Source organism: Magnolia sinica, chromosome 12 (genome assembly GCF_029962835.1).
Source record: "Magnolia sinica isolate HGM2019 chromosome 12, MsV1, whole genome shotgun sequence".
In the NCBI taxonomy this organism is placed as follows: Eukaryota; Viridiplantae; Streptophyta; class Magnoliopsida; order Magnoliales; family Magnoliaceae; genus Magnolia; species Magnolia sinica.
In genome coordinates this window covers 25,133,001-25,205,089 of record NC_080584.1, presented here as the reverse complement: position 1 = coordinate 25,205,089, position 72,089 = coordinate 25,133,001, and the positions used below count along the sequence as shown (strand labels likewise).

Here is a 72,089-nt window from a genome sequence, read left to right as displayed (position 1 = left end):
GAGCTCATCTGGAGGTCCATTTCCTGCATACGGTCAGGAAAAAGTTTCCTGACAATGTATCTATGTCAGGTTAAGATTTTGGTCTCATCAAATTTGTGGATCGACCGTGGAGGACCAGTTTCAATTCAACGGCTATCGCCACTCGATCAGGACCACAGTACACGGACATGTGTTGGAAAATTTTTCTGATCCAAGGGTGTAGTTGGGTCAAAATCTAACGGCCTGAAACCTTAAATTTGGCCTGCAAGCGAACAGCCCAATTCACTTAAGTTTGAGTTCATTTCTTAAAGATATTCGCGTTTCTCACACACTTCGCTCTAGGCTCAAGTTGTGCATTTTTAGATACTATTTGGACTTGATTCCTAAGATGGTTGTCAAGCCCAGTAAGGCGGTCATAATCGTATAGTTTCGCGATAATCGGACTTTCGACGCGCGGTCCAGGTCCGATATGGAGTTTCAATGTGCTCCCAAGAGCAACTGGGTTTTGAGATTTATCCTAGGTTTTTAGGTAATGTAGAGTTAGTGATTCTACTAGTTTTAGGTCTTGCAGTTTGTATAAAAAGTGGTTCAAGCTAATCTACTAATTAATTCAGTTTAGTACTTAATTAATTTTCATCTCATTTCTAAATAATTTGATCCTTAGTGATTTCTACCTGAGGTGGTACTCGGGTCTTTATACAAATTTTTCCAAGATGTTATATAAACAATGTTCGAAGGGGTCAAAAGTGTCGCAATGGCATCACATGGGTTTTGCTACAATGTCAACGGCTGCATCTTTCCTCTACAAGTAAGGATTATTTCCCTTTTTATTTGAGTTTAGAGTTTATGTTAAACTATAGTTTTTTAAGCCCATCTTACTATTTCCCTATAATAGATATGGACCGTAAAGAGAGTACCAACCCTCAGAGAATGTGCCATTTCATACGTTCCTTCCCAAATTCCATGATTCATACAATATCGAGGTTGGAAGGGTTGAAGGTACAAGAAAATTTTGGGGATTTTTTAGAGTGAAGATGTAAGCCGATTTATATCAAGCTAGATGGTCACTTATTGTAATATAAATATTCTGTACTGTAGATGAACATGAAAGATGTTAGAGGAGGGGAAGGTGGAGTTGAAGAAGCAGATGGATGCGTTTCTCATAGATAAGGGGCAGTTTTGAAAGGAAAATGAAGAGTTAGAGGAGGTGGAGATGAAGCACAATAGGAAATTAGAGGATTTGGAAGATAAGGAACAGGGGAACGAAGAGGTGGAGGTTCAAGCCTATAGTGCGACAAATGGTAATGTATGTGAGAAATCATTGCTGTGCACTCTTGTTTATCAGAGGATAACTAAGAGGGTCCCAAAGCCGTCTGTCTACAAGGTTTCTCCACTCTTATCCATATCTGTCATTCAAATAACTCCAAGCACCGTACCGATTCTGAGAAACCCAACAAATTTTGTACTTCTTCGATACCCTTCTATGCCCAGATGGATCCATTCATGGCTATATCAGAGGACAAACTGTAAGAATTGGAGAGTTAGTATAATGCAAACAAAGGGACGGTGACATGTATTTGGTTCAAGACCATATGGGAGAAGGATGCATGGGTTGATAGCGATGTAAGTAATTCACATACATATATGGATGTATATTTAGCTTTTATATTAGTTGTGAGCTTAATCATTAAATTTTTTTGATTAGGCTATTGACAAATATGTTGATTTCCTTGAGAGAAAGCACGGTTCACTGTTAACGTTATATACTCAAGATTGCAAGTTCTGCCCAACATATTTTTTAGTAAATGTTTAAATTGGATTATGGGCACTCTGTTTTGTATTTAAGTCAGATTTGTTCTAATTTTTTATTTAATCTATAATAGCCATGTCTCCAGTTGAATATATTGATATTGAGAATGTATCAGGACATAGGCAGCGACTTGGAGCGGAAAGCACTACAAGTCGATAAGGTTGGTGTGACTGCAATTGTCAAACATCGAGAAGGAGCCAAAGCCATGTGGCAGTATGAACGGGCAATGCTGTTGTTGCAACTCATCAACACTAGGTGTACCCATTTATATCATTTCTTTAATAATATCTTATTTTTTCAAACATGGACAGGCATACATACCGGTGAACCATGACAACAGTCATTGGTACTTGATAGTCATCCACCCTCAAGAATGAGAGATTATTCTTCTTAATAGTTTATATTCGAGGGCAGTCAATCGATACAGGGAACAGATCAAGCTGATGAAGAAGGGATTGCCTATTATATTCCATGTTATGGGAGATACATCTATGCTGGACGGGAAGGATTAGACCGTAAGAGAAGAGACTTCCATACCAAAGTAAACAAACGGATATGATTACGGCATATATGTCATGAAATATATTGACATTTTGTGCAGTGGTCGAATTTTGTTAGGAACGGACTTGCAAAATTTCACTCCATTTTTTAGGAATTCAATAGCCTATGATTTCTTGAGTGTCCACGATAGATGATATTTGTCTTAGTCACGAGAGGAATGGGAAAATTTTGTGAAATGCTGTACTTTGTTGTGAATGATGTCTTGTATAAAATTCAGGTTAAATGAAGACCTTCTTGTGAATTATTAATTAATTTATTTATAAATAGTGATTTCACTATAAATGATGATTTGTTTGTGAATTGGTATCCGTCAATTTCACACACTTCGCGGTTAAGTGAAGTGACTTCGCGGTGAAGTTCACTCAATTCGCGGTGAAGTTCACTCACTTCACTGTCAATTTCAATCACTTCGTGGTCAATTTCACTCACTTCGTAATCAAGTTCAATCACTTCGCAGTTAAGTTCACTCACTTCGTGGTGAAATTCACTCACTTCGCTGTCAATTTCACTCATTTCGTGGTCAATTTCTCTCACTTATCGGTCAAGTTCAATCACTTTGTAGTCAAGTTCAATCACTTCATGGTGAATTTCACTTGCTTCTCGGTCAAGTTCACTCACTTCACGGTCAATTTCACTCACTTCGCGATGAATTTCACCTACTTCGCAGTCAATTTCACTCATTTCACGGTCAAGTTCACTCACTTCGCGGTGAAGTTCACTCACTTTGCGGTCAATTTAAAGCACTTTGTGGTTAAGTTTACTCACTTTGCAGTGAATTTCACTCACTTCTCGGTCAAGTTCACTCACTTTGCAGTCAATTTCAATCACTTCGCAGTCAAGTTCAATCACTTCTCAATTTCACTCACTTCTTGGTTAAGTTCACTCACTTCGCGGTCAATTTCTCTCACTTATAGGTTAAGTTCACTAATTTTGTAGTCAAGTTCACTCACTTCGTGGTCAATTTCACTACTTCGTGGTCAATTTCACTCACTTCATGATCAAGTTCACTCACTTTGCGGTGAAGTTCACTCACTTCGCGGTGAATTTCACTCACTTCGCGATCAATTTCACTCACTTTGCGGTCAAGTTCACTCACTTCACGGTGAATTTCACTCACGTCGCAGTCAAGTCCACTCACTTCATGGTGAAATGCAATGAATTTCACTCACTTCGCGGTGAAGTTCATTCACTTCGCGGTCAATTTCTCTCACTTATCGGTCAAGTTCAACCACTTCGTAGTGAATTTTGCTCACTTCTTGGTCAAGTTTACTCCCTCCACAGTCAAGTTCATTCACTTTGCGGTGAATTTCACTCACTTCGTGGTCAATTTCATTCACTTCACGGTGAAATACGGTCAAGTTCACTCACTTCGCGGTGAATTTCACTCACTTCACAGCCAAGTTCACTCACTTTGCGGTGAAATGCAGTGAAGTTCACTCACTTTGTGGTCAATTTCACTCACTTCACAGTGAATTTCACTCACTTCGCGGTGAAGTTCACTTACTTCGCGATCAATTTCACTCACTTCACGGTGAATTTCACTCACTTCATGGTCAATTTCACTCACTTCACGGTCAAGTTCACTCAAGAAGCGACTAATTTCAGTCGATTCATGAATTTGGTGTGCGCAACCCAACGTAGTGTGTTAGGTCACTAAAGTAGCTTGTCCTACCCCAAAATCATATGTGGTACATCTAACACCTCATTTCGGTTTGTGAGATACGTCCATTTAAAGTTATGACAATCTGAATCATCTCCGCTTCCTATTAGGCCTTTTTCTAGTCCACCTCGACCATGGAACAGACCATATGAGAGTCGGATTTGGAAAGAGGGGGAAGAATAGAACAGAAAAAACTAAATTGACACAATCCGGTCCTTCGACACCCTAATGGGCCATTGCCGTCTCCGCTCGGTCACAATCCGATCACTCCTTAGCCCATTTGAGGTTTAAATAGACTTTAGATGGCACCTACCCAACAATTTGACTGCAAAAGGCTAGTGTGAGGGCGGCCCACCCAACATAGCCTAACATTTAGCTAAGGAGGCGGTGGCACTATCGCCGACCGGGCGGCAGTGCCACCTTTGCAAACCTCTCTCTCTATTTGTTAGGTGGGTCTCATCTAATGTTTACTTAAACTCGTTTTCCACACTTTCTAACACCATTCTCTCCGTTACCTATCTTTCTAAAACCCTCTCTCTTCCTCCAAACCCCTCTTTCTTAACATTTCTCTTCCACCATTCTCTCATAAACCTCTCTTCCAACTTATCTTCCAAACCCATCTTTCTAAAACCCCACTCTTTTCCTCCAAACCCCTCTTTCTCAACATTTCGCTTCCACCATTTCTCTTCCAAACCCCTCTTTCACAACCCATCTTCCTTCTTCCAAACCCCTCTTTCTAAAACCCAACTTCTTCTTCCAAACTTATCTTTATAAAACCCATTTTCTTCTTCCAAACCCTTCTTTCACAACACACCTTATTATTCCAAACCCTTCTTCCTCATGGGATTTATCGCAATCTTTTCCTCATTATTTTCCATCCCCTTGATTCTTTCTCTAATGGGGAAGAAGAGAGCGGTGAGATGTGAAACAAGGTCAAGGAGGGACAATGAAGAGAGCCCTTCATCACCATGGACTTAAAGAAGGGTGAGGAGGGTCGCTGACAACGAAGCTAGCCCTTCATCATCACGTATTCGAATAAATGTCAAGAGGGCCAATGATGATACAGTGAGCCTTTCACCACCACGTCATGAGAGGAGGATGAAGAGGGCTAATTATCAGGATGCAGGGCCTTCGGATGCGGGTCCATATCATGATCGAGAAGTCGTCTTCGAAGTCACGATGGGGGACAGGGTGTTTGGCAAGAATGACGTGCTAGATTGACTCTTGCAGGCTAGTTAGGGACCCACTTTTGAAGGCAACTATCGGGCCAATGCACATGATGCAAGGCTCATCTACTCTCGAATCTACAGCCTAAATCTCAATCCACTGGGATTTGACATTTCATACGAAGACCGAGTATGGCACATCAACATAAAAGCCATCACAGACGTACTTGGCATGCAGAGGAGAACAGCTCATATCCACTAAGGACTTGAACACGCGGCATCACAGGAATGAGCTTAGCATGAGCTTGGGCGGTGAACTCGTTGACTGGAGGAGAAATAGTAGTTTCAAGAACTCAAGAATGATACCAATTTACCGATTGTTGCACTACATTTTTACGTATAAGGTATATCTGAGGGCGGGAAACCGCACGGAGATTTCCATCTACCAGGCAGAGGTAATGTACCAGGTAGGGTGTGGGGAGGATGTGTGCATGTCCTCAATTGTCCTTTACCAGATAGTGAAGGCCGGAAAGTCAAATAAAGGTAAATTGGGCCTCCCATTTGGCCGCCTAATTTGTAAGTTAGCCCGACAGTATGGGTTCAAGGGATATAGCAGACCCGTTCAACTAGAAAGGGTGATAACCAAAGACACGTTAAACCACATGCAATGTGGCCCCAAGTAAGAGAGGCAATGGGTGGAAGAATTTGGAGACGAGATAGATGAAGAAGAAGAAGAAGGTGATGAAGAAGATCAAGCTGAAGAAGAAGAAGAAGAGGGTGATGAACGAGATTAAGCTGAACACGAAGAGGGAGAGGATGTAGATGAGACAGGAGCCCCAATCGAGGGAGATGAAGAGGTGTCGCTTGCACCTCCAGGCATAGTGGAGTGTTTAGGGGTGCTCGAGGCTAGTATGGCCAAGATTAAGAAGGATCAACACTACTTGAAGCGCAAGATGTGGAATATGCACTACACGCTAAAGGTGGTGTTGTGCTGTGTGTAAAAGGAGGGAGCACCCACTCCCTCATCGGACTCAGTCAAACAGTAGGGAGTTGTGATGGATATGGACTTGGGGCCTACTATTTGACTGATAGTCACTTGTATGTTTGCTTGAAGTAGTTAGACTTATTTTTATTTTTCTATCATGTAATAGTTAAGGCATGTATTAGTTAGGACGTAGTATTCTCTTTTGTAAGCAACTTGTAATTTCCCTGTTTGTTTGCAAGTGCTGTGGCGACTCATGTATTGAATGTCTTATTAGCCATAATGAAAATGTTTTAGGGTTGCCAAAATTGCATGAATGTCTCGTGTTCTTATGATGATGAATCAGGTTATGCCGAGGAAGATAGTTGAACTTGTTACATGTTTCAAATGTATTTAACATAATATGGGTGCACAATATGGATTGAATTTTGGTGAAAGTTCTCTTGGGATAAGGCTTCATATGGGTGCACCATATTGCCTATGCACATTATGAGTGCATGATACAGTCAACTCCTCATCATGGTATCCACATCTTTTCCATCCATATGTAAGGGCAATGATTCCAATTAATTGGGTTAAGGCTTAAACGAAGAAGGTGATGATGGTGAAATTCACCGCAAATGAAGTGAAATTTACCACGAATGAAGTGAAATTGACCGCGAAGTGAATGAAATTGACCATGAAATGAGTGAAGTTCACCGCGAACTAAGTGAAATTGATCGCAAAGTGATAGAAATTGACCGCGAAGTGAGTGAAGTTCACCGCGAACTGAGTGAAATTGACCGTGAACCGAGTGAACTTCACTGTCAAGTGAGTGAAGTTCACCACGAACTGAGTGAAATTGACTACGAATTAACTGAAATTCATGCAAAGTGAGTGAAATTGACCGCGAAGTGAGTGAAGTTCACTACGAACTAAGTGAAATTGACCGTGAAATTATTGAAATTGACTGCGAAGTGAGTCAAGTTCACCACGAAGTGGGTGAAATTGACCGCGAAGTGATTGAAATTAACCACGAAGTGAGTGAAGTTCATCGCGAACTGAGTGAAATTGACCGCGAACCAAGTGACGTTCATGGCGAAGTGACTGAAATTCACTACGAAGTGACTGAAATTGACCGTGAAGTGACTAAAATTGATTGCGAAGTGATTGAAATGCACCGCGAAGTGAGTTAAAATGACCGCGAAGTGATTGAAATTAACTACGAAGTGATTGAAATTGACTGCAAAATGAGTGAAATTGACTGCGAAGTAACTGAAATTGACCACAAAGTGACTGAAATTCACCGCGAAGTGAGCGAAATTCACCGCGAAATTATTGCAATTCACCATAAAGTAAGTGAAATTGACCGCGAAGTGAGTGAAGCTCACTGTGAAGTGACTGAAATTGACCGTGAAGTGAGCGAAATTGACCGCGAAGTGAGTTAAATTGACCATGGCTACTACACTAAGAATATTATACTTCTCTTGCAATCCATGGCTACTACACTAAGAATATTATACTTCTCTTGCATTGTGAAGATAATGTCCTTCAGTCTTAATCATAGGCGTTCCTCGTTGCGACTGACAACCAGTTCACTGGCTAGCTTACTGCTTGGTGATCACTCTTCATTCATGACATGCCACATGCATGTATGGACGTGTAAGTCCTTATCTTGAATATCCTCACATCATTCACCCTAGATGCATGTACCTCCATTCACACTTATCTTCAAAACACACCACGGTGAATTTCTTGGGTGAAGAGTACAAGACCATGTATTGGAAGTTGTTGCGAATTGCAAATTGGCTCAAAACATACTGACACCGGCTCTTGTCCTTAAATGTTTGGCCAACGACTATATCAATCGCCTCATCCAATGGATATGAATACAATGATAGGTCTGCATTGGTGAATGCAACATCCTCAAAAGGCACAATGGCTTGGCCGGTGATGAAGTCTGATGTTCTAGCTTGCTCGGGCAATAATAGAATGTTGCTTCCCCGTACATATTGGGCATTAGATGATGAAGGCAAATCTACTCTTGTACATGAAAGTGATATTGTATATTCACTTCTGAGCTTGAAGTCACCTGCCCAACTCACTTGACTAGTCATGAAGTTTGATGTTTGAACCGGCTCAAGTTGTGGAGTGTTTGCTTAAAAGAACTTGTGAAGGTGATGCCATATATTCATATTTCACGCCATGTTCCTCACCCAAACTTCCAACTGCTGGGGCGTCATGTTCGACACCACTGTAAGCCACAGGGTCATCGAGTATTGCCTCATTAATACGCTGCATTGTCTCGATGATTAAAGGGATGTATTTATTCGAATGCTCCGACTGTGTGGCCAGGGACACTCTCACATCTTCGTCGTCTTCAATTTCAATTGGAGGGATTGATTGGTTTGAACAAGGGTATAATGCTTTTAACCTAATATCATAATCCTTTGGCGTACTCTTCACAATCCTATACATTTTGGATAGAAGCTCCTCATATGTAGTTTCGACGGCCACAACAGTAGTTTTCGACTTTCCACCCTTATACATGTATCGATTGTTTTCGCTTAGTAACTCCCCACCATATGCGCATAGGATGATTCTTGAAGCCATTTTCTGAAAACAAACACAATGACACATAAGATGTAACTCATTTAATATTCACATGTATAAGGTGGAATTGCCTTAGTATAGGAAATTCACTTGTGTACTAGGTCAAATATGACCGACTTATCGGTAAATTTTTTCAAGTTCTCAATCAATCAATTACAAGGAGTTCATGAAGTTCATGCTCAATATGGCTGACTTATCAATGCATTTCGGTGACTACTAATTGAAAATGACCGATAACTAAGCCATTGAATTTGACTAAGAACTCGATGAAATTGACCAGGAATTTCACTAGATTGATTAAGAACTTTATGGAAATTGACCGCGAACTTCATGAAGTTGAAGAATGACTGTGTGAAATTGACTGAGAAGTGCATGGAAATGACCGAGAAATTCATTAAATTAACCAGGAACTTTATGAAATTGATCACGAAACTTTGTGAAATTGACCGTGAACTTCTTGAAATTGACGGATAACTGCATGTAATTGACTGAGAAGTGCATGAAATTGATCGAGAAATTCATTAAATTAACCAGGAACTTCGTGAAATTGACCGTGAAACTTTGTGAAATTAACCGTGAAACTTCGTGAAATTGACCGCAAACTTCTTGAAGTTGACGGATAACTGCATGAAATTGACTGAGAAGTCATGAAATTGACCAAGAAATTCATTAAATTGACTGGGAACTTCGTTAAATTAACCGGGAACTTTGTGAAATTGACCGCAAAACGTGAATTTGAACGAGAACTTCACGAATATGAGCAAGTACTTCATGTAATTGACTAGGAACTTATCGAAATTAATTAGGAGCTTATCAAAATTGACTAAGAAATTCATGAAATTGACCATGAATTGAGTGAAATTGACCGAGAACTTCACAAAAATGAACGAGAAATTCATAAAATTGACCGACAACTCGGACAATTTGACTAAGAAAATCATGAGTTGCTCTAGTTCCGGTGAATTTGAGCAAGTATTTTGTTCACAACCCCAAGTGTAGGTCGTGATGTAGTAATAATCTCGGTGAGACCAAGGTCGAATCCACAAGGACTGAACTTGTGTGTCTTCTGAAAGCAACTAGAACTAGAACTAGAAGAAGATGTAAACCTAAATCTGGAATATTTGAGAGTAATTGTGAGAGATTTAATGAAAAACTTAAGAAATTCAAAGGTGAGAAACTAGGGTTTCCAAGGATCCACTTGTAGGTTCTTGGGATGCTACCTTGCTTGATTCAAGGACGAAAAGATTTGTCAGATCTCCGAATTTCTCATGGATCTAATCATCAATGGATGAGAGTTATAAGGATTTGGAAGTGATTCCATCACCTAACCATGCCCAAGAGACAAGGCAAACAATAGGATTTACCAATCCCACAACCAATCATAAGAGAATTGTGAAGGTTAGGAGGGATTCCATCATCCTACCATGCCCAAGGGATGAAGGTGAACAAAAGGATCTCCTAATTTCACAATTTCAAATCTAGAAAAAGAAGATATTTCAAGCTATCGCAAATCTATTGTAATTTGTCACAACAAACCATTAAAAACTAAAAATATTCCTTCATAATCAAACTAGAATCCAATAGAGTTCAACAAAACATAAATCAAAACAAAGAAATCATCCCAATCACGCTAAAATCTTCACCTCTTAGCCCTAGTTAAGAGGTTTAGTCAACCATAGACATGATTGAACTAAGAACTCTTAAGAAAAGCATTAAAACCACTAAGTAAAGGGAAGAAAAACTCTTGGCAACGGTTTCTCCATGCTTTTGCTCCAATCCTCAAACCCTAGAAGATGCCTAAGAACATCCTAGGGACTCCTATTTATAGTTTTGCAACTCTACCTTTCGCACTGAGTGGGAAAAATCTGGAATCTGCCCTAAATCTCCACAATTCATGTGTTGTCTGCGTAACCTTAGACGGGTCGAGGACAACCCTCGACTGGTCGAGGGTCACCTTCGACAGGTTGAGGATGACCTGATTTTAGAAGATTTTATCACTGGAGTTCAAGTCGAGGAATCCTCTACTGGTCAAGCAGGGCTAGGACTAGTCGAGCAGGAGCCGGGACTAGTCGAGGATCACAGAAATTTACTTCAAAACTTCGATTCTCTTTATTCTTGGCTTAGTTTTCTTGGATCCTTGGCATGTGAGTTCTTCATTCTTGGTCTTCTAAGATCCATCCTTGGCTTTGGTGATTCTTAAGCGTTAAATCCATACTTTTAGCATTCTTTTCAATCCAAGCTCTTAAATTCACCTTGCAACACAAACATGATTAAAATAAAATATTAAGCATTATCATGTTTATAAAACCAAGTAATAAATAGGATATGCAATATTTGACCCTCAACACAATCCCCAACCAGCATTTTGCTAGTCCCGAGCAAAGTATGCGAAAAATGAACTTTAATGCACAACGTTCAAACCTTTTTTAGAAAATAATCTTTTGTGTAATCAAGTATGAATGAGTAGACTCAATGATGAGAAAATGAGATTTTGAAAACCTAGAATTGAATCACATAAGTAATCAATCAAATAAGTTCTTTATTCATTAAGGCAGAGCATAGTTCGCATATCAAGTTTTTCAATGTGCACAGTGAAGCTCAACTTACTTTCTATAAGGATACTATCATCACATCATATTAGCTATGCTTAGTATATCAAGATTAATTAAGAACTTGATTACTAATTCCGAACTTATCCCCGGTTTCTTCTCTTTCTAGTTTTTAATTTTATATCGACGGTCAATTTTTTTATTCATTCTTTTACAGACCTTGCATTATTTTTTTCATTCTTTTCCAGTCTTTTCAGGTCTTTTCACCATACATGACCTTTTTGTCGATCTCACTATTTTTTTAACTGGTTCTTTTCATCTTTTAAGGTGGATAAAATTCTCCAGACTTGATTTTTACCATCTATCAATGATTCACATAAACAATTAGAAATTCTAGCATTATTCATAGAAAAAAATTGAACGTGTCTTGTGATTTAGATTAACATGATATTCAAACTTCCTCTTAATCAATTGAGTGCAAGAACTGTAATTGATATATTACTTAGATGACCAAACTCCCACAATTCAAAATTCAATCTCTATCTTATCATCATACTCAAAATATTCTTAAATACACAACTTATCACTTTCCAAATAGATAAACATTGAAAAGTTTTCAAAAATTTTACAAATTTTGCTCAAAACTGAGAAAACACTGATTAGTTTACCTAATCTCACATCCCCAACCTAAAATCTACATTGTCCTCAATGTAAAAGAAATAAGCATGATTTGCAAAAGAGACAACATAATTGAAGGAGAAGTGATGGAAAGATTGTACTTAATGAAGGAATTTTGAAGTTTTTTCCAAAGAATCTCAGCGTGAAGATGGGTTAGCAGGAGAATTTAACAACCGAAAAGTAAACAATCCTAAGCAAACGGAAAGCAAATTATTGTAAAACAGTGGAAGAAAACTATCCTAATCCTAAATTCTATGAAAGCAATAAACCTAAACTATACCTCCGTCAGACTAGGAGGTCAATCCTGGTAAACAGGATCAATCAGAGATATGGACATGTCCTCTGAATCAAATTTCTCAACAAATGGCTTTAATCGATGTCCATTTACTTTGAATTCATTGTCATTATTTAGATCTTTTATCTCGACAGCCCCATGAGGATAGACATTAGTAATAGTGAAAAGACCGGTCCAACGAGATCAGAGTTTACCCAGAAAGAGATGTAACCGAGAATTATATAAGAGGACTTTCTGACCTGGTGTGAATGATTTCTGAAAAATGTGTTAGTCATGAAACACCTTCATCCTGTCCTTGTAAATTCTCGCGTTCTCGTACGCATCATTCCAGATTTCTTTGAGTTCATTCAACTAAAGTTCGCGTAGCAAGCTAGCATTATCTAAATTGAAGTTTAGATTTTTAATCACCCAGTAGGCTCTATGTTCCAACTCCATAGGCAAGTGGCAAGCCTTCCCATGGACAAGTCTAAAGGGAGACATTCCAATAGGGGTCTTAAATGCGGTACGGTACGCCCATAAGGCATTAGTCAATCAGATTGACCAATCCTTACGGTCAGGGTTAACTATCTTTTCCAAGATGTGTTTAATTTTTCTATTGGAAATCTCAGCTTACCCACTTATTAGTGGGTGGTATGGAGTGCTCACCTTGTGAGAGATGCCATATTTCTTCATTAAGTTTGCGAATGGCCTATTATAAAAATGTGAGCCCCCATCACTAATGATGGCTTGAGGTATTCCGAGCCAGGAAAGGATGTTCTCTTTTAAAAACTTAATGACTGTATGATGGTTATTGTTCCAGCATGGAATCGCTTCAACCCATTTAGTGACATAGTCTATTGCTAGCAGAATGTATAAATTCTCAAAGGATTAGAGGAATGGTGCTATGAAATTGATGCCCAAACAATCAAATGCTTCTATGATAAGAATGAGGTTTAAGGGCATCATATTTCAACGGGACAATGCTCCTAATTTCTGACAACGCTCACAAGCTTTGCAAAACTCATGAGTGTCTTTAAACATAGTGGGCCAGTAAAAGCCACACTACAGAATCTTGGACGTGGTCTTTTTAGCAGAAAAGTGACCACCACAGGCCTGAGAGTGACAGAAAGAGATGATACTTTGGTGTTCATTTTCTGGCACACATCTACTTATGATTTGGTCTAGGTAATATTTAAAGAAATATGGATCATCCCAGAAGAACTTACGAACCTCGGTAAAGAATTTTTTTCTTATCTTGAGTAGTCCAATGTGACGGTGTGAATCCTATGGCAAGATAATTAGCAATATCAGCAAACCAAGGTGAATGGGAGACTTTAAACAATTGTTCAGCAGGGAACATGTCATTTATATATGTTGTCTCAAGGGAATCAGAGAAATCAAGGCGGGAAAGATGGTCAGCCACTACGTTCTCTACTCCCTTTTTATCTTTTATTTCCAAATCAAATTCTTAGAGTAGGAGGATCCATATTATCAGGCGGGGCTTAGCATCATTCTTAGAAAGAAGATACTTGAGTGCCACATGATCAATGTAAATGATGATCTTGGATCAGATCAAGTAGGACCTAAATTTGTCTAAAGCGAACACTACAGCTAAGAGTTCCTTTTCCGTAGTAGAGTAGTTCACTTGGGCAGGATTTAGAGTTCTACTTGCGTAATGAATAACGTAAGGCTTCTTTTCTTTTCTCTGGCCTAAAACTGCCCTAAGAGCATAGTCAGATGCGTCGCATATAAGTTCAAAAGAAAGGCTCCAATCGGGTGGCTGCATGATAGGTGTAGTGGTTAACATGCTCTTGAGCTTAGTAAAAGCTTCCTGGCATTGCTCAGTCCACTCGTATGATGCATCCTTTTAAAGTATATTAAATAAAGGATGAGAGAGGTGACTAAAGTCATTTACGAATCTCCTGTAAAAACCAGTGTCTTAAGGATCGCATGTCTCGTATGTCCTTGGGTGGAGGTAAGTTAGAAATAAGATCAATTTTAGCCTTATCTACCTTAATTCCTTTGGACGAGATAATGTGTCCAAGGACAATTCCCTTACGAACCATGAAGTGGCACTTCTCCCAATTCAATACCAAGTTCTTTTCCTCACATCGTTTCAGTATATTTTTTAAAATTTTCAAACATTCACTGAAAGATGGACCAAAGACCGAGAAGTCATCTATGAAGACCTCTAAATATTACCCCACCATGTTAGAAAAAATACTCAACATACATCGCTGAAAAGTGGCGGGGGCATTACATAGCCCGAATGGCATCCTTCGGTAAACAAAGGTGTCGTGAGAACATGTAAATGTAGTCTTTTCTTGATCTTTAAGGGCTATCTCAATCTGATTATAGCCAAAATATCCTTCAAAGAAATAATAATAGGAATGACCAGCTAGCCTTTCCAAAATTTGATCAATGAAGGGCAAAGGAAAGTGGTCCTTCCTCGTGACGGTATTTAACTTCCTATAGTTAATGTACATTTTTCAACCAGTAGTAACTCTAGTTGGCACGAGTTCATTGTTGGCATTGGCTACGATAGTGATTCCGGACTTCTTAGGAACCACTTAAGTTGGACTCACCCATTGACTTTCAGATATAGGGTATATGATACCTACATCCAATAGTTTAAGAACCTTAGCTTTAACCACTTCCTTTATGTTTAGATTTAGTCTACGTTGTGGTTGTCATGTGGTCTTCACATTATCCTCTAGATGAATACGGTGAGTACAAATCAAAAGGTCAATTCCTTTGAGGTCCACAATCGACCATCTAAGGACTCCTTTGTACTCAATGAGAGTAGAGATGAGCATACTCTCTTGTTCGTGCTCAACGTGGGAAGAAATCACCACCGGGTATGTCTTATCTTACCTAAATAGATATATTTCAAATCAGAGGGCAAATGTTTTAGGTCAAGCTTCGGTGCCTTGAGGTTAGATGGTAGAGGCACTACATCAGTTTGGGGCAATTTTTCAAATTATGGCCTTCGCCGGTTAACTTCAAGTACCGGCACATCATCAAGCATGACACCCATCTCCCTAATCATATCATCATCTAAATCATGGGAGTGGGCCAAGCAAGTCTCTAGAGGGTCAGAGGATAAGGTCAAAAGTGCTCTATCTTCCACGAAAGAATTAATCAGGTTAATATCGTAGGAATCGTCTTCATCCTCTAACTGTTTGCCTGTGTTAAAAAAATATTCAACTCTAATGTCATACTCCCGAAAGACATACTCATGACTCCATTCCTGCAAATAATGATTGTGTTTGAAGTGGCAAGGAATGAGCGACCAAGAATGACAGGAATTTGAGTGCTCATGTCCATGATGGGTTGAGTATCCAGGACGATAAAATCTACCGGGTAATAAAATCTGTCAACCTGGACTAACACATCTTCGATTATCCCTCTTGGTACATGAACTGAGCGATTGGTACTTTATAATGTAGTTCGGGTGGGTTTCAATTCACTCAAACCTAGTTGTTCATAAATCAAATAAGGAATCAAGTTTACACTCGCTCCTAAGTCAAGAAGTGCATGCTGAATCCAGTAGTTCTCAATTACATAACAGACGGTTGGGCTACCTGGATCTTTATATTTCTGTAGCACATCTTGCTTTAGGATGGCACTCACTTTTTCAATTAAAAAGATTTTCTTTTGAATATTTTATTGTCTTTTGGTCATACACAAGTCTTTCAAAAATTGGGCATATGAAGGCATTTGTTTAACCGCATCCAGTAGAGGGATGTTGACCTTCACTTATTTCAACACCTCTAGAATGTCCTGAGAGTTAGAGAGAGGTTTTGGTGTAATCAACCATTGGGGGAATGGTGCAATTGGCTTGCCTTGAAGTTCCGGTTCCAATTCTTGTGGAGCAGAGTTAGGTCTATCATCGTTGTCCTCTTCCGGGTCCTTAGGCTTTTTAGCCCTTACTAGAATACATTTGTAAATTATCTTCCCACTCCTAAGCGTAGTGATAAACTTAGCTTGCTCCATTTGATTGAAGAGCTTGGATCACTTATTTCATATTACGGTTTAGGATTGGGGAAAGGTTGGGTTAGAAGCATCCCCCTTTCTATGACCGTAACACTTAAATCCATCTTTTGCATAAATTTTATAAGTTCTCATTTTGCTTGAGTAAGCTCTTGAGTTTGTATGGAATTTTGAACTGGTTTTTCTTGAGGTTTCCCTTAATTTGGAATTTAATTAAATAAACCTTGAGGGGTAGTAGTTTATCCATTCCTCCAACTGAAGTTTGGATGATTTCTCCAACTAGGATTGTATGTATTAGAGGTAGGTCCATTGAAAGGTCTTTGGTGTTCACGACATTAGATTGCTCATTCAGCACCTCTTGAAAGGCAGGTATTGTTAGACAATTTTCAGTTGTGTGAATGTTGCAAGCACAAATACCGCAAATAGTTTCCTTAACCTTATCCGTCTTTAGTTCAATGGCCTTAAATTTCCTTATGAGATTAGCCACTTTAGCATTGATATCATCATCCTCTTTCAAAAGGTATAATCCATACCTTTCCTTTGATTGAGTGGGCCTAGAAGTGGCGCTTGATTTTGGGGAGGTGTCCCATGATTGTGCATTTTCAGCAAGTCTGTCCAAGTAGTCCCACATATCATCGACATTTTTATTCATAAATTCCCCATTGCACATTGTCTCGACCAATTAGCGCATAGAAGATGTCAGACCATCATAGAAAAAGTGTATAATGCACTATGTTTCAAAACCATGTTGTGGGCATAAACTAACAAGATCCTTGAACTGCTCCTAACATTGGAAGAATATTTCATCCTCCTTTTGGGTGAAGTTCATGATTGACTTTCTAAGGGTGTTCGTTTTATGATGTGAAAAAATTTTCTTTATGAACTCCCTTATCATGTCATTCTATTAGGCTCATGTCCTAGTGACCATTTCATTTCTTAGGATCCCGTGATCCACCCCATCAAATTTTGACAGCCCGCGACCCATAGAAAGTATTTGCGCGTGACCCTAAGTCACATCCTGTAAACCCGAGTCGACTCAACCCGAGACCTGTGCCATTGTGACTGCGCCATCACCGCGATTCCGACGTCGCACCTAGTGCGCCAATCTGACACTTAGATCATAAGATGTGGACTGTGAATTATAATGGCTGTGGACCGCATGTTGCGGGACCCACCTATCCCAGATGTCACGCTTCCCTAGCAAGTAATTATGATGGTGACATCACCCTAGCCTACCTAGGGTAGGATGATGTCACTCTAGCCCATGATTGCTTACAAGCAATGATTCCTTTCTCTTCCCCATGACTTACACAAGTCATGATTGCCTTACAACAATCATTTCCCCTCTCTCTCCTTCATCTCTCTCTTTCCTTTCCCTCTTTCATTCCCATTCTCCATTGCTGGAGAATGCTCGGACGTCCCAAGCTCTCCAAAATTCCATCCCATGCATGCTTCTATAACCTCTCATCCAACCCTCCAAAATCAATCCCCACCCTTGAATCATCTTCCTTGGCCTAGGCCCTAGGATTCCATTGGTGTAAGAAGAAGCTTGAGATTTGAAGGTGGGTGCACTCTAGGATTAGATCTTCCTCTCTACCTAGATCCCTTTCCTTTATTTGCATGGGGACTTGAAGGGCCCACCAATCCATGGTGGAGATCCTCCATGATCCCCTAGATGTGGCCTTTGGCCCATCATGATGCATGCATGAGCCATAGTGGGTCCATTCTCCATGAACCCCACCATGATGATTTCATTTCAATCCATGCCTTTAAGGGTCATCTAGACCCTTGATTTGCATGGTGGGGATGGTATCCCCACCTCAGATTTTTATTTTGTAATGTTGGGCCCATGCATGCATGGACCCATGTATAGATGCATGTATTAGGGGGGCCTATAGTGGCGGGGTCCCTCCATCTCACCGCTCTCTCTCTCTCTCTCTCTCTCTCTCTCTCTCTCTCTCTCTCTCTTCTTCTTCTTCTTCTTCTTCTTCTTCTTTTTATGGTGATGATGATGATGTATGTGGCTGGTGGGCCACGTGTACGTGGGCCCCACTTGATGGATTAATTACATCCAAACCGTCCAACCATGGGACGTCCAGTAGCAACAACTGCAGGACTACATGTAGGAAATCACAATTATCAGTTTAATCCAACCAGGTGGGCCATGTGCGTGTGGGACCCACATGTGATGCACGTGCCTTATATCCATAGCTTAGCAGGGATGGTGGGTCCCATGCAGCTTAGCTACTGCATAGACATTAACAAGTTCTGTCGTCTGATCATGAGATATGTGTTATATCCATCTGTGTGGGGACCACACGTGTGGGGCTTACCATGTTGTATGGGTTTCATCCCCACCGTCTAGCAGCTAGATAGTGGGAACCCACCATGATATATGTATTTTATACCCACGTTGTCCATCCGTTTTGGATGTGTGACCCACCCCACATGTGCTGCACGTGTGGGGGTGGGGTACACCTTGATATATACATATATATATATATATATATATATATATTCTGTATCCACACCGTCCATCTCTAGATGGTGATATGTGGGGCCTACCTTGATGATACGTGGGATATCCACGTCATCCGTCTCTTGGACGTGAGGCCCACTTTGATGTGTTGTATCTGCGTCGTCCATTCCCCCTGGATGTGGGACCCATTTGATGCATGATTTAATCTCAATCGTCTAACCCTTGGACCTCCAGATTGACTAGACTACTACTGTCCTAAAAGTCCAGCAGCAAGCCATCTCCTTGGATAATATACACCTCCTTGTTGAACAAAATTTAGGCCCCTTTGATGCCTTGTTAGGCCCGCCTTTCATAGGATTGTATAAGGGCCAGATTGCCCAGATTTTCTGGATGTTCAATGGGCCAGATGGGCTGAATATCTAGCCTTAGAATTCCTATTGGTGAGGTGTTATCCATCCATTATGGTGGACTTCATGGGCTGAATTGTAAACCACTATATTGGGTATATTGTACACTTGGCCTGACTATATTTTGGAGCCTATGGGCTGCCTAAAGAGGGCTACCATGTTGGATATGCTGGACATAGCCTACCTTAGCATTTTTCTAGGCTTTAGGATGCCCTGTGTGGCCCACCTTAATGTATGTGGGCTATAAGCTGACCCTAGAGGCCCAATATTGATATATGAGATTATTTGAGTGAAGCCCACTTATTTTCCAGCTATTATAAGGGCTATGGGTTGTTTCATTAGGCCCTTGTGTGAGGCCCATTATGATGTATATCATGCCCTTATGTGAGGCCCATTATGTTGTATATGAGGCCCTTGTGTGAGGCCATGGGCCCCACTATGTGTTTGGCTCTATGTGGGTCACTCCTTGGGAGCAATGTTGGTTGAATGTCCACATTGAATGGGCAATAATGGTTAAATGTCCACATTATGACCTTCCGTTAGGCCGTTGTTAGGCCCATTCTCATCCTTCTCTAAGTGGGTTGACCCAAACCATTGAGCCCCATTGATATTTGCATGATCCATCTATTCGCATTGGGTTAACCTAAATGTGTAGGGCCCCCATTGGTTGCTGGTAGGATTGTTTTAATCTTGGAGTCCATTTAGGACTTATTTGGGCCCCCTCGGGCATCTAACAAGCCATATAATAGTATGGTGAAGAAAACTATTCTAGATCCTTAGGATTATAGGTAGGCCACCTAGGCCCAACCTTAATATGAGGAGAGTTCATCATCGTCATAGACAGAGGGATTCGTGCTATCAGATTTGGTATATCCATAGTTGGGGATCGATCTTTATATTATGGTTTAGATCGATTGTCCTTCTATGGACCTCACCTTCTATATAGGCCGATTATCAATACTGATTATGAGTATGTGATAGTATGATACATGCCCATACGCATCATGATACATGCCCATACGCATCATCTGCATGCTTGTTGTGAGATATGGTTAACCGTTGCATATGCCATTAGGCAAGTTGTTTATGGGACTCCATGATAGGCGAAGTTGTCGCACATGAGCGCACAATATGTGTAGGATTGATGCATGACTGGATTGTGTGACTCATGCATCTTGCATTTTATGTTATGATTGTTGTGTGCCCTAGCGACATTAAGGTTGTAGCCTCCGCAGATATAGTGTAGATGGCAAGATTGTATACCAAAAATACTTGTTAAGCACGAGGACGCTATAGATGTCCTAAGGTGAAAGTTCCCAAACCCTTATGGTACCATGGAGGATGCTCTAATGCCTAGATCGAGTGGATGTATGAGCGCATGAGGGCCGAATACCAGGAGGCCGCATCTCCCACTGTATCGTAATCAGTTGAAAGGGGGTGTGGCCTTACCCGCTCAAGGGTAGGGGCAATTTCTAGGTTGAGCTGACCAGCTTGTAAATGGTTCTGCTACCGACGAGCCGGGTAGATATTGGCAGACTACTAGTCAAGCAGGTGGTGAGGTCTCTTTCGCTTGCATGGTTGTGCGTGCAGTGTGGGGTGGCAATTTGGTGTATAGTGTACTAGACCCCAATAATTATCCAGAGAGAACTATACTGATATATGATGCTCCAGAGATGAGATGGATTGATATGTGGATTGGTATGCTTGAGCTTCATCTTGCACATGACATTGGCTATGTAGGCCTTGCATCGTATGGCATTGGTATGGCCGATAGCATTCATGCCTTGCATCCCATCGTATGGCCTTGGTATGGCCGATAGCATTCATGCCTTACATCGCATCATATGGCCTTGGTACGGCTATTAGCATTCATGGACTTACTTGCATATTTACACATTACTCTGATATTACATACTTGCATTGCTACCTTATGCACACACTTTCACCTCCCTCTAAGCTTTCTGTAAGCTTATGCACGATTGATGCGTGTAGGTGACGCTAGGCCATATCTGAGTAGGAGAAGGAGTGTGCCATAGACCTTATGGAGTTTTGTTATTACTATCATTGTATTTCCTTTTATGCGTGTTATATCTAAAGTTTTTTTATCATAGTGGATTTTGTGATGGTGTTCTCGTTATTGTTCGTAGGTTATGCTTGTTATGAAACAAATTCATATTGAAAATCCTCCTTGTAGGATCCCAGGATCGGAACTTGATATATGGGTGCCAGGAGCCAAGAATGGGGTACTACGGAGGCTGTCGGCGCCAAATTCGGCGATCGAAAATTTTATGAGCCCGGTTTTCGAGTTTGGGGCGTGACACATTTCATGTGCCAATAGATCGAGGACGTAGCAAATGCAACCATGTCTTAGCTTTCTCTTTCAAAGAAAAGGAAAAGAGTTTCAGTTTGACCGTGTCCTCAGACACGTTTAGAAAATATAAAGTGGTTATAATCTCGTCAAACTCTTTCAAGTGCAATATGGACTTTCAGATTCAAGTCCATGGAATTTTGGAAGGAGTTGGATCACCCCTGGCTTAATATCCATGTCCCATATTTTCTGAAAAAACCATGCATGAGGGCGTGCTCACCCCCACCGGTTGTAAATTGTCTCGCAAAGTACGAGGCGGGGGTGCTTGATGCACCTCGTTCTCATCCTGGACTTCCTCAACCCTAGGTTGAGGTTGTCTTCCCGATTGATTTACCGGTTAATTAGCAACCATCACTTCAATTAACTCTGAGGATTTCGAGTGGTGTCTAATCCTGTGATGGATAGATAACCCCTCAACCAATCCTCCTTCACTCAAAAGACGTTGAGTATTATTATGAACCCACTTGGGCATGAAATACTCTCAGCCCTCAATTTCAGATTCTAACCTAAACCTAAAAGAAAGAAGGGAAATAGAAATCTAGAAATAGAAAGAGAGAGGGAAATAGAAAGAAGTTATCAAATTAGAAGTTCCTAAATTAAGATCCTGTAAAACAAAACAAAATAAGTCAGTTTCTAAAAACAAAATTTCTAAAATTAGAAAGTTTCTAAAAACAAAATTAGAAAGATGAGTTAGTTTCTAAAAACAAATTAGGAAAGTAAACTAGCTTCTAGAAAGGAAAGTTTCTAAAAACAGAAAAAAGGAAGTTTCTAAAAATAAATTAGGAATGTTTCTAAACCTAAAAATAGAAAGCTAAGTTAGTTTCTAAAATAATTCAGAAAACCCTAATCCTAAAAATAGAAATTAGAAAAATCATAATCTTAAACTAATTCCAAAACTAATTAATCTCATAAAAAAGCAACCGTTAGTCCCTGGCAACGGCGCCAAAAACTTGTTCACAACCCCAAGTGTAGGGTCGCGATATAGTAATAATCTTGGCGAGACTGAGGTTGAATTCACAGGGACTGAACTTGTGTGTCTTCTGAAAGCAACTAGAACTAGAACTAGAAGAAGATGTAAACCTAAATCTGGAATATTTGAGAGTAATTGTGAGAGATTTAATGAAAAACTTAAGAAATTCAAAGGTGGGAAACTAGGGTTTCTAAGGATCCACTTGTAAGTTCTCAGGATGATACCTTGCTTGATTCAAGGAGGAAGAGATTTATCAGATCTTCGAACTTCTCATGGATCTAATATCAATGGATGAGAGTTATGAGGATTTGGAAGTGATTTCATCATCTAACCATGCCCAGGAGACAAGGCAAACAATAGGATTTACCAATCCCACAACTAATCATAAGAGAATTATGAAGGTTAGGAGGGATTCCATCATCCTACCATGCCCAAGGGATGATGGTGAACAAAAGGATCTCCTAATTTCACAATCTCAAATCTAGAAAAAGAAGATATTTCAAGCTATTGCAGATCCATTGTAATTTGTCATAACAAACCATTAAAAACTAAAAATATTCCTTCATAATCAAACTAGAATCCATTAAAGTTCAACAAAACATGAATCAAAACAAAGAAAACATCCCAATCATGCTACAAGATTCACCTCTTAGCCCTACCTAAGAAGTTTAGCCAACCATAGACATGATTGAACTAAGAACTCTTAAGAAAAGCATGAAAACCACTAAGGAAAGAAAAGAAAAACTCTTGGCGACGGCTTCTTCACACTTTTGCTCCACTCCTTAAACCCTAAAAGATGCCTAGGAACATCCTAGGTACTCCTATTTATAGTTTTGTAACTCTAACTTTCATTTCGAGTTGGAAAAATTTGAAATCCGCCTTAAATTTTCACAATTCATGTGCTGTCTGCATAACCTTGGACGGGTCGAGGACAACCCTCGACTGGTCGAGGGTCACCTTTGACTGGTCAAGGGTTTCCTTTGATGGGTCAAGGATGACCTAATTTTAGAAGATTTTGTCGCTAGAGTTCGAGTCGAGCAGGGCTAGGACTAGTCGAGCAGGTCTAAGACTAGTCGAGCAGGAGCCAGGACTAGTCGAGGATCATAGAAATTCACATCAAAACTTCAATTCTCTTCATTCTTGACTTGGTTTTCTTAGATCCTTGGCATGTGAGTTCTTCATTCTTAGTCTTCTAAGATCCATCCTTGGCTTTGGTGATTCTTGAGTGTTAAATCCATGCTTTTCGCATCCTTTTCAATCCAAGCTCTTAAATTCACTTTGCAACACAAGCATGATTAAAATAAAACATTAAGCATTATCATGTTCATACAACCAAGTAATAAATGGGGGAAAATATGTAATATTTGGTCCTCAACACAATCCCTAACCGACATTTTACATCCTTGGCTTTGGTGATTCTTGAGTGTTAAATCCATGCTTTTCGCATCCTTTTCAATCCAAGCTGAAGAGTGCGTTGAAGTGAAACAAGATTTATGAAGAAAAGCCTTCAAGATTCCACGTTTATGGATGCATTCAGTTTAAGGGAATGAATCTGAATGCAACCCTGAGTAGGATGGAATATGGCAAATGTACAATGATAGTATACGGAGATTCAATGGAGATTTAATAAAAAAATGGGGTGAAAAGAAGAAATATTTTGATACAAATGAGTTCTGACATTTTTTTGGGTGTGAGTGAGTGAAAGGAATTCAAATTATAAAGTAGGGGCACTTTGGTCTGGTAAAAATGCGCCCGTATAGCAGGGTAATAGTTTGGTAAAGTAAGTTTGGACTAGCAAAGAAAGGGCGATGGCTTAAAAGTGAGGCATACAGTTGGAAAAAACTCATTCAAATTTACAACTTCAATGACCGTTTGAACCGGCACGTCTTGGTTGGAGGTGGTGTAGTTGGCGTGGAAGTTTCGATCCCAGCGATTCAATTATTTCTTCTATTCATAATTCTAATTGGCAATGTTATGCTGGTAAGTTAGATACAGGGTCCCACCATGTAACGCCGCAAATTTTCATGGCTAGAGTATATACTCGTACCCAAGAAAACCGGGTGTTAATAATGTAAAACTTGGATGTTTTAGAAATTGCACCTTATTTTTTATTTAAATTGCATCCGGATACATTCATGAAGGTAGCATTCACAAGAATAAAATCGACTGGATTAATTATTTCATTAAAGTAAAGAAATTAAATAAATAATCAAATGCCTTCTCAATGGAAGCTTATTACATTAATCGAGTTCGCAGCAAAAGTATAAAACTAAATAATAAAACTATCTTCGTATTCTTTCAGTATAATCTTCTATAGGGAGATGGTCCTCTAGGTCTTCAATTAGTACATCACCTGCATTATCTATACGGTTGGGAGAGGGTCAATGCCCTACTCATAGTGATGGTCATCCTTTAAGATTAATAGTAATTCAAAAGATTCATAAAAGCAATGTAAAGGTTCTAATACGTCTTGTACTCCACAACTACAAGAGGTATCAATATACACAAGTAATCTACATGAGATGAATGCCTAGCGAAGTATATGTAGTTCATCACACTTAGCAATCGCAACAATGTGGAATATGATTAGAATTATCCAACTCACCCCGCATCCTATACTACGGAGATTCGTCGGCGTGTCCCACATTTAACATGGATTTATGCGGTTATCCTAAGACAAACACAACACATGATTGGGAGAATCACGTAACCCTGATTGGAGCGACTAATTGCGACATCCAACCCCCAAAATGTAAAGAATTGATGTAACACGTATAATGATTTATATACACTAATTTATGCACCATCACCCATGAAACATGGAATTGCGTGTCGCCCCAAGGCCGCTACCGAAAATGCATTATGTCCATGATATTTATTTGATTGCCAAAAGAGGGATTCCCAACATAGTACTTACACCAAAAATGGGAAATCCATTGAATCATGAGAGTTCAGGAATATCAAGACACATGCCCAAGCCCTTTAAAGGTAGATAGCACAAGGCTAATAACATAAGGAGAAGAGTGGCAATGGCGAACTCAGTAAAGATAAAAGTAGCAATGGCCAACGTAATAAAGAGAAGAGTGATGATGGTTAACTCAATAAAAGAAGAGTAGCAATGGCTAACTCAACAAATAGATGAGTGACAATGACCAACTCAAATATAAGGAGAGTGGTAATAACCAACTCAATAAAGAGGAGAGTGGTAAGGGCCAACTCAATAAATTGATAAAGGCAAGGGCAAGGCTTGTATCCATCGCCCCACATAAATTCATAAAGATCATTCGTAATCAACATTACACTATAATCCCAAAGGACAAATAATTGATGGTAAAACATATAATTGTAGAGGAATCATAGTAACATGAAGGGATGTGAAAAGCAAGATAAATATAACAACTTAAATTAATGTAAGCTTTAAGGATAAAACTCTCACCTATACTATCGTTTCTCCCTTGAGAGTGAGTATATACTATAGGATTGAATTCTAACATGATTTTAAACAATTCGAGTGGTTAGATCATTCCATTAATTGTCTCACATGGTTAAGATCGAAGGTTAAGATTTGGCTTAAGATCTAGGTTTAAGATCTACCCTACCAAGGAAACCAATTAGATATAAATTCAGTAGATGAGAGGGTTCACCTGATTAGTAATTAACCTTAGCTTGATCCGTCCTGCATCTTCAGCAGAATTTCCTAGTCGAGTCAACTCAGTTCAACTCGATCCTGCTTTCTCTCAATCTTCTTCTCACTCTTTCTTTTCCTTTTCTTAATGGACGGACAGTTGGTCTAGACAGACCAGATTTTCTTTTTGTCCGAACTTCTCTCCCTCTTTCTCTCTTTTTCTCTCTTGTTTCTTCCCTTTTTTTGCTTTCTTCCCTTATCCTCCTAGTCGGATACATGGCTTTTATAGGCACAAGAGTTCTAGACTCTTCTTGGGGTTGATTACGCAATTGCGCAGCCGTGAATACGCAAGAAAACTTACGCAAGTTTCTTGTTCGCGTAACGAAAGGAGGGAGGACGGAAATCTATTTGGTTTCTTGGTTTATGGACATGGTGGACGGCTCATATCGTCATGAATCTAGGTGGCTGGATTTCTCGGACTGCCGTTAAAGGGAAGGGGAATTTCCTCCCGCACTTGCTATCGTGCACGTAGCTGGTTGCATGGGACTTTATGGATTTTATGGTCTTGACCGTAACTATGAGTTAGGCTCAATGGGTGGTTCGGATTTTCCAAATGGAATGAAGTGTGGCCCAGTCAAGCTTGATCACAAATCGTCCACTCACAGCCTGGCTGCTTGTGCTCGATATCGTGTACATGTGGGAGCTTAGAAAAGTGTGAGGGGATCTAGGGTCTAGTCGGTTTTTACCCCTGGCCACGATGGACATTTCATATCATCCAGATTGATTGTGATGGTGGGCCACAACGCCTTCACTCAATCGTTGTCCGTCCTAGTTGCGAATGGTGCACGAAGTCAGGGAGGTGTTCTCCCTTTTTCGAAAACTCACGGGTCAAACGTGGTTTGACCGTGATTGGAATCGTGGTGTGTTATGGTGCATACACCCTTTGTGCACACTCATTAGACTATGAGGTCCACAAGGATGTTACAAGAAATCCACTCCGTCTATTCGTTTTATGGCCTGTTTTAAAGTGTAAGGTGGGCCTGATTTTTAAGGTGGGCCATACCTACAGGTTACTCTTTTGATTGGAAATTCGAGTCGTTAGGTGGGTCCCAACTTGGGGTCCATTCAAGAATCTCTCCCACTCATCTATTGGTCAAATCCTGTGGGCCCATGCATTCAAATATGGGGCGATCCTAGCTTTTGGTGGGCTACACGTTGCAACAACATGTGAGTGAGAGTTATCGTAAGAAGTTACTTACATAACCCATTCCTCATGCGTTAGCTTACGAAAGTTACACCTTCCGGTTCGTTTGTACGTAATCAGTGGGGTCCACTCCGATGAATTTTTTAGGAAATCCATTTAATTCATCAGTCTAATAGTGTAATTCGAAACCCGAATATATGACTCGTTTTCCAAATATCCGAGTGTTAACCTTTAAGGATAACCAAATCCCATGTATATTTTCTTTACTTTTCTTTTCTCTTCTAGAGTGAGCAACTTAGCGGAATATAAACAGATCAAGCATAAAGGGAATTTCACATACATTTAAAATATATGAGCGACTGCCCAAATGACTTATACAAACCAATGTCCCAATACTTATAATTACAAAATGAAATAATATCACATGTGAAATTAGGTAAATTATAACTAATCTTAAGCTGTAAACTTACGTAGCAACTCTTGAAAAATACAATCATGCATCATTGACAATTGTACCCTGTTCCTCATCAATATGAACACGAATATCATTTAGGCCACCTGCACTACCTGTACGGTTATATATTCGATGAACGAGTGGCCAGCTCAGTGTGAATTTTCCTCAAGATTACACATCACCACATTAGTTAAGTATAGTTGTAAATAAAAAAGCATTCAAAACAATACACGATACAGTCTTATTAATGCATGGATGCGTGTGTGTACATTAACTGGGGATGCTCATCCAGTTGGCTTTTAGGTAAAACCCATGCATGTGGCTGGTCACCAGCGAAAGTACATCCCGTACATACGTAGTGCCAAGCTCAACGAAAGTGGGCCGATAATCAGTGGTCTGGGAGCTAGTGAAACGATACCATAGCTAAAACCTAAAGGCATGTGCTACAGCATTAAGAATTAGCGACCCGTCATCACCCGTATGCTATGAATCATGATTAGCCCAACCATTATTATTCCATTTACAACCAGCCAGTTTAAGAAAGCTCAAAGGTCACTATGGGGGTTCATCACCCAGCGTAGGTTGACAACTTAGGTATAGTGTCTCATTCCACCATCCTTAGCTCATGAGACCTCTACCTTAGGATGTTTAATGGAAGCCCATCGACTAGTGGCCAATCATAATACAATATGTAGGAATTACCATCGCATGGTTATATGAGAATGAACCGTCAAAGCCACACAGGACAAATATCAAATCATGAGACAAATACCAAGTCAAAGTGATAAAAGGTCACACGAAGTAAATACTAAATCGAAATGGTAAATAGGTTGCATGGGGCAATGTTAAATCAGAGCGGTAAAAGATCATCCCTATAGTTGCATAAGCACAACAACCTATGGATGGTAAACCCATGCTAACATTCCACCACCAAAGGTAACCTCCAACTCGAGGGTCCATTTCTAACACATTCTGTCCCGTTACATCCTAAGTCTGGGCGCACATACATAAGTGGAGTTTTCTACTAGTTGATGTAGTGAATCGAATTCCATAAGCGACTTACAAACAATTCATTGACATGTGAATGTGTGCAGATATAGCATGCAAGACATGTTAATCATTGAGTTCATAACTACCGCAATAGATCATAAATTAGCTACATAAGCTATCAGTTGGAATTTAGATGGAAACTAACATGTAAGATCAAATAACTATTGCATGTGATTATGGTTTACAAGCCATTAACTATAATTCAAATGTAAGTCATCCCTTAAAATTCAATAATTACTATAAGTAATCACAAGTTATAAGGTAACAACTATAATTCAACAAAAACTATTCCTTAGACTAATTTGGAAATGAAAAGCTCAAGGGGAAGAAATCATCACCTCACGTGTCGAATCGCCTACTAATGTCGCTAGGAGGTGTATACACCCTTAGAGTTGAATCCTACCACAAATTATGAAATTGTGCGATTAGATCAAAGTTCTTCTCACTATTTATGGTTAAGATTATAGCCTAGGGTTTCGATTACCTAGATCTATGGTTTCATCCCAGAGTTAAGTTCTAGGCTTAGATTTTAGGATTTGAATACTAATTAATATAAAACTAATTACCATGTTAATCTACTAACTATAACATAATTATTAACATTAATAATATAATTAATATTAGTTAATCATGGTAATAATAATCATTATGATGGTAGTAATTAGTACACTTCTACCATCAATGATAATATTTAGGAATGATGAATAAAATTCTAATATCTAATAGTTGTAGTTTTATCTATAATAACTAATACTAGTATAAGTAATATGCTAGTGGCTAATCACTTTTAATAAATGCGATAATTATGGTAATACCAACGATAATTAAAAACACTCTACTTTGAGGAGAAAGTTAACTTACGTTAGTCGACTCAATTCGACACACAAGCTCTATTTTCTCCCAACTCGATAAGTTTCAGCCGAGTCGACTTGGCAGCACATATCGACTCCTGCTCCATTCCTCTTTCTCATGAAAAATAGGGTCTGAACCCAAATCAACTTAGCTAGGTTAGCAACTAATTGAGTTAACTCGGTTGGCTGAGGAAGGACGCGGCCAGCATACCACCTCCTTCCCTTTCTCTATTTGCTTTCCTTCTTCTTCTTTCTCTTATTTTTCTTCTTCCATCTCTCTCTCCCTTCTCCTACTATGCTAGAACATCCAGCAGCACTCGAACCAGGCCCAACCTGGTACATGCCTCGACTCAACCGAGTCAGGTTGGTGGAACAGCCTGGTGCGACAGCCCTTGCACTCGAAGGGAGTGCAGCACCACTGACCTTCTCTTCCTCTCACTCTTTCTCTCCTACTTTCTTTATTCCTGATGGAAACATCCAGCAATGGATGTCAAGCCCGGCCTGACTCGTCCCAAAACTCGGCTCGGTTCGAGTTGGTGTGTCATCACTCCCACTTCCCCACTCTCTTTCTCCTTCACTTCTTCTTTCTATTTTTCTTCTCCCTCTCTTCCCTAGGATAACCTGGACCGAGCCAGGCTCGACCCAACTCGAAGGATGTCGACTCGGTGCGGCACAAGGTCAGACAGCAGCCCCGACTAAGTGCGGCACGATGCACTCTCCCACACTTTCTTTCTTCTTCCTCTTCTTTTCTTTCTTTCTCTTCTTTTCCTTCCTTCTTCCATCTTCTCCAGAGATGTCCATCAGTGAGTCTGAGCATAACCAGGTCAAACCATGTCTACCCGATGCCGTAAAACAATGGGGAAGATGACATCCATTAATGGTGGTTCTCTACTCAACAGGTTGTCCTTCGAACCGAAGCTACCGAATGCTGTGGATGTGTCTTAAAAAGCTTGGAGAAGAGAAAAATCAGAGGTTGCTTGGTATTTTTGCAGTGGGTTCAAAGAGAGGAAGAAACGGCCAGTTTTCGAGTGCAACCACAAAGATAGGAGGGGAGAGCGTTCGAATGGGATATCTAGGGCTTCCTTATGTTAAAAGTTATCTCGATGGATGGTTTACATTGATCCAAAGGAGTTTTTAGCAGTGGATGGGCGGCTGAGATCATGCAGCGCACTAGCGGATCCTCCCGCGGCTGCTCTCTCTCTCTCTCTCTCCATCTCTTTCTATTGTAAAAACCCTAGTTTTGAAAGGCTAGGATCCTCTCAGTGGAGAGCTGAGATTACAACAACTAAAGCACGCAGATTGCTAGCGTGTAAAGTAAAGAGAGATGGAAAATTTCCATTTTTGGAAAAAATGGTTGCGCACAACGCTCTTTGTGCCAGCGATTACGACCACATATGGGAGCTTCAAGATGTGTGACCAACATGGTTTTGGTTAGCTTTGAGCATTCTACAAGATGGACGGTTTAGATCATCAAGGTGATCTTTTATGGTGGGTCACAGTCAGACGGAAACATACACTGTCCGTTTGAACGGAGCTCGAGCGAGAAAGGAGGAAGGGATCCTTCCTTTCTTGGTTTGGCTCGGGTCAAAGGTGTTTGACCAAGTTCCTTGTCTCAATGCATAGCGGGTGCACGCCCCCTAGTGCACTTCTGAGTCAAAAAGTGAGGTCCACCATGATATTCTATGAAATCTACTCCTCCCACTATCTTTATTATGTTTCATCGTGACTATAGAATGAAGATGGGTTAAATATCCAACTTAGGTGGGCCATACAGCTCTCTTTACGTACCATAAAAGGCATTTTCCAATCATCCAACAGTCGAATCCCTTTCAAATATGATTAAACCTAACTTCAAAGGGTCCTAAGGACTGTCTGACTAAAACCCATCGGTTGGATTTACAAGTAAATGTCCTAACAATGTAATCCAATGGCTAACTTGCCCAATGGAATTATGTGGACCCGATTATCAGTGGATCTATTGATTTGGGCCCCGAAACTGGCGATGTATGGTTTGATCTATGGGTGTACATTCTTCAAATGGTCAGATTTAAGCTCGATCGTATGGTGTAGGTATGGATCATCCCTTAAGCTATTGAGGATTCAATGAACGGTAGGTTGTGTGACTTAAGATCCTAGATTTGTGGCATGTGGTTTAGTTTCAGAGTGATGTAATGGCTCATCTTGAGAATTAACAGATGGATGTGTTGGTCTATGGATGAAGATTACTTCCAACTATTAAATCAAGTTAGAATGAGAATGAATGTTCAGATACATTAGGTTTGTGTTTATACTAAACTAGGTCTTCATGGTAATACCCGAGTACTGGAAAGTATGGGGTGTTACAAGTCGGGTCATGTTGGCCCATGAACCTAGGTATGAAGCAGATCCGGGCTTTACATAAGATTGTCTTGAAATTCTCCTGGCGAGCGTTGAAACAAACTTAATCTTAATTAGCAGTCCATGCTTAATGATCAGGGATTAATTTTAAAGGAAATGCGTAGTCAAGATAGGCAAACAATTGGACAAAATTTTGTAGTTGATCAATGGTGGAAAAAGGTTAGATCTGAAACCTCACCTTTTGTGTCAAAAAGGAAGGAATTGGCTTCTGTGTTCAACGACGTAAAATTATAGATCAGGATCTAAATTTTGTATGATGCTGTAGTCATGTGAGGCCAAGGTATGGTCTAAGTTTGAGTTTCAATGGACGGCAGTAAGTAGTTAGATCTGAAGATCTAGATTTATACAAAGTTGATAAGCCTCGAAAGGATAACTTCGCGCATAAGTAAAAGCCTACCAAAGTGGGTCTTCATATTTCATACTTGGTTCATATGATTGGCAATCCAAGTCGTTCATATGAAGGAAAATATCTTACTATGACTATCCATGACCTTTCTTCACTCGATGAATACTACAATCAACAGTTAAGGGGCTGATTTGTCAATTGGGCCACTTCTATGATGATCTAATGGCTGAAAATCGACATGTATGGTTAATTTATGATAAAAAGGCATGGTGTAAAATTTCTCATCAAGCGGATCGGGGGGACTATGTGATCTAGAATTCAAGGGTCTAGGTTAATGGCATTTTCGTAATTATTGTTGATATAAGAGTTTTGTAAAATCTAATGGTTCTGCATGATTATATGCACGTTTCTAAATAATTCTTACAAAAGGACTTATATCTAAATTATTATAAATAAAGAGTTATTCACCAAATTAATTAAAGAATGTACATATATCAAACCACACAATGGATGGTCAGATGACATGTTTAAAATAGGAAAACTTAATGGTTAGTAATCTAGTCATGTATATAGTTGGGTGTGTGGTCAGTTTTGTAAACAAATGATCGCAAGTGGGTTTACTTGGACGTATGATGATCTTATCTTAAAATCAACGGTCGGATGGCTTGATCCATAGACGACAATCGTTTCCAATGGTTAGATTCACGTTGGAGATTAGATATGATAGTTGGATTGGTATTGTACACATGTACATATTAAGTTACACTTCATCATAACACTCGAGAACTTTCAATACTCGGGTATTGAAAAGTTCAGGGTGTTATACACCAAGTGTGTCAAACTGTTGTTATAGTTGTTTTTCAAATTTTGTCACGTGATAAGTGAGGGCATGCCAGAATTAAATTTGTGGCTCAATTCAAACCCAACAACTATGACCCACGCGTCAAGATAGGCAGATACATAGTATATGACCAAGATCGAATGAGATTAACTGCCTATTTAGCCACTCACTCAATATGTTAATCGGATCAGGCAATATTTAGAGGGTAGGGTTTGTCCTCCGATGATGGGCTACACCTTTGCTGTAAGCCCCATATCCTAGACCGTACTATTTCATAGACTTCCGCGGTCTTTCCGGTCGAATTCCGGCAACCTTCGACCCTTAACCAGTATTTGCACGCGACCCTGATTCTCATGCCGTCAACCCGAGTCGACTCAACCCAAGACTTGTACCTTAGCGATCGCGTCATCGACGCGGTTCCAATGCCGCGACTCGCGCGTCGAGGCGATACCCTGGTCAGGAGATGTGGGCCAGCGTTCAGTGAGAGAAAAATGCCGCGCGTTACAAAACCCGAGAGAATCTCTACGACTTGTCACATCAATCAATCCCATCAATCCCATCATGTCAAGTACACATCACCTTTCACCCTTCCCAAGCAAGCCCCAAAAGTCAAAAAGTTCTTACAAAACCTATACTTTTCTTACAACTTTTGCCACAAAAGTTAAAAAGGGCTCTTACACCCATCACTCACCACATCAACACATCTATCACCCATCCCTCTCTCTTTACAAGTCTCTCTCTCATTTTCAAAGTCATTCCTAAGCAACTAAGAGCCTCACGTCCAAGCCCTCCCATGGTGAGAAAAAATGCATGTGTGAGGCCCACCTTTCCATCCCTAGATCTCTCATCCTAGCCATCCATTTCTTATCTTCCTCTATCAAAGAGAAGCACAAGGAGCTAAGAAAGCCAAGGGAGTAAGAAGATCAAGCGGTGGGTGCTTTGATAGGGTAGTTTTAATGTTTTTAAGATGGGCCAAGTGAGGCCAACCGATCAATGGTTTGGATCTCGCTTTGGACCCTAAGATGTGGCCGATGGCCCACTTGGATCATCATGATCATTCCATGATGGGGCCATTCTCTATGGACCCCATCATGATGTTTATTTTCCTTGCATACTTAGGGTCATCTAGACCGTCTAATCTAGTGGAGAAGATTTCTCCACCGTTGGATTTCAATTTGATGGGCCCACATGTAATGGCCCACTTGATTTATGTTATAGATCATTGAAGGGAGGGCCCATAGTGCCGGGGTCCCTCCATCACGCGTGTCCCACTCTCTATCTCTCTCTCTCTCCCTCTCTTTTTCATTTCTTTTTTAAGATCATGATATGATTGTGTGGCCCACTTGAATGGACCCCACCATGAAGTATCTATTTTGTCTAGGCCGTCTATAAGTGGGACCCACTTCATGTGTGTAGTACCCACACCATCCATCATTGGTGGCCCACCTGAGCAGGCCCACCTTGCACGGCCAGACCGTCCAGCGTCCCTGGACGCTGGACGTTTGATTGGAAAACACAAATATCAGCTTGTTTCCAAGCTTAAGGGTGGCCCACTTATTTTGGCCCCACCTTGATGTATGTCTTCAATCCACGCCGTCCATTCCTTTTCCAACCTCATTTTAGGCGTTGAACCGAAAAATGGTGTTAAACCGAGGTCCTGGCGGGCCATACCATATCAAATGGTGGTTTTCACCATTGAAACCTTCCCTGATTGTTTATACGCTGAAATATGTCCAATATTGGGCTTGTTTTGCTTGTCTTGAGCCATGGAGGGCCATTGGACGGAGTGGATTCTCAAAATGTGGACCCCACCTGTGACAAACCACAGGAATAAAAAAAATAAAAAAAATATAGGCAGCAGTGTTGCTGCTGCTGCTGTTAGAAAAGCAGCAGGCGCTGCTTGCGCACCAGCGCCCGGGCGGACGGGCGGATGGACAGCCACCCATGGCTATAGCCGTGGGCCCCACCTTGACGTTTATTTGTTATTCAATCCATTCATATGGTGGGCCCTCAGGGCAGTGGACCACCCTCCAAATTTCAGGTCCATCCAAGACTCAGGTGGCCCACATCATAGGAAACAGTGTGAATTGAACTCTACCCTTGAAACCCTTTTTGGGTCCACAGAAGCTTTGGATCAGGGTGAAATTTGTTTTTACACTTCATCTAGGTCTACGTGACCTTATCAACGGGTTGGATGGCGTATCAACATTATGGTGGGCCCCACATGGAGCCCACAGTGATATATGTGTTTTATTGCCACCGTCCAGGCGGACGGTGGAGCCCGCTGTGATGTTTGTGTTCTATCCCCACCGTCCAGGGACGGTGGGTGTGTATGTGTGCGTGTGCGTGTGTGTGTGTGTGTGTGTGTATTTATATATATAATATTATATTATATATATAATATTGTATATACTATATATAAAATATATATTATATTATATAAAATATGTGATGGTTGGCCTTCATGTGGACCCCCCACCATGAGGCAGGTGCTGCATCCAATCTGTCCATCCATTTTAAAAAGGTTATTTTATGGCATGGGCTTAGAGAATGGGCCAGATCCATAGTCCAAGTGGACCCCACCTTGGCATGTTGTAAGGCCCATTAGATGCATTTATGGCCCATGGGTTAAGGCCCATTAAGATGTATTGGGGCCTATGGGTTGAGGCCCATTTGATGTACATATAAGGCCTAATTGGTGCGGCCCATTTGATAAATGTAAGGCCCATGTGATTAGGCCCATTGTGATGTATTTTTAAGGCCCATGGGCTATGGCCCATTGCAATGTACATAAGGTCCGTTGGTGAGGCCCATTAATGCGGCCCATTTGATAAATGTAAGGCCCATGTGATACGGCCCATTTGATATATTGAAGGCCCAATGGGATGTACCTAAGGTCCATTGCAATGTGTGATCCCATCATGGTTTATGCAATAATGTTTACGACGGGCTATGCTTTGGGAGTAATGTTGGTTTGACGTCCACATTGCAAGTAGTGTTAGTTAAATGTCCATATTATGACTCACCCTAGGGCTTGTTATAGGCCCGTACATGTAATGTGTAGGCTATCTAAGCCCATCTTCGTTATGAACTGCATCCATTACCATATGACATACTTAGTATAGTTCCATGATTCACGATCATACGCATCATATGTATGCTTGATATGAGGAGTGACTGATTATAGCATATGCCCTCGGGCAGATTATTTATGGGCTCCCTGATAGGCGGTGTTGCCCTACATAAGCGCATGATACGCGCAGGATTGCTGTATAACTGGATAGTATGATTCATGCATTCGCATCGTGTGATATGGTTACTGTACGCCCTAGCGCCATCAGGGCCGTAGCCTCCACTGACGTATCGTGGTTGGCAGGATTGGATACTGGAAATATTGTTCCACATGGGGTGCTATAGATATCCCTCGGTGAAAGTCCCTAAACCCTTGTGGTACCAAGAGGTTGCTCCAACGTCTAGACCGAGTGGGTGCATGAGTGCCGAGTGCCGATTACCAGACGGTTGCACTTTCCACTGTGTTGTGGTCGGTTGGAAGGGGGTACGGCCTTACCCGCCCGAGAGTAGGGGGTAATGCTAGGCTGAGTCTGACCAGCTCGAGGAATGGGTCCGCTATTGACGAGCCGAGCCCGATATTGGCAGGCGGATAGTGAGGTCTTTTCCACTCACATTATTGCGCGCGATGGGGCTGCAATCTGGCTTGGAGTGTACTAGACCCCGGTGATATTCCAGATTTGAGCCGTATTAACATGTGGACTTAGATGAGGGTTTCTATGCTTGAGTTGCATTTCGCATTGCATGGCCTTGGTATGACCGACATCATTCATGCTTTGCACCGCATGGCCCTGGTACGGCTATGGTATTCTTGGCTTTCATCAGCATGTTCCTCATTATTCTGATACTGCATACTGCATTACTACCTTGAGCACACACTTTCACCACCCTCTAAGCTTTCTATAAGCTTATGCACGACCGTTGCGTGCAGGTGACGTTGGATTGCAGCAGCGCTGAGGCTTGAGCACGTGGCAGATTATTTTGGAGTTTTGTTCATCATCATTGTATTTCCCTTTACGCTCATTGTACTTGTAAATGTTTTATCATAGTGGAAATGTGATGGAGTTTTTGGTTATTGTTTGTGGGTTGTGCCTTTGGTTATGCTTATTACGAATCAAACTGATGTTGAAAATCCTCCTCGTAGCATCCCAGGATCGGAACCTGGCGAATGGGCACTGGGAGCTGAGAATGGGGTTCTACGGAGGCTGTCGGCGCCGGATTCGGCGATCGAAAATTTTGTGAGCCCGATTTTCGAGTTTGGGACGTGACATTTGCCTTCCATACGAAAAGACTTTTCAGAACATATAAAAGATCGAGAAAGGAATTCTTACAGTCAGTCGCATGGAGATGTTGCAAAACACCTTCTTAGATGGAAAACCGAATCCAATGTATGAGCGTAGACTCAAATTAAAGCTAATATTATCAGTTACTTGATCAACGGTACAAATTACACTATAAAATGTAAACAACAAAGGAAAAGTAAAGGATTACACTAGGAAAATAATTAACTTGTAGTAAAGGTAAAGTGATTACACTAAGGAATGTAAATGACCGATAATTCAATTAATAACTGAAAAATAAATTTGGTTTGGTCTGAGACACATTCATACTGAATTCCTCTACTATTTATAGCGTTAACCCAGCCATCCAGATGCTTCCCACGCTTTAAGGGTTGCTATAACCGTATCACATGTTTCAACTCTTCTTACGTATGATCTTGTCATCTATCCTATAACCGCTCCTACACGATCATTCATCAATTGACTACTTAATGGACGACGTATCGTTGCTCGACCAATTGTACTATTGTAGAATCCTCTTTGAATACCTCCACATATCTCTAAATACACCACACAAATCCTCCAAATCACTCGTAACTCACTTCAATTGGCTTTCGCAGGAATTAGTGACAATGAGGATGAATGCCACCAAAGGGAATTTTGTCTTATCCCGTATTTTTCCCCATAATGAGAATTTTATCCCAAAGATAGGATTGAATAGCCTAAATATTTTGTTGTATAATAATGATGTTAATCCCATCTAACACCATTCCATACTATTTAATCCTATAGGTAAAACATGCCCTTAGGATGCAACCCTAGAAAATGGGATATATCCATTGCTTAAGACAATCACATCATAGAAAGCAGTGGTGATAATGATGCCTACCATTGAAATCTTTTGACATTCAATTTTATATTTGTTTGCCATTTGACCATTTCATAAGGTCACATGGGCTGGCCGAAGGGAAAGCACAGACCGCAGTTTTAACAAACAACAGCTTCATGTAAAACTTACTAGGCTCTCAAATTTTCAAAGGTAGTTATTTAATCCTTACTGTGTGGTCCACATAAGCCTTAGATCTACCTTATTTTTAAACTAGTATCCTAAAATGATATAAAAATAATAGATCGCGGTGGGGACAAAATCCATACATCACGTGGCCGCTCAGAGCCCCTGCCGGATTGCCTGTACTCGGGCACAGAGATATCTCTGTGTCCGAGGCTGTGTGGGGTCTACAGAGATTTCTCTGATAAAACCGCTCCGTTCATCTGTTTTGAAAGACCACAATTGGACGGGATACTAAAAATAAGGGAGATCTAAAACTCAGGTGGGCCATACCAACAACACTGTGGGAACAGCAACTTTCGCTGTTGAAAACTTCTGGAGCGGACCATGATGTTTATATTCCATCCAAACCGTTTATAGAGTTATTACCACTCAGGTAAACTGTAGGAACAAATATCATGTGATACAAAACTTCTGTCATCGTCGAGCGTTCAATCCATAATGTTTCGTTTTGTATGGCCCACCTGAGTTTTTTATTTGCCTGATTTTTAAAATCCTGTCCTAATGTGGTCTTTAAAAACAGATGGACGGAGTGGATTTGTCATAGAGATCGATATGGCCGCACACAGCCCCGGCCAGGGTCACAGGCAATCCGCACCCGGGTTAAGTGTCCAATCCGTGTACATCCTATATACTTCGCCATCGCCCGCCAAATGCAAAGACTCTCGCTCTTTCTGCGCCGCCGGAACTCTCCTTCCCTCTCTCTCTCTCTCTCTCTCTGACAGCGCGGGCGCCATTTTGCCAGGCAGAGAGAAGTAGAAAGCTAGAAAGCGAAGAGCTTCGTTGGATAGAATGGCTGCAGCAGCATTCCATCCTCTCTTACAATCCTCTCCTTATTCTCTCAGACCCAAGCACAAACACGTCATCTGCAATCACAAACCCCATCGCCTCACCATCTCCTGCTCGTCCTCCTCCTCGGCCCCACCAGAAACCGCCCCCGAGCCCCACCACCGCCGTCGCCCCGCCGATGAGAACATCCGTGAAGAGGCCCGCCGGACCAACTGTTCTACTCACAACCACGGATTCTCCGCCAAATACGTCCCGTTCACAACCAGTGTTTACTTCTCATCTTCTGAAGAGTCCTACTCCCTCGATGATATCATCTACCGTAGCCGTTCTGGCGGTCTCCTCGATGTCCGCCACGACATTGAGGCTCTCAAGAGGTTCGACGGGGCCTACTGGAAGTCACTCTTCGATTCCCGGGTCGGAAAGACGACGTGGCCCTACGGCTCTGGCGTCTGGAGCAAGAAGGAGTGGGTCCTGCCGGAGATCGACAGTGACGACATCATCTCTGTCTTCGAAGGCAACTCTAATCTCTTTTGGGCCGAGCGGTTTGGCAAGGAAGTTCTCGGGATGAATGATCTTTGGGTCAAGCACTGCGGCATTAGCCATACTGGTAGCTTCAAGGACCTTGGCATGACTGTTCTTGTCAGCCAGGTCAATCGCCTCCGCAAGATGGGTCGCCCTGTCCTGGGCGTTGGGTGCGCCTCCACTGGTGACACGTCTGCTGCACTTTCTGCCTACTGTGCTGCCGCTGGCATTCCTGCCATTGTCTTCCTCCCGGCCAACCGCATCTCAATCGCCCAGCTCGTCCAGCCGATTGCCAATGGGGCGTTTGTCCTCAGCCTGGATACTGACTTCGATGGTTGCATGAGGCTGATTCGGGAGGTCACAGCGGAGCTCCCAATCTACCTCGCCAATTCGTTGAATAGCCTGAGGCTTGAAGGGCAGAAGACGGCTGCAATTGAGATCTTGCAGCAGTTCGATTGGGAAGTTCCCGACTGGGTCATTGTCCCTGGCGGTAATCTCGGAAACATATATGCATTCTATAAGGGGTTTAGAATGTGCCAGGAATTGGGCCTCGTGGATCGAATGCCAAGGCTTGTGTGTGCCCAGGCCGCAAATGCCAACCCCCTCTATCTGCATTACAAGTCAGGTTGGACTGATTTCAAGCCGGTGAAGGCGGGATCCACTTTTGCGTCCGCGATACAGATTGGAGATCCAGTTTCGATTGACCGGGCTGTGTTTGCGCTCCAGAATTCGAATGGGATTGTGGAGGAGGCAACTGAGGAGGAGCTGATGGATGCCATGGCCCAGGCAGATCTTGCTGGTATGTTTATATGCCCTCATACGGGGGTTGCTCTGTCGGCATTGATCAAGCTTAGACATAGTGGGGTGATCAGGCCTACGGACCGGACAGTGGTTATTAGTACGGCGCATGGTTTGAAATTCACGCAGTCCAAGATCGATTACCATTCCAATGAGATTGCTGACATGGCTTGCCGGTTTGCTAACCCCCCTGTGGAAGTGAAGGCGGATTTCGGTAGTGTTATGGATGTTTTGCAGAAAAAGCTCAAACCTTTGAGTGCAGCTTTGAAGAACTAGTCTTCCCAATGGAGTTTGTAAGTTGAGATTATGCACTCACATCTATTTATTGCGTACTTCTCTTGTAGGATGCGGGACTAGACAGGTTGTTAGGATTTGATTGTGAGTAAATGGCGTGCAATGCCAAGCTGGTATTTTAAAGAAATTTATGCATTTTTTTCTATATACCTGATGACTTTGTTACTGTAGGAAAGTTATTATATTTTTATTTGATCTTGAAAACATTCCAAAAATTGCATTATGTGGTGACTGATGACCAGTTTCAACTATATCCTATATGCAATGGCTTTCAGTATGTCAGAAATGCATGTTTTCGTTAGAGAATGCAGGTTTCGATTGGATTGAGCATTCCAGCCATTGTTGTTGCTATTTACTTGAAGGAATTCAAAACTGCCCACTAGTTGGAAGAGAAAACCAGTACTTCTAATCTTTACTTTGATATGATACGCTTCTCTAAGTTTATGTCTAAAATGGAATGGTGACCTATCCTTTTGAGGCTGTCTCTCTAATCGAGAAAATCAACAACATAATTTAGAGTATATTTTTCTTGCTCTCATCTTAATGGAGGATTTTTTTTCAAGACTATCCAGCAGATCTATACTTGATTGGTTGTTGATCCCACCCCTTCCTTGTGACATGAAATAGCAAGAAAATCATCTACTTCTTCTTCCTCTCTCTCTCTCTCTCTCTCTCTCTCTCTCTCTCTCTCTCTCTCTCTCTCTCTCTCTCTTTTAAGGGTTAATACGTATGATGCACCCAAAGTTTGAAGACTTTGTGTAGGAATGGTGGATGGAGAATTCCCTCGTTGGTACTCTTGCATGGACCCCCTTTATTCCTTTGGAAATGGAGCAAAGAGTTTCTAGAAGTCCCAATGTTGTAGAAGGCTGAAATAATGATCTTGGATGTGGACAGTGAAAAATTGTCAGTGGGTACTTGGATTTCTGGTTAACCACAGTATCCTATCCGATGTATAAATGGACTTTGAGCCAAATTTTATAATGTGTTTGGATTCAGGTTTAACGTCTAGAACAGATTATGTATGATTGTTGGTTAGGTGTCGGTGGTTACCTGAGATGAGTTAGTGTTATTACCTTTTGTTTTCATTTACACTTTACCCATTTAACCTTTTATGCTAGCTACCCCATTATGCATAAATACATTGGAAATATATTTTAAATAAAGAGAGAATTAAAATTGAATATGAATATATATTATCTCTGTCCAAATCTTGAGTGCTAATCCTGTATTCTTCCTCATCTCTTATTCACCCTAATGTAGCCCTATCCCTAGCTTAACTACCCTTGATGTTGTCGTCCTCACTAACTGACCTTTGATACTGTCAATCCCCACCAATTGCCACAACAAATCCTCCCTTAAAGATGATGCTGTCGTTTTCTCTGCCACCAACAGTGCTCAACATCGATGTCAGTCTCGTCCTTGTCCTCTTGCTCGCCTTTTGCTATTTAAGGCCAGAGGAGACTTGTTTCTCCTCCTTAACTGACCCTCAACATGATTGTCCCCACCAGCTGACCCTCCACACTATGGTCCCCACTGACCACCACCACCACCACCACCACCGACCTTCCCTCAAAGACTCTTCCCTGCCTTTTGGCATTAAATGTCAAAGGTGACTTGCTCCACCTGGCTTTGTGGCATTAAAGGTCAGAGGAGACGGACTTCTCCTCTTCATGCTACTGGCCTTTTGGCATTAAAGGTCAGAAGGGACTTGGCTGTTGAGCCTTGCACTGTGGTATTCTTTTTTACTGGGGGGGGGGGGGGGCGCGTCAACTCAAAATTTGTCAACTACAATACGCTTATTGTAATTTGTTTCTCACTCAAGAATTTAAATCTATGTGTCTTCTAAGAAGATTGATGATGTTCATGTAATATTACTTCCAATTTTGGCAATGCTGGTTTTCACTCTACCAAAGTAGCTTTTGTATCTTGTTAGCTAATGAATTGATTGATTTGGTGGCTGATGGTTCTAATTCAAAAGTAAAAATTGTGAAGTTAGATCTAAGGAAACTGGATATCCAAATTGCACGCTCTTTCCCTTGTATGGACACTCCAAAAGGAGCTTCAAATCAAAGCAAGATTTTAGATCTCAGATTTGGGGTGCAACTTGTCTTGCATCAAAATAGTATCTGTAGTAAGCCAAAATTGAGGGAAAGTTTTTGGTGCTGAAAAAAAGAAAAAGAACATGAAAAGGGGACGATGTAAAGTGTTTGAGAAGTTCAAGAGACTTTATCAATGCCTCATGTTCTTCATCGTATATCAGAGAGTTTATGGCATCAAGGTAGATGAATGGGGGAGGGGAGAGAAGGAGAGAAAGGAAAGACTTGTCTTGTTATATTCACATGTTCCCACTCCCTTTCTATCATTAATAAAATTTTCATAATGATAAAACTGCCCAACTAGCACAATACACGCATGTACATGTAGTGTCGGCCATACTTCCAACACTGTGTGCCATAATGAATACAAAAGTAGGGGCCACTCACACATAGATCTGATGGACCATACAATTGTACGACCCACAATACATCAACACTCTTCCTCAAGTTGGTGAATGGATGTAATTGATGCCCATCTTGGAATAGCTTGCCTATACTAACTGCGTCAAGCACTTAGGTGAACATATCTACTAGTTTATCTTGAAGGTTTAACATATGGAGTTGAAATTTTGTCGTTGGAGACCTCATAGATGAAATGGCAGAAGACCTTGATGTGTTTGATTCTTTCATGAAACACAACATTACTACCGATATGTGAAGCCCCTGATTGTCATGGTGCAATTGCTTAATTGTTCCACTATGAATCCCATCTCGTGTAGTACAATCTTAATTGTTGCACTATGAATCCCATCTCTTGTAGTGAAGTCCTTAATCATATTAGCTCATAAGTAGCATGAGCCATGTCACTGTACTCTACTTTTGTACTAGACTGAGCCACATAGCTGCTTTTTTTTACTTTTCCACATGTCTAAACTTTCACACTTCTTTCAAATAGAGATTCAGCTCAATCTACAATAGAGTAGCCTTCAATATGAAGATGATTGTTATGCTTGTATACGATTTCTCTCTATGGGGCTCCTTTGATATACTGAAATATGTACCACTAGTGCACCCTTGGAGCATGCATAAGTTGATTCACAATGCTAACATCATACATTATATGTGCATACTGGTCAAGTTAATAAGTTTATTGACTAAACCTGCGATATCTCCTCGAGTCTTTAGCCATTTCCCCTTGATGACTTGCCAACTTATAGTTTAGATCCATGGGTGTATCAACAACAAGGTATTTTGGCAACGGTCCAAAGCGACAAGGCTTAAGGAGGGGGGCAAGAACACAGTTTTTTTTCCATAAGAGTTGCTGGCGCTCGGGCTAGGGCTAATTCGATCTTCAGCGTGATGGTGGATGGTGAAAGGGTTGAGAAGAAGTCAAAGGTGTGCGATGCAATCATTACCTACTACATGGATCTCTTCACAGGCGAGAGGTGGGTGTGACCACGCCTTACCAACTTGTCGTTCTGTTCCATCCTAAGAGGAAGTAGGTTCAGGGGATAAGCCGATCTCCAAGTGAGAGGTTAAGGTGACTATGGAAGCTTGGGACAGGGATAAGGCCCTGGGGTCAAATGGCTTCCCATTGGCCTTCTTTAAGGTTTTCTGGGAGACAGTGAAGCTTAATGTTGTCAGCTTTGTTGTGGGATTTTTTGAGAGGGGCCACCTATCAGTTAAGTTGGGTGCTTCTTTCATAGTGATAATTCCAAAAAAGAAGGGAGCCAAAGGTCTTGGTGACTTTAGATCAATAAGCCTCATTGGGAGCCCATATAAGATTTTGGTGAATATCCTAGCCTTTAGATTTCGAACAGTCTTAACGGTTGTCATATCTAACGTTCAAGGTTCTTTTGTAGTTGGGAGATAGATTCTACATACTGCGTTGATTGTGCACGAGTACTTTCATTCAAGGCATAGAGAAGGCAAAAAAGGAGTGGTTTGCAAGTTGGACTCCAATAAAGCTTATGACCATGTAGACTGAGACTTCCTCAATTATATTTTAGGTTTGGTGGGATATGGGTAGAAATGGAGGAGTTGAATCCAGGAGTGCATTCATTCAGCTACGTTCTGCATCCCATTTAATAGGACACTTAAAAGGATTCTTTACATCTTCGAGGGGGCTTCATTAGGGGGGACCCGCTTTCGCTCTTCCTATTTGTGGTAGTGGTGGAGGCTCTAAGTAAGATGATAGATAGAGGCGTAGATGTGGGTCTTATCAATTGTTTTAGAGTGGAGAAAGCCGAGCTTTAGATTTCACATTTGTAGTTTGCAGATGATACCATTATCTTTGTGATGCAGATTAGGAGAAATGGATAATTTAAGAAAAAATATTAGATGTTTTGAAGCGGTGTGAGGGTTAACATACGAAAGAGTGAGATTTTAGGGGTGCGAACACCCTTGAAGGAGGTGATGAGGTTACCAAACATTTTCGGGTATAGTGCGGGGTCGTTTCCATCAACCTACCTTGGACTCCCCTTCTTTGTTTGCAACCTAGCTCTTCAACTTTGGCATTCAATTATTAAGAAATTCAAAAGGAAGCTTTTGAGATGGAAAAGTTGACACCTCTCCTTGTGTGCCAGGCTGACTTTCGTCAAAGCAGCTTTGTCAAACTTGCCTCTTTATTACATGTCTTTGTTTAAGTGCCCTATGGTGGTTTTGGATATGTTTGAGGAGGGAGTTCTTGTGGCAGGGATTAGAAGAAAATAAATTCCACTTGCTAAAGTGGGTGGTCTATTTGTCCTTCTCGGAAGGGGGTGCGGGCATCTGGAAATTGGAGCTTATGAACTCGGCGCTGCTTGGCAAGTGGTTGTGATGCTTCAGATCAGAAGAAGGCAATTCGTGGAGAGGAGCAATTGCGAGCAAGTACAGTCTTCAGGAAGGAGGACGGGGGACAAAAGAGTCTTCATTAAAAAGGGCCCCGACAATTTGGAGGGCAGTTTCAAGGATGGGACCCAAGTTTGAGGGCGTTGGATTTGGGTTGGGAGATGGGCAAGGATCCGTTTTTGGGAAGACTGTGTGGATTGGGGAGAGGATTGTAGAGAGTACGCTGAAGAGTTCCATTGTTTGGTGGCTTGGAATAATTTATCTAAGACCGGAAAGCAGCTAGTTACTCATTTCATGGATGGTTGCAACCCACTATTGTAGATTAGTTAGGATTTAACCAGTGTCAGGCAAGCCGCCTTGGTTGAAAAGAGGATAAAACTAGGTATGGTCGCATGGAAGCTTCTAATTAAGCCTTTGGTATTCGGGGTAGTAATAGTAAGTCTGTAACGGATTCAAGTCGGGCAAAAAATATCAATCTAGCATCTAGGTCAGTTCTAAATGATGACGCAGTAAGATGAATATGTCCGAATAACATCTAGTGCTACAAATGCAATGGAATTGGGCATATTTCCTTCAATTGTAGGAAGCGAGAAGTCAATTTGGCCGGTACATTTAAAGGGGTTGTGGAGGAACAATCAGTTGATGCCATCGATGAATGGTGCAGATTATGATACTGACAATGGGGACGACGGAATATATGGTGATGGTTCCTAAGACGATGATTCGGAAGGCTCTTCTTACACCTAAGTTGCCTAAAGAACAGGGTATCCCAAATCGGTTACGTTTTGGCTGTAACGGCCGATACGTAATGGTAACGACGGTTACCGTTACGCGATACGGGGCTGAAACAGAGGTGCAGAAAACGGAACCGAAACGGCCGTTACAGGGCCATAACGGTCATTACAAGGCATAACGGCCATTACGAGCCCGTAACAGTTGTTACGGACAGTAACCCTAAAAGAAAAAACGAAAAAAAAAAAGGAAAAAGAAAAGAAAAAACGAAAAAAGAAAAGAAAAAACAAAAAAAAAAAAAAACAAAAAAAACTAACCTTATTCTCGCTTCTTCTTCTTCTTCTTCTTCTTCTTCTTCTCCGCAGCGCTGCTGCAATTCATCGTGGCGCTGCTGCAGCTCCTCGCGGCGCGCTGTAGCTCCTCCTCCTGCTTCTTCTTCTTCTTCTTCTTCTTTCCCCTTTGGTGCAACTCCCTCTCCATCGTTTCTTTTTCCCTCTCGTTTTCTCCTTCTCTCTCGTTTTCCCTTTCTTTCCTTCTCATTTTTTTATTTTTATTTTTCCCTCTCATTTCTCTCTCCCTCTGTCGCAGTCTCAAAAAAAATGAAAGGGGGGTGTGGCCGGACGTGGATTAGATACTGACAGGTTAGTAGCGAGTCGGCTACTGAAGTGACATCACTAAGTTCTGTGGGCCCCACTATGATGTATGTGATGTATCCACACCATCCATCCATTTTGAGATATTATTTAGGGCGTGAGCCAAAGAATGAGGCAGATAAAAAGATGTAGTAGACCCCACCACAGAAAACAGTGGGGAGAGTGATTCCCACCGTTGAAACTATCTTAAGGCCCACCATAATTTTTATTTGAAATCCAACCCGTTCAAAAGTTTAAAAAGACATGAAATAAGGTAAAACACAGATATCAGCTTGATCTAAAACTTTCGTGGCCTTTAGAAGTTTTTAATGGTGGGCGTCACTGTCCCCACAGTTTTCTGTGCTGGGGTCCACTGGAACTTTGGATTTAACTCATTCTTTGGATATTGCCCTAAAATGATCTCTACAGATGGATGAAAGGTGTGGATATAAAACATACATTATGGTGGGGCCCACGGAACTTGGTGACGTCACTTCAGTATCGTGTCTCGCTACTCAACCTGTAGGTAGCTAATCCGCGCAGCCACGCACCTTACTTTATCGGTAGTCTGTGACGCATGCCGCTTAGTGCACTTGCACTATTTTAGTGCATGCGGCCCACCTTGATTTATGTGTTGTATTATATATCCATGCCACCCATCAGTTTTTTCTGATCATTTCAAGGCATAGTCCCTAAAAGGAAGCAGATCCAGATCTCAAGTGGACCGCACAGTAGGATTGCATGTCCACTATGCACTTGCATTGTTTTTGTGCATGTGGTCCACCTTGATTTATGTGTTATATTATATGTCCATGCCACCCATCAGTTTTTCTTGATCATTTCAAGGCATGGTCCGGATCTCCAGTGGACCGCATGGTAGGATTGAATGCCCACTGTTAAAAACCCATTATGACCCATTAGAATGTTTATTTACCATTGAAACTGTTGATAAGGTTGCATGGACATGGATCAAGGAAAACACAAGTCGCAACTTAAAAAATAATATTAACAAATAATAATAATAATAATAATAATAATATAAGTTTTAATTGTGAGAATTCAATCCCTATTGTCTGGTCCACCAAAGATTTGGATTTGCCTCATTTTTTGGACCATGCCGTAAAATGAGTTGGCAAAAAGGATGGACAACATGGATATACAACAAATGCATCAAGGTGGGTCCTATGTTCATTGTGTCATTCACTAGTGGTCCACCTAAGATTTAAATCTACCTGATTTTTTGGATCATGCTTTAAAATGAGTTGGCAAAATAGATTGACGGCACGGATATACAAATACATCAAGTTGGACCCCAATTTCAAGGCCTCACCAACCAGTGGTCCACCTTAGATCTGGATCTACCTCATTTTTGGACCATGCCTTGAAATGATTTGATAAAACAGATGGATGTCATTGATATACAATACATACATCATGGTGGGCCCTATGTACATGGCCGTAAAAATTGTCCATGAGGCATACGTTAACTCAAAATTAATAAATTAAATTATGGCACTATTGTTGCCAAGTCACAATTCCAAAATTAAATTGTTTAAATGATTCTCACCGTTAATTTGCAAACACTTGTTTTTTTTTAAATATGATCATTTGATATTTTTCATTCTTCATTATTCAATAAATATCCACCAATCCATTAGTGAGATAAGTGCTAATAGATTACATGAATTTAACATTGATTTGGGGTATCGAATGATTCACTAAATCAGCTCTAAATCGACAACACTATATTTACTTGAATATAATTTCAAATTTTTTCTTAAGATTTATTGTGAAGAATTATATTAATTTGTTAGATATATGAATTACATAATAGGACATAAAAGTCCCTAGATTGTATATTGAAATAAAACGTACACAAGTCATTAGGTATGTAATATACCAATACCTACCTACAAATATGAAATATGAGATATTTTGGTATTAGATTCATTCTAATTAATTTATATTGATATTATATAGTTAGATAATTAAATATAAAAGATCTATAGCAAATAGTAGGTCGTTAGGTTCATAAATTCATCAGGCAGACCAATACAACTTCTCACCAGAGAGTGGACTGTTACACCACCATAAACATGTTCCAAATTATAAATGAATGCATATTTGGAATGCTTGTAATATTCTGAATTTAATCCATATTTTTTTGGCAAAAAAAATTTGCACCGTTACGGGCTGTTACGCCCCTGTATGTATCAGTATCAGTGGGTACTGTTACGCCAACTAATACCGATAAGGAATACCTTGCTAAAGAAGATGATTGGTTGTAGACTAATATATTTTGCACGAGTTGTACAGTGAATGGCAAAGTTTGTGGGGGTGAACGTTAACGGTGGTATCTATGAAAATGTCATCTTTGAAGAGGTAGTAGAAAAGCTCTAGTTGAAGACTAAGATGCATCCAGTTTCATATAAACTTGCTTTGGTTTAAGCAAGGTAGTAATGTAAAGGTTTCTTATTGTTGTTTAGTTTGATTCATGATTGGTAAAACTTATCATGACAATATGTGGTGCGACATAGTCTAAGAGATGGATGTATGCCACATATTATTGGGTCGACCGTGGTAGTGCGATTGACGGACCATTCACAATGGTTGGGAAAATACATATGCCTTCATTGAAGATAATTGAAAAATAGTATTGAAAACCATGAGAGAGGGTCCGGGCAATGTTCGAAATATCAGTATTGCGTTATGTATCGCATCCTTGAGATACAGATACGTATCGGTTATTGCACGGGATATATCGTTTGTATTGGTTAATTTATTACACTTTTCGGAAACATTGGGAAAATGGTTGAATTTTTCAATGAAACTTCAGGGATTGTTAAAAAAGACCTTAATACACACTTTTAAATCATAACATCTTTAAAAAAAATTGCACATAATAGGTTTCCTTTGTGTACGGTCCTAAGCTATGCGCTTTCCAACCGAAATAATGCAACTATATGCAAATTGAATGGATAACGTTTAGAGTGTACGTGATGATCATTTCATCAAACATTCCTAAATACTTCAAAATTACTCTCAATTGATAGCTGGTTGAGGGGAAATTTCAAAAAAAATAATATTAAAAATGATTGTTATTTTCTGAAAATTGATGAGGACTTAACAAATCAGTAGATCAACCCTCATACATGCTTGATTTCATGTTTGGAGTGCAACATTGCAAGCAATTTGGGAGAAATTTTGAAAATTTTCCAATTTTCCCCAAATCAGACCACCTATACTCAAATTTCGAAATTGGAGTGTATGTGATGATCATTTCATCAAATACTCATAACTTTGAAATTCGTCCCAATTGATAGCTGATTGAAGGGAAATTTTGAAAAAAAAAGAAGAGGAGAACGTGAAGAACCAATAGATATGGAAATCAAAGCTCCAACTCCATGATTTTTCGTGCAAAACATGAAGAACCAATGAATTTATAACCATTTGATATTGATTTAACATAATTTCAACAAAAAAAAGATCGGAAATTGAAAATGTTCACCAGATCGAACATGTGGGATATATCGGCACAACCTATGTTTCATATCGCACAGGTGGGATACAAGATATATCGTGGGATATATTGGCCAATATCGTTGATATTTAAAATATTGGGTCCGAGTAAAACCAGCAACCATAGGAGACGTCAACCTTCTGCCCCATGCCGGGTTTGCAACAGATAGATGATGTCAGTAAGTAGTTTTTGAAGAGGGAGATCTAGTGTGCGCCCATATGATGAAAGAAATGTTTGGGTTGGGCACTCACAAGTTAAAAGCAAAAAAAGATTTGGGCTATGCAGGATCTTGAAGCGGATTAATGATAACGTCTATCGCATTAAGCTACCACATAGAGTGACACTTCTAATGTTTTCAATGTTGCTGATCTTACACCATAGAGAGCAGTGGACAACGGATAATGAGGATGTGGGCTACCTAATGTGGATGGATCGGGCTGATGTATTTGTCGAGTTTTTGGATCAATTAGAGCGTGGACAAGGGCCTAAATATTTTTCATAATGGGTCAAATCGAGAGACCTATCAATGGACCACACATTGTGGTATTCTTGATACACTTTCAGGTCATAAAAGGGTCTTTTGGTGGCATTTTCCTTTAGTTCCGAATTTTATCTTATTTTTGGGCGAATTTTGGTTTTTTTTGCGTGCTCATGAGCTTAAGTAAATAGGGATATTTTAATATTTTTCCTTTAAAATAAGATTGTAGGGTTGCGATTATAACATCCAGCCCATAGTTTATGCTTGATGGAAGGCTCAAATTAGTGCTAGGGCTTCTCCTTTGTTTTCCTTCATATGAAAGCTCAATAAACAAAAAATGTTTAGTAACTTTTGGGATATTTTTTAATCTTCTCTACAAACCTTGGGCTAAGGTTTGTTCGATTACATGTTTTCACACATGGGGCATATGATGTAGGCCATCATAATTGGTGAGAGCTTCGATTATTCACTGGTTATTGCATTGTTTTTCCTTTTCCAGTAGTAGAATATCTATTTTTGGATTGGGTGTGGTGTGTTTGGGCATGATTTGGTTCTAAGGTTTTGTCACGCCCCGAAATTCGGATACAGAGTGTGCACCCTCAGACCCGAGTTTCGGTCCATGACACGTACACTGAGTGTACTTAATTCAATCTTCGTATAGTTGTTTAGAGGCACAATTTAATGAATTCTAAGTTCGCATCCAATTTTAGCATCCGTTAATCCATGTTTGTATTACCTTCCTATAATTTCCATCATCATATATTCAAAACCACATCGTCTGAACAGGAATCATCTGAGCTCACTCATTTGAAATTTCATTCAACAAAAATAAAATAAATTAAAAATAATAAATCAAATATTTTTCAATGATCATCATATTTATGTACAAATAGATATAAAACGAAATCAAACTCCTAAATGAGTCATTAGTTCATCATAGCATGTTCATCTTTTGCCAAATACGACACATGGTCCCGCGATTCATCTGGGAAACGGTCTTCATTTTATTCCTGTTTCATTCGTCTCTATACGGTTATCAATCCACAACGTCAGCTGGCTAGGCTAGTGAGTGAACCCATCATGGTTCATACACGTCATAATTAAAATAGAAATGTATGGATGTTATGAAATGCATGGATGCATGAATGCATCAAGTGGGTAGATCCGTCCACTTGCTAGAGTTGGATTCCATCAACCCGCATCTCCCCTCGTTGGGTAGGCTTCCACATATTGTGGGCATCCAGGGATGGTCCCCTAGGTCACCCGGTACTGTAAGTACCTACGGGTCTTCCAGGGCGTGCCCCCAGGATTCAACGCAGGTGCGCTATGCATGACATGAATGAATGAAAATGATCGATGCATCATATTAGCATGTTGTCACATATATCATTATGTTATATCTATAGAATTTCAAGCTTAAAAAAATACAATAAAACAACCAATACAAAGAATTGCACTCAACATATCAATCAAACAACTACTTTAAGTACGACGGAGAGGAAACAGGTTGGGATCACTCACCTGTACTTGGTAGAGGTAAATCCATTGAAAATCGTAGATGTCTAAATCTAGGATCCCTAATGAATAATGTAAACGAAATCATGAATTGATCTAATTTAGAGTCAATTTATATGGTATCGGATCCGATGAATCGAAAAATTTATTGATTAGCAAATATAATGATTGCGATTCAATTTGATTGGTGTGGACCACCCGGTGGTTAGATCACTCCAAATTTTGAGGCCTTGATATATCTTAGCCTTAGGAATCATATGGTCAACATGGATCTAATCTAATTCAACCAGGCAATCCCACACCAATCTCTATAGCAAGAGATTTTGCCTAAGATTTACTATTTTCATCACATGCATCAATAGGCCGATGCGATGAACGTGTGGTCAATCCAACTCGTTCATTGCATCGATCTTAAAGAATAATTCTAAATTATGGGAGAATAAAATTAAAATATCCATCACTAACCTGTATCAAATGCGACTTAAGGTTTTTTCATTTCTCTCTTGTCTTTCCGCCAAGAAGCATTTTGAAAAATGGAGGTTTTTAAAAAAAGCTTCGGACTCAATTCTGGAAGTTTCACTAACAACCAAAGATATGGCCTGGATTTGATGATATCGAGTGGTTAGGATTTAACTCTTCCAAGTTCTTACTCGAAACAACCCACCAACTAGAAAACATACGTAAAGACTGCATAAGGATGTATTTTGATTTAATTAGGGTCCAGAGATGATGGAGAACATCTCATATGGATGGTCGAGATTTAATGGATGAGTTTAATCAAGTAGACGGTTATGATTAACTAATGAATGGCTCAGATTAAACAACAGGAGTATCTCCCAAGGATAAAGGAGAGTCGATCTTGAATAGGGAGGGAAAATAGGTAGTTTCTGTTTCAAACTTTGCTTGTGTTGGATAAAACTATTTTTTAGGGAATTGTTTCAAAGGAATTCTTTCATGCATGCATGTGCCTTTCAATTGATGACATTCACTAACATGTTATGAGAAATCCACTCCGCCCATTTACTTTGCCTTGTCATGTTAGTATATGGGTCCAAAAATGTAGTAGAACTAGTACTCGAGTAGTCCGCTTCATGAACGGTTTAGATGATAAGATAGAATGTTTTTAAGAATCAGTGGCTGATAGTGTTAGTGAGGAAGATGAGTTGGTTTTAATGGCAGATTTTGTCCAAGGACATTTATTTGAGTTGTTTCTTGTGGACGTCTCGGATAGGTCCCACCGTAGTTGTGGTGTCCACAAATCAAAGGTCGGTGATGGCTGGCTTGGTGGGTTCACGGAAGATTCGTTTCGAGTGGTTTTTGTGCTATGCCCCAGTAGGTCGAGAAAATATGATATTAAGATTGCTATAATCAGTTCTATAATGTGCTTGGGGATTTGCTAATTATCTGGAGGTTACAGGAAGGATTTGTATTAATGGTTCATGATCTTTAGTTTTAAATTTCAGTTTGTACATGAAAAGCGGAAGGAGATAATGTTACGTGCGGTCGTTCTCCGCACATGAATCTTGATCCCTAACTGAGATCAACGTGGATGACTGGGATCATAGAAGAAATCTTCTCAATGATTCAAGGAAGAATCCCGATGGAATAACTAGGAATGAATATTTCTGTTTTGGTGAGGGAATATGGAACTTTGTTTAGAACACAATTGGTGCGGCCAGTTGCCTCGAGTTGTTTGATCATGTGGGGTCCAGCGTGGTGGTTTTTGGTGAAATCATATATGTCCATGTGATTTGTTGAGTCTTGTTAGGATAGAGTTTAAGAAATGGAGCAGATCAATTATCCGTATGGTCTGCATGATAGGATAGGAAATCGTGAAGATTAAGTCTGGATTGTTAACAGTTTCTTGGCTAGCAGGTGAATGGCCTAGATCATGCATGTGTTGGCTTCACATACGGTAGACGGACGGTGACGGATGGATTGATATTGGACTGGATGGACGATAGCAACAAAGTGTTGTTGCCGGAGTCTTGAAGAAACATGTGTTTCTAGATGTCTTAAAACGTTGCAGTTGTTTTTTTTTTTTTTTTTTAAATAATAAATATATGTATCATTCCTGGAGACGGATGAGTCTTATCTCACTTTTCTAATAAAACTTTTCCAACTTATATATTTTCTTTTCAGACCGTCAATTTAGAGCAAAACTTTACCAAAGATCACCATTTTGCGTGCTCTATAAACAGACCAAGTTTGGGCCTTGATCTCTCAAGGATGACCAAGATGTCTATTTAATCGCTTACACCTATTTATAACTCAAAACAACGTCTACCGACGTCTTATGTAAAAATTAACTGGTAGTTTTGATGTATACCCTATGATCTCCCTAATGAATGGTTCATTTAGACATTTAGATGGCCCAGTTGGCAGATCTATAAACTATGGCTTCACTAATAGATAAAGTATAGAGGGTTGAAATTTGAAATCTGTGGATGATTGGTGGAGCTCGGTGAGCTGACAAATTACAAATTAATGTATGGCTGGGACTCTAGGATGGTTGGTGTTAGGAGATTGGCTTGGAGCATATCAATGGGTCCACCTATTGGACGGTCTGGATAATTGGTAGTTTAGATCTACTGTAAAAACATCGTAGTTTAGATTTACCACAGAAAGCAAGGAAGAGTTTTAGATAGTATAGGCTTTAAAACAAGCGTCTGGCAATACATATAAATAGGTATTGTGTTTTATTTTAATTTTAATTTTATTTATTATTATTTTATTAGTTTTATTTTAATACAAAAGAGGACGTAATTCACTGGAAAAGTGATAGTGTCCAGAGACTTTGAACTCCTAATATATCTTCGAATTTTAGGTCGTCGATAATCGTAGATTGAACCGTTTGATTTAGGCGAAACTTGACATCCTACTTCAGCTCGTCATGCTCTATCTAATGAGCTCAATATTGACCCATGATATTTAATGATGGCTAAAATGCATTTTAACGGCTCTCACTTAGCCATGGTCCTTAACAAAGTGTGCAAGTCCTATGTATAAACTAAACTAATGGATTTGAAGTGTATACTATGAGCTTTAAATTGAATAGTTTGTTTTGGTAGTTAGGTGAGCCACTAGACGAATATGAGTGTGAATCGAATTATTAGGACTCTAATATGTATATAAGGTGATGCATGGTCAGTTTTTATGAACGCACACGTAAAAGGTGTGTTTTGAGATGGATTTCCACATGTATGCCTAAGCTTATGTAAGTTGTACATATTCACTTGCGTGTGTACATGCATCCAAAATCTCGGGATGTTACAGGTTTGATATAATCGTGTGTAGTTAACGATTCTCATTCATTAGCCACACCAGCCATGAATGATCTTAAGGCTGAAAGAAGTATCCCGTCAAAGTGCACTTTTGATACAATGCAAAACTAGTACTTGGATCGTCAATAATGGTTCTAACTGGGCGAACATTAGAATTTCTCAGTTGGTGGGCTATTATTGATCAAGGGATTTGATTGTCTAGATCATTGGAAAGAAAAGAAAAGAAAAGGGAAGTGTGACCGCATACTTGGTATGAAAGAGGGGCTGCTAGCACTTCCCACTTTCCCATGTGCGTCGTATCTGACCGACAATGGCAAAGTTCCTAAGCATGGTGATGTGTAGGGAGGGGTTTCCATTATGGGTAGAAATCCTAGAAAGACTCTATAATGTTATGTCTTCGTCCCAAAACACTATAATTATTGCAAACGTATCCCATGCAAGAAAGGTGAGAGCGGTGCAGAAAACTGAAAGACGACTAAGTTCATCAAAAGCACAACAGTGGCTATATGGAATCAGGAAAAGCTGATTACACTGTCACCATGATTCCTTCCGCTGCCTCATCCTTCCATGCCCACCTTCCTGTTGTCAAAAGAGAATCATCACTTTGAATTCTGCAACTCTGTATCTCGGAATTATTGGAAACTTGCGCTGTTTGTCCTACGATCTCTGTTGCTTTTCCTTTAACATCCCCATAGTCCTCCCCCCTCTTGCTCTGCATCCCACCCTTTCGATTTCTAGAGTGCATGTTCATCATGTGATTGATAACCTCTAGCCTGTACTTGCCTTTTGCATGGGAGATCATTCTGCCTGAAAACCATTTTCACTCACCTGTCCCACAGCTCTCTCGACCTCTTTTCACCCTCTCCATCTGCATGAATCTGAAGCCCCAAATATTTTTGAACCTTGAATGACCACCTCCATTTTCTCAAGGAAGCTTTCCACAAGCAGCATAGGGATTTCTGTAGCCTCTGTAAATTCCCTCCTGATCTTCCTTCTATACCTTGAGCCTTTCCGGCGTGATATCGGAATCCAATCTCCCATCTTAACTTAACAACTGTCAGTTGGGAGTTGGCTTACTCTATATAGTTTATGACCAGACATGCTGCAGGAGGCTATAAAATGACCAAGAGTCAATCTGCATATTTGCACAAGGAGAAAAGCTCTTGCCTAACCATAAGTGAGATAAGAAGAGCTCATATCACATTTGCAGTTTGGGACAAAAAACAGGCTAATGGAAGCTTGTGTAATGCAGTTCCATTTCCTCCTCTCCCCCACCACCCCTTCCCCTCCCCCCGCGCCCCCCCCCCCCCCCTGTTTTTTTTGTACCTCAAGGATTCACAGAGCTTTTCTCTTCAATCCCTTTACCCAAAAACCCTAGCTTGACTGAAGATGAAAGAAGGATGGTTTTTATAGGACCGCAACATCCTAATCTCTTCCATTCACTATAATACTAAAATTTTATTAGGAACCGCAATACCCTAATAACATTGGTGCTATTCATTAAAAGGAAAAGATTGTTCTCAAGAGATGATTGTTGGCTGATCGCAACTATGTAGCAATAATAGTTTGCATCAATAAAAGTATTGAAGGCATTTAATCAGTCACGTTTGAAAGCCTGTCTTCTTTCCTTTCCAACGAAATCCCAAAGACCACACGGTTATGACATTGAGTAAGATATGACCATGATACAATGGGGGTGCATTATTTGATGGGTATTTGGGTTTATTTTTAATGTATGAGGGTGGTTTAAAAGTTTATTTATTTATTTATTTGATTAGGTTTTAAATAGATTACTATGGAGCAAATAATGTTGAGGCACTTTACCAATATTTATCTTTGTTGATATCTAGTGATTCTTGACCCTTCAAATGAAGTTTTAAGTGAAGGGCTAAGATCACATTGGATGATCTATAATTCCTTAGGCTAGTTAGGGTTGTGTAATTTCTTTTAAATACTTATTATGAAATTGTAAATAATTGTGTTATTGTTGATTTTATGGTTAATTTTTTATTCAAGGTGTAGAAACCCTGCCTTTGTTGCTTGCCTTTCTGCTTCCTTCTCATAAATTCCTCAGTATATTCATTAGTTGGAATCCTGACGTGTGAGATGATCAAGCCAATTGAGTGAGGATGAATATGGAGATGATCTATAACAACTACTACATTTCCAATGCAATTAAGCATTGGAATTGAACCAATCTGGTTAAATCTTTGGATTCCTATAACTATTTCTTTCCAATCCTTCAAGAGGAGGATGTGAGTTTGAAATATGAGGAATTGATGCACAACATTTATGATGGAAACTATGAGATGAAATATACTTTCTATGAGTTTCTTAACAATGAACATTTATTATATTGCAACCTTCAATATTACACGAAGAGTGGAATGCTCATTGGTGGGAGTAATGGGATAAATGATTTGTACCTCCTTAGCTCAATAAGATATGAGATGCAGCATTTATTTTCTCTGATCAAGTTCTGGTCTATGATGAAAGTCCCAAGGAAGAGTGTTTGCTAAAGAAACATTGGAGAAGACCGAGAAAAAGTTTTGAGTTGGAAGGTGCAGGCACATATGCAAAACTTAAAGAGGGGTTTCTTCCCACCTTGGGGAGAATGATGAAGTCAAATAGTCCTTAACCACTTATATAACTCTCCTTACATTGCTTCTGTGGTAGTTTGAGACTTGTGACTGTTTGTTTGTTTCATGTTGTCAGTTGTGGAAGCATTAAAATGTTCTGGCATTTGAGGAGGTGACGTGATTGTATAATCTGTACAAATTGTACACAAACGGATGCGTACAATTAAGCTTGACGTTGAAAAAGCTTATGACCACGTAGATTAGTCTTTCCTCAAATACATGTTGGGTCGAATGGGTTTCGGTGACAAGTGGATAGGATGGATAGAGGAATGTGACCGATTAGCTAGTTACTCGATCTTACTCAATGGCTCTCCAAAAAGTTTCATCAGCAGCTCAAGATGGCTGCGTCAGGGAGATCCACTGTCCCCTTTCCTATTCTTAATAGTCGGCAAGGCGTTATCCAGAATGCTGAGTAAGGGGCAAGAAGAAGGTTTAATCAGTGGCTTTAAGGTGAAAGGCATGGAGAATCCGATATCCCACATCCAGTTTGCTGACGACACTCTTATATGTTGTGAAGCAGAAAAAGAAAAAGTCAGCAATCTGCGAACAATTATCCAATGTTTTTGAGGCAGTTTCGGGTCTTAAAATCAATATAGTGAAATCCAAGATGTTTGGTGTAAACATGAAGGACGAAGATACTCAAAGCTATGCTGATAGCTTCGATTGCCCAATGGGAACTTTACCGACAACTTTTGTAGGCCTTCCTCTTTGTATAAGAAAACCCCCAAAGCGCTTTTGGGACAAAGTTATCGAAAGATTTGAGAAATACCTGGCCAGATGGAAATGCAGATACTTATCTCTGGGGTTTGTTTAACTATGATTAAATCAGCCTTGTCAAACCTGCCCCTCTATTTCATGTCCTTGTACAAATGTCCAGTGTCGATCTTGGCATCTCTCGACAGACTAAGAAGAGACTTTTTGTGGCACGGAAAGGAGGAGTAGAAATTCCATTTGATTGTATGGAAGGAGGTGTGTAAGTAGTTGCAAGAAGGTGGTGCAGGGGTCAGAGACCTCAAAATCATGAATAGGGCCCTACTAGGCAAATGGACTCGGAGATTGGGAATAGAAAATGGGACTTTATGGAATTTGCTTATCAAAAGCAAGTACGGTAGCTCATAGGGTGGTTGGTGGACTAAGGAATCCTCTGCCTATAAAGCTTCTGCTCTATGGAGAGGTATCCTATCTGCCAAGAGGGAGGTTCTAAAAGGAGTTAGCTTTGCTATAGGTAAAGGTGACAAAACCTGTTTCTGGGATGACAGTTGGGCAGGGAACTCATCTCTTAAAGAGGACTTTCCGAATATGTACCGTCTCGCCCCGAACCGGTCCATCCTGGTAGCTGATTGCTATGAAAAAGTAGGGGATAAAGAAGTTTGGAAGATCAATTGCAGAAGAAATCTCCATGACTGGGAGATTGAGGAATTTGTGGCTCTTCATCGTCGCATCATCAGTTGCAAACCCGATCAGACGAGCGAAGACAGATTAGTATGGCGTCGCGATAGCTCAGCTTCTTTCTTGGTCAAATCTTTATACATGTCTATAGACTCAAACGTCTCAGTGGAGGATATGGACATGACAGGGCAAGTGTGGAAACTAAAAGTTCCCCCAAAGATTGCGGTTTTGGGCTGGTTAGTCGGAAAAAAGAAAGTGTTGACTGTGGACAATTTGAGGAAAAGGGGGATAACAAACATCTGTCTCCACTGCATGGTTGATGAAGAATCGGTGGACCACCTTTTCATTCATTGCTCCTACACTTTTTAGGTGTGGTTAGCCATTCTCAGCTCCTTCAATATCCCTTGGTGCTTTCCAAGTTCTTCTGATAGTTTGCTAAAAGCCTGGCACAGGCCAAAATTAGGGAAGCAAAAGACCACGGTTTGGAGAATGAGCCTTTTGGCTGTTTGGTGGGCGATTTGGGAAGAAAGAAACGGGAGATGCTTCAATGGAAACTCAAAATCGGCGGGATCAACTATCCAGAAAGTCCAGCAGTTTCTAGTAGAATGGGCTTCTAATTTTGTTTACTTAAAGGATTGTAATTTGCTTTGCATCGGAGGTTAATCCTCCCGATACCTCAGCTGGAGGATCCTCTCTTTTTGTATCCTGTTTTTATCAATAAAGTTTCTGTTACCTCTTAAAAAAATGCCTTGTTGAAATCTTGCGATTGGTGAAACAGGAGTCATGGAGAAGGCTATGACGATGAGAATGATGAGGATATGGAAAAAATAAGGGATATTTTGGAGATTTATGATTTCTTTTCGTCAGATTTAGAATACAGGGCTGAGATTAGATTGTCTGGATGGCGTGCAGGGTTTAGGTTTGTTTGGCTTTTCTTACCAGTTACAAAAAGAAATTATAGCCTTTTGGATGATTATTTATTTTGTGCAAAGTCTTTGCCATGAGTTAGACAGACCCAATGCATTTGTTGCTTGCCTCTTCTCTTCTTTTTGAATGATTTCTTCGGTACATCCATTATTATTTTCTTCTCTGGATTGGCTTGGTGGCTTTGGATTTTCCATTGGATCATCGCATCACGCATGTCCTAGACTTGTTTGGTTTCTCTTACTAGTTACAAAAAGAAATTATAGACTTTGGATTATTATTTATTTTGTGGAAGGTCTTTGCCCTGAGTTGGAGAGACCCAATGGTATTGTTGCTTGCTTCTTCTCTTTTTCACGCATGATTACTTTGATACATCCATTTCATATTTTCTTGTGGATCGGCTTTGTGGCTTTGGATTTTCCATCACATCACTTGTGTTGTGGATTACAAGAAACTTCATGGTAAAATTGGTCACTCTTCTCGCCGTTTCTGAAGGACAGAATCTTTTAGTGAAGTGGATGTTAAAGGAGAATTATATATATGCTTTTTCATATGGACAGCAAAAATGTGCTTATTGATGGCTTCTAAGCTTTGAGGAGATATTAGTAGGTGCAATTTTACAAGCTGTGGCCCTAGTTTGAAAGCTTTTGCAAAATCCTTGAAACTGATGAAGATGAGAGGAATCTGTAGCCCTGGCTGCATTTGTGAAAATGGGAGGCATCAGTAGTATTGATTTCACATGCAAATAAGTTAGAAGGCCTTTAGTTTTGTGTTAGAGAAAATGGTGAGAGATTGTAGCATAGGGGGGAGTGTGTCCAAAGGATTGGTAACTGCTTTTGTGGGACTCGAGCTCAACTTTAGTGACAGCTTTAAGAGTAACCTGTATCCAATGAATAATTGGTGATAATGTGCAGCAACATGCGAGGATTCAATTACCGGGTGGAGAGGTATGATCTTATTGATATTCCAATGGGCTAGAGGAAGTATTCCTGGTCAAATAATCAATCCAATTTGCTGCTTCCGATCTGATTTCGATTGATTGGTAGGAAAGCTTTTGAGGGTCACTCTAAGGGCCTTTTCGGCAACACTCTCATAAGTAGTTTTTTATTTTATTTTATTTTTAACTTTTTTATTAAATATAACTTATGGAAGCAAAAAAGTTACTTTCCTAAGTTAAGTTAGTTTGGCAATCACCATTTCAGAAGTAATTTAATACCTTATCGCAACAGCCATCCCCACAACCCCCCCCCCCCCCCCCCATGTAATGGATAGTCTGTATAAAAGGTGGCCCCGCATAACGACCCACATCAAAGGTGGTGCCCACATGATAGATGGTCCGTATCAAAGGTGGGCTCCACTTAATGGGCAATGGACATTGAAGGTGGACCCCACATGGATAATGAACATTGATGGTGGGCCCACGATGGATTACCCACCATCAAGGTGGGTTGCACATAATGGGCGATCAACATTAAAGGTTGGGCCCTAGTGATGAATGGCCCACATCTAAGGTGGGCCTTGCATGATGGATGACCCACATTGAAGGTGGGGTCCACATTAAAGGTGGGGCCCTCATGATGGGTGGTAGACATTAATGGCGGGCCCCACATGATGGATAACCCACATCAAGGTGGGCCCCACATAATGGATGGTCCACATCAAAGGTTGGTCCTTAATGATGAATGGCCCACATCAAAGGTGGGCCCTGCATGATGGATGGCCCACATTGAAGGTGTGGCCCCACATGTTGGATAGTCCACATCAAAGGTGGGCCTCGCATGATGGATGGCCCACATCAAAGGTGTGGCCCCACATGTTGGATGGTCCACATCAAAGGTGGGCTCCACATGAGAGGCGGTGGATATTAAAGGTGGGACCCACATGATGGATGATCCCCATCAAGGTTGGCCCCACACAATGGATAGTCCACATCAAAGGTTGGCCGCTAGTGATAAAAGGCATACATCCAAGGCCGGTCCCACATGACGGACAACCCACATCAAAGGTGGGCTCCACATGATGGGCAGTGGATATTGAAGGTGGGCCCCACATGAGGACAATTCATATTGAGGGTTGGCCCTTAACGATGAATGCCCCACATCCAATGCAGGCCTCGCATAATGGATGGTCCACTTCAAAGTTGGGCTCTACATGATGGACGACCCACATCCTATGTCCGACATAATGGATGGTCCACATCGATGGTGGGCCTTGCAAGTTGGACATTCCACATTGAAGGTAGGCCCTACAAAATGGATGGTTGTGGCCATGAATAGTCCACATGAAAGGTTAGCCCCACATGATGGATGGTGGATGTTAAGGGTGAACCAAACAAACATGAGGGATAGGTACTAATGTGATGTTGGAAGCTAAACATATTTTTTTCTACTTTTTGGCTGATAAGTATGTTGTTTACTAAACACACTTCTCTGCCAAATAAGTAGAAACTAAGATATACTACTCAAGGTATAAGTAGCTTATATAAAGTAAATTATGATCCAAATGGGCCCTAAAAGGCGTTCCGCATACAGACGTGGATTGGGTGGTGATTGGTGAGTAGTTCACCACCCCCCTTGGTGGTGAAATGACATAGCAAGATTTAATTGGTGGGGCCGTACCCTGTCAAAGATGACCCCAACCCTTTTTTAAGGTTTTTTTTTTTGGCCAAGTATGCACTCGACCCATCTCTGACAACATACAACCCCACCAATCAAATCTCGCTGCTTCATTTCACCACCGAGATGGGTGGTGAGCAAGGTGTTCCAAAACGGTAAGGGTGGCCATAATGGCTACCACCGTTACTGTTATGATACGGGCTGTAATGGGCCTTTTTTTTTTGAAAAAATTGTTACTGGACCGTACGACCTGTTTTTTCTGTAACAACCGTTTCAACCCGTAATGTGTAACAATTATGACCATTACCATTACTTAACCGATTTTGAATACCTTGGTGGTGAGCTACTCACCAACGATAGTATAAACAATGTGGATAAGAAAAGATGACCCAAGATCCAAATGGTGAAGTCCCGATGTATCCTCTAGTGATGTGTTAGGATGTATTCTAGCAATCCTCATTCGATCTAGCCGTGTAGCTTTCTTTGTGCAAAATTTTAGGACAAAAATGTCCTTACAAGGTCCTCTTCTCTCTCTTTCAAATGTAATTTAAGGGTTGGCATCTCCTCTCCTACATGTATATTCTTAAACACACCTATACATAGAGGCACAAGTCCAAACTATCACGCGTATGGAAATATCGAGACGATTCTTTCACCCAGTTGATGCGCTCACCAAGGAATATGATTGTAATTCTTGAGGTTTGCTCCAATACATCCCCATGTATTGTAATAAGATATGTTGGGATTCTATCCTCTAGATTTGTTTTTTATTTTTCAATGATACAAATTGTTCATTTAATAGGTTCCCCTTGGATGCGGGATGCTTGAAGAGAATCCCAGATTGAACATTTCAACACATTGATGATACAAAGATTATGGTGACGGTTCATTTTCAAAGCAAAAGAGCCAAATTAGCAAGGTTTTTTTTTTTTTGTTAGTACACCCATTGTCAATTCACACTTCACTGTTAGCTACCCCCTCTAGGGAATCGATACCAAGACCTCAATGTTGAAACGAAATTAGCAAGGGGTTGATATAATACAATTGAGAGCTTTTAGTTGTTGAATTTCCACCATATGAAGTAAGACTCGTCATATAAATGGTTTGAATCATTGGAAGATGACCCAAATTCAAAGGCTGAAGTCCAGATGTATCGTATTTGCAATATGGTGGGATGTATTCAAGCCAGTGTTTTAAATAGCTATGCTATGTAGTGTGTAGCCTACGTTACATAGCACAGCATAGCCTTAACGCTACATAGCTCATGAAAATAGATCAAGTCACATATAGCCTTCCTTACCTTTATACTTAAGCACCGTCCTTTCCTATTACTTTAGGTTGCATTTTTTTGCACCAAATATCATGCAATTTTGTTAAGTTTCATTATTAATCAGTATAATTTAGTGCAAAATATCATGAAATTGGTGTAACCAAATGCAACCTTGAATAAAAATCTAGCAGCATGTAGCTTATGCTACACACTATGTAGCTTACACCTCACACTTCAGAGGGGTAAGCGCTACACTACACACTATTCGCTATTTAAAACACTGATTCAAGCAAACCCCACGATTCTACCCTCTCTTACAAAATTGATATGCTCAGGAATATGATTGTGATTCTACCCTCTCTCAATGTGTAATGTTCTCATATGGGTACTTGACTTTGGTGATATCCACTGCCAGGAAACTCATCTTATCTGCAGCAATGAGTAATGTGCAAGATCCATCATAGATGGACTCACTGTGTGTGCCTTATTATATTAATGAGGTCTTGATCGTCATATAGGCTTGGCAATCAACTGCCATATGTGCCAATGCGTAAGATCCTAGCCTTTAATCAACAAGGACCACTTTGCCTATGCCTTCTTTCAAGAATAAGGTCACTATGGTTATCAGGTTGGCAGCTGTGAATAGAGATTGATCAATAGTCAAAATTTGACACGCACAATTTGCAAATTCTTTTTTATTTCCCCCTTTTCTCTTTCAGATGATCTTGTTTTTGTAGTGTGCCTAGCACCTTGGACGGTCACAATACCATTTGGGACAGGATATTTTGTACTGTTGGATCTTGGATATTGTATGTATACAGATGAATTCTAATGTGACCAATGGATAAGGCCAACCTTTTACAAGGAGCATTAATTATAGTGAAACCTTGAAGGTTACATGAAGAGTGGAATAATCGTTGGTGGGAGTAATGGGATAAATGATCGTACATCCTTTGCTCAATAGGATCTCAGATGCAGCATTTTTTTTTCTTTGATCAAGTTCTGGTCTATGATGAATGCCCCAAGGAAGAGTGTTTGCCAAAGAATATTGGAAAAGACCAAGAAAAGGTTTTGAGTTGAAGGTGCAGACACAGATGCAAAACTTAAAGAGGAGTTTCTTTCCACATTAAGGAGAATGATGAAGTCAAATTGTCCACAACCGCACTAAACTCTCCTCACATTGCTTTTGTGGTAGTTTGAGACTTTTGACTGTCTGTTTCATGCTTTCAGTTGTGGAAGCATTAAAATGTTCCGGCATTTGAGGAGATGACATGGTTGTATAATCTGTACAAATTATACATGAATGGCGTACATGCAATGCACATTTTTCAAGATGGTACTCCATTTTAATTCCTCAAGAGGTGTTACTACAAGGTAAGAGAAATAAAAAAGGAGCAAGACAATTACTCCCCTGAGAAGTATGCTTCCCAGTGGCCTGGGAGCATGTAACTCTGACATTAATAGAGCAATACCAACATACAGCTGGGGTGCATTTTTCTGATGAAATCTGAGTTGTCTTTTGGAGATTGAGGATAGTTTATACATTTACTCTAAATTCTATTTTGGTTGTATAAAATATGCCCAAAGGTTAAGGTAGATTATTAATATTTATTTATATAAAAATTAGGGGTATGCAAAATAAATTATGGGTAACTAAGCCTGGTAGCAATGTTCCAATGCTTCCCAAGCCCGATTAATGGAGGGTTGATGTCATCGGGGCAGCTGGATGCCAGGCTTTTGCCAATCAATCATGATAATACCTTATTGAAATCTTGCGATTAGTGAAACAGGAATCATGGTGGAGGCTATGATGATGACAATAAGATGATATAGAAAAAATAAAGGATATTTTGAAGATTTATGATTTCTTTTAGTCAGATTTAGAATACAGGGCTGAGATTAGATTGTGTAGATGGTATTCAGGGTATAGGTTTGTTTGGCTTCTCTTACTAGTTACAAAAAGAAATTATAGGCTTTTGGATGATTATTTATTTTGTGGAAGGTCTTTGCTATGAGTTGGAGAGAGCCAATGCATTTGTTGCTTACCTCTTCTCTTCTTTTTGTGTGATTGCCTCGGTACATCCATTTCGTATTTTCTTTTCTGGATTGGCTTGGTGGCTTTGGATTTTCCATCACATCACGCATTTCCTAGATTTGTTTGGTTTCTCTTACTAGTTAGAGAGAAATTATAGACATTTGCATTATTATCTATTTTGTGAAAGGTCTTTGCCCTGAGTTGAAGAGACCCAATGTTTTTGTTGCTTGCTTTGATACATCCATTTCATTTTTCCTTTTGTGGATGGGCTTGGTGGCTTTGGATTTTCCATCACATCATTTACATATTGTAGATTTTTTTTTTCCCACACACACACACACACCCACACACTCACACCACAATGTGTGCTCGAACCCATGACCTTATGTTGAAACTCTTGTGAGTCTATAGTGTAGATTACGAGAACATTCATGGTAAAATTGGTTAGTCTTCTTGCTATTTCCCAAGGACAGAATCTTTTGGTGAAGTGGATGTCAAAGGAGAGTTGTATATATGCTTTTTCATATGACAGCAAAAATGTGCTTATTGACGGCTTCTTAGCTTTGAGGAGATATTAGTAGGTGCAATTTTGTACAAGCTGTGGGCCTAGTTTGAAAGCTTTTGCAAAATACTTGAAACTGATGAAGATGAGAGGAATCTGTAACCCTGACTGCATTTGCGAAAATACTTGAAACTGATGAAGATTAGAGGAATCTGTAACCCTGGCTGCATTTGCGAAAATGGGAGGCTCTGGTAGTATTTGATTTCACATGCAGATAAGTTGGAAGGCCTTTAGTTGTGTTAGAGAAAATTGTGAGAGATGGTGGCATAGGGGGAAGTATGTCAAAAGGATTGGTAGCTGCTTTTGTGGGACTCCTTAAGCTCAACTTTAGCGATAGCTCAAAGAGTGACCTGTGTCCAATGAATAATTGGTGATAATGTGAGCAGCATGCGGGAATTCAATGACCGGGTGGAGAGGCATGATCTTATTGATATTCCAATGGGCTAGAGGAAGTATACCTGATCAAATAATCAATCCAATTTGCTGCTTCTGATCTGATTTTGATTGATCGGGAGGATAGTTTTTAGGGTCATGGGCCTGTTCGGCAACACTCCCATAAGTAGTTTTTTTTTTTAAATTTATTTATGTAAGCAAAAAAGTTACTTTTTAAGTTAGATTGGTAATGGCCTTTTCTAGAGTGACTTGACACCTTTTAAGTTGCTTACAACCATAAGCAAAAAAGATTTGCTTTCTAACTTCTTACTTTTCTACCTTCTCTCTCCATATAATGGACAGTCCATATCAAAGGTGGCCCACATGATGGCTCACATCGAAGGTGGAGCCCACACTGGACAGTCCACATCAAAGGGGGCTCCACATGATGGGCAGTGGACATCGAAGGTGGGCCCCACGTGATGGACAATTAACATTGATTGTGGGCCCACATGATGGATGTCCCACATCAAGTTAGTCTCCACACAATTGGCAGTCCACATCAAAGGTCGGCCCCTAGTGGTGAATGGCCCACATCCAAGGCGGGCCCCACATTATGGATGACCCACGTTGAAGGTGGGATCCACACGATGGACAATCCACATCAAAGGTGGGTCCCACATGATGAGCAATGGACATTGATGGTCGGCCCTACATGATGGATGGCCCACATCAAGGTGGGCCCCATAATGGACGGTCCACATCAAAGGTGGGCTCCACATGATAGGTGGTAGATATTGAAGGTGGGTCCCACATGATGGATGATCCACATGAAAGTGGGCTCCACATAATAAATGATCCACATTAAAGGTCGGTCCATAACGATAAATGGCCTACATCCAAGGTGGGTCCTGCATGATGGATGGCCCACATCAAAGGTTAGGCCCACGTGATGGACGGTCCACATCAAAGGTGGGCTCCACATGATGGGTGGTGGATAATGAAGGTGGGCCCCACTTGTAGATGACCCATATCAAAGTGGGCCCCACACGAGGACAATTCACATCAAGGGTTGGCCCCTGATGATGAATGCCCTATATCCAATGACCCACATCTAAGGTAGGCCTCGCAAGCTGGACACTCCACATTAAAGGTAGGCCCCAGACGATGGATGATTGACATTGAAGATAGGGCCAAGGTGGGCCCAAAATAATGAATAGTCCACATCAAAGGTTAGCCCCACATGATGGACGGCAGATATTAAGGGTGGACCAAACAAACTTGAGGGATACATACTTGTGTGATGTTGGAAACCAAAGATACTTTTCTACTTTTTAGCTGATAAGTATGTTGTTTACCAAACAACCCTTAATCTGCGAAATCAGTAGAAGCCAAGATAAGCTTCTTGAGGTATTATAAGTGGCTTATGTAAAGTAACTTATGATCCGAACATGTCTTAAAAGGCATTGTGTATGGTGGACACGGATTGGGTGGCGGGGTAGCTCACCACCCACCTCGGTGGTGAAATGATATGATAAGATTTGATTTGTGGGGCTGTACGCTTTTAGAGATGGCCCCAGGACTTTTTAGGGTTTTTCGACTTAGTATGCCCTCGGACCATCTCTGACAGCGTACGGCCCCACCAATCAAATTTCGCCATGTCATTTCACCACCAGGCCCATGGTATAAATGGTTTGGATCAGAAAAGATGGCGCAAGATCTAAAGGCTTTAGCCTTTGTGTGTATCCTATAGTAATTTGTTAGGATGTATTCTAGCAAACCTCATTGCCTCTAGCCATGTAGCTTTCTTTGTCCAAAATTTTAGGACAAAAATGTCCTTCTTACAAGGTCCTCTTCTCTCTCTTTCAAATGTAAGCAAAGGTTGGGCACCTCCTCTCCCACACGTATATTCTTCACACACCTATACATAGAGGCACAAGACCAAACTATCACGCGTTTGGAAATATCGAGCAGGTTTTTCACCCAGTTGATGAGCTCACCAAAGAATATGATTGTAAATCTAGAAATTTGCTCGAATACATCCCTAGCTATTGCCATAAGATATGTTGGGACCCATATCCGTTGGATTTGGGTTATTGCCAATGATCCAAATTGTTATTTAACAGGCTCCCCTTGGATGCGGGATGCCTGAAGAAAATCCCAGATTGAAAATTTCAACCCATCGATTACACAAAGATTATGGTGACAGTTCATTTTCAAAGCAAAAGAGCCAAATAAGCGGAGGGTTGAAATAATCCAATTGAGAGCTTTTAGTTGTTGAATTTCCACCATACGAAGTAAGATCAATCATATGAAATGGTTTGGATCATTGGAAGATGACCCAGATTCGAGCGAACCTCGTGATTCTACCCCCTCTTACCAAGTTGATCTGCTCATCAAGGAATATGATTGTGATTCTACCCTCTCAATGTGTAGTGTTCTTATATGGGTACTCAACTTAGGCGATGATATCCACAGCCAGGAAACTCATCTCTCCTGCAGCAACGAGTAATGTGCAAGATCCCATCATCGATGGGTCCACTGTGTGAGCCTTTTTTTTAAAAAAAAAATGAAATCTTGATCATCATATAGGCTTGGCAATCAACTGCCACATGTGCCAGTGTGTGTATGTGTGAGATCATACCCATTCATCATCACGGCTCACTTAGCCTATGCCTTCTGTCAAGAATAAGGTCCCTATGGTAATCGGTTTGGTAACCATGAATAGAAATTCATTGATAATCTAAATTCGGCATGCACGGTTTGCAAGTTTCTTCTTCGTCTTCTCTTTCAGTTGATCTTCGTTTTTGTGGTGTGCTTGGCAACCCGGATAGTCATTATACCTTTTGTGACAGCATATTTTGTATCGTTGGATCTTGGACATATAGATATCTATACAGTCCAATTCTAGTGTGACCAATGGATGCACCTAATCTTTAATATTGTTAGTAGAAAGATGGGGCTTTTATGGAAAGTGGATTCTAGCTCACACCATAAGCCTCCCTTTTTGGTAGATGTTTACAACTACGTATCTAGTTTAGATAAATTCTCTTTAAAATCTTAATATTCTTTCTTATTGTTGCTTGTATAAAATCCCTACATAGAGAAAATGCATGAAGTATTTTCGCGTTCTTAAACATGTATATAATGGAAACCCCTCTCTATTACTTGCGTGAATGGAATGAGTTATAGTGGGAGATTATCGCAGCTTTACATAGCCTCAAAGAGAGACATAAGCTAGGGTTTCTAGGCCTAGTTTATAGAGAGAATCTCTACCACAAGGAGAGGGAGGTTGTTTAGGTCTGCATCTGGCCCAACAAAAAGAGATTTTGGAGTATTCATTGCTTATGTTGCTTTCACCAACTCAAGCTGTGGATTGATTGTCACATGATGGTGTTGATCTTCTAATCACAATTTTTTTGTTTAGATTTGGATTATTCATTGCCTATGTGGCTTTGACCAACTCGAGTTCCATGGATCGATCGTCGCATCATGGTGTTGATCTTCTCATTACAATCTTTCTTTCTTTCTTTCATTCTTTTTTAAAATATATTCTTTATTACCTTCATGATGTATCCAATATCTGAATGATTATGAATTCTTCTTGTGATTTCCAATCTCTTTAAGCCTATGCAATGATTGGTCTGAGATTTTTCAAACAGGGCATCTTATTTTGTGGAATCCACCTGATTAAGTGCTTGGATATTGCACACATATGCGATGTTGCCACAGGTGAGAAATTGGGGAAAATGAAAAGTCCACTTGCTTGAATTACCTTTTTCATTCATCTGCGTATCAACACATGCTGATCTCTACACATACATCGGGTGAGTCCTACTATATTGATTGTTTGGTCAAAAAATCATTTTATTAAACATGTACATGGATCATATAAGGTCATTGATGATTTTCTATCTTGTGTGATTGTGGCACATCGAATGTGTGGATGGATGTATTTTGTTTGCAGGGCATGTTAGTGGTTGGTCCCACCAATTCATTGGCCAGGATCTCTCCTATATTTGCAATGTTAATGCATGTGCTGCAACACCTCCCCAATCTCGGGCCCTCCATTCTTTCATAATTTGATCCATTGGCTACAAATTGCAGATTAGGTTTTGATATCCCAAGCCAGCTTTAGACACTTGATTCTCCCAAATTCTTAAAAATAGAAACTAAACCCATTTCCCCAACAACCTATAC

General features: G+C 40.4%; 1 protein-coding gene and 1 non-coding gene across 3 annotated transcripts; both read left to right on the top strand.

Annotated features, from left to right (window-relative positions):
- Positions 1-16,984: 16,984 nt before the first annotated feature.
- Positions 16,985-17,091, top strand: LOC131222108 (small nucleolar RNA R71). The gene has a single exon (XR_009159816.1). It is a non-coding gene; the product is annotated as a small nucleolar RNA R71 (small nucleolar RNA).
- A 22,199-nt stretch (positions 17,092-39,290) lies between these two features.
- Positions 39,291-71,712, top strand: LOC131221129 (threonine synthase, chloroplastic). 2 transcript variants are annotated; one of them, XM_058216279.1, is made up of 2 exons: positions 39,291-41,056; positions 71,622-71,712. In XM_058216279.1, exon 1 carries the CDS (start codon positions 39,447-39,449, stop codon positions 41,037-41,039), a length of 1,593 nt encoding a protein of 530 aa, XP_058072262.1. In that variant the 5' UTR covers positions 39,291-39,446; the 3' UTR covers positions 41,040-41,056; positions 71,622-71,712. The 2 variants fall into 2 exon arrangements, with proteins under 2 accessions (XP_058072262.1, XP_058072261.1); XM_058216278.1 differs by having other exon boundaries at positions 71,552-71,706.
- The last annotated feature ends 377 nt before the right edge of the window (positions 71,713-72,089 follow it).

What these genes read in the sequence shown, in the direction of transcription:
- LOC131221129 (XM_058216279.1), top strand. Translation starts at nt 39,447, where the DNA reads ATGGCTGCAGCAGCATTCCATCCTCTCTTACAATCCTCTCCTTATTCT.